Raw genomic sequence first — 72,089 nt, forward strand, 5'->3', positions numbered from 1 at the left:
TGTCCCAGCCCTGCTGTCATTCCTGACTCCAACCTTTGCCTGGTCTCCATCAACCCCACACTTTGAGGTGAAGGTGCTGTTCTAACACCCAACTCCCACCAGGTTCTTGATTTTACAAAGACCTGTTCCCCTGAGCAAGGTGTTGCCACTTTTCCCCCCAGAGCTGCCCTGCAGTCAGTTCTGAGAGCCAAACCAGTGAAACCAGTGGGTGGCTGAAGGGTGCACAGCCCAGCCTTTCAACCTGAAACCACCCCAAAGATACAGAGAGCTCAGCCCTGACCAAACAGAGCTCTGAGAACCTCTCATTGTTCTCGGGCACAGCTCCGGGAATGAGGATCCTGGGAGGAGGGAGCATCCCAGAGCTGTTGGAGCCACTGTTTGTGCTCCTGTTTGTTCTCTTCATCTCGGAGATTTCCCAAAGCCTCTCACTCTGGCAAAGCAAATAAATGACAAGTGCTGAAGGAATCCTGAAGAACACAGGCTGTGGCAACCACGAGCCAAATTCTCCTCACAGGATGGGAATCTGCTTCATCCACAGCTCATGTCAAATGCACATCCTCATGGGCATTTTTAGATCTTTGTTTTATCCCAGGGACCACTGGTGAGGAGATGGAGGCTAAAAGCTGCTCAGCTGAGAGTAGTGTGGTGCTGTCCCAGTCGTGTGATTGAAGATCTCCACAGTGAAAACTTCTCTCTCTGGTTGGAAATGAGTCATGGAGTCATTGTAGAGTCATGGAATGGTTTGGGGTGGAAGGCACCTGAAGGAGCATCTCATTCCAACATTCCCCTCATTCCAGGGACATCTCCCACCATCCCAGGCTGCTCCAAGCCCTGTCCAGCCTGGCCTTGGACACTGCCAGGGATCCAGGGGCAGCCCCAGCTGCTCTGGGCACCCTGTGCCAGGGCCTGCCCACCCTCCCAGCCAACAATTCCTTCCCAATATCCCATCCAGCCCTGCCCTCTGGCACTGGGAGCCATTCCCTGTGTCCTGTCCCTGCAGGCCTTGTCCCCAGTCCCTCTCCAGCTCTCCTGGAGCCCCTTTAGGCCCTGCAAGGGGCTCTGAGCTCTCCCTGGAGCCTTCTCTTCTCCAGGTGAACACCCCCAGCTCTTCCAACCAGGTTTCAAGCGATAAAACCCCAAAATGTAGAATTTATAGGCAAACCTTCAGCATGGAAAGAGATGAGCAGCTCTAGACCCAGCAATTCTTGCAAGAGGCAGAATTCCTGCACAGATTTAGTGAGGAGTGAATAGGAGATGGCAGCAAATTATGGCTTAGAGAAAATTATTTCGATGTGAGAGAGTTTTGAATAGTCCCTGATAGAGAGGATTTGGAGGAACTTTGAAAGGACAGAAAAAAGGCTCAGCTGGGCAATAGGATGGCAGATGAAAGTCAGTGCAATGTGATGCATGTGGGAAGGAAGATTTTGAAGTGTTCCTGGGTTTCATGCATTGTAAATCGACTCCAAGGCCTCAGTGTCACTGGAAAGAGCTCATTAAGAAGCATCTGCTCAGCAAAGCGTTCTGGCCAGAAGAGCAGGATATTTAAATGTGGGGTTTATGTAATGATGAAAATATTATAGAGCCATATATTCCATTAGTGGTGAGCCTTCATCATCTGAAACGGGGCTTTCAGTCAGTTCTGTTGGGAAAATGTAAATCAAGTTCAAAGAGTGCAAGAAGAAATGCTAAAGACTTGGAGGATTTCCATATGAAAAGAGCCTTCTTATACTATTGCAACTTCAGATAAGACATTACTCATGGTAAAATCTGAATTTCTTTCATTAATGAATGGGATGGGATGTTTTAAAAATGATCTTCCAAACTACTCTGCCACAAGAATGAAGAGACACTGCCATAAATTCAAATAACCCTTTTATGTCGAGCACCATTAAAACTCAGATGAGGCACTTTTGATCAGCAGACTCATTAGTTCAGCTCAGTAATTCGTGCTCAGGAGCTTTGCTGGATTCCAGGAAGAGTGTCCTCCTCCTGCCACGGACCCTTGCACTCAGATAATGCCAATTCTCACAAGTTCCTGTGGAATTTGCAGTCCTGGATTATTTCTTGAGCCAGAGCTCACACTCCTAATGCCCCTCTGAAACTGGGATTCACTCACCAAGACATTTCCTCCAGGGAACATCCAGAAAAGCTCTGGAACACAAAAAAAAAAATCAGGTCTGCTGCCATCCCCCTGCCAGTTCAGCTCCACACAAACAATTAAGGAGAGGAAAATTCAATTGACATTCACAGCCTTATTTCAAGCAGTCCCAGGTAATTCCCAAAGCTCCAGCGATTCCTTTTACAGCCTGGAAGAATAATCCATGACATTCCACTGCAGACACTCCTGGGCCTGAGGGAAGAGCCAGACATTTGTGGGAAACTTTAAAAGCCCCTTGAGGGAATTCCAGGGGTTCTGCAGGTTTTTTAGGTACACCTTTGCTGCTTTGCATGTGAAATTCACCCCCAAATCTAAATGCTGAGTTTTAGGATTGAGTTTAAGATTTAGGGCAAATTAGTGAGATTTACCCCAAATGTACCTTCATTTCAAGGATGCTCCAGCACCTGTGGCACAAGGTGACCATGACAAAGCTGTGGCACCCACAGGGATATGAGTGAGGTCAGATGGCCTCAAGTGCTACCTGGAAATGTTCAGGATCTGCAGCAGGAGGTGGCTGAAGTTAAGCTTCCCTTCCAGAGCCTGGAGCTGAATCCCAGGAGAGCTCTGGAATTTGGGTGTTCACAAAAGCAGGCAGCTCAGGTGGAGCAGAAAGAGCAAGAAAAAGTTCTGGGATTGCTGCAGAGCTCTGAAGGGATGGGAACAGTAGGGATTACACAAGAAAGTCTCAGTGTTACAATTTGTCCCAATCAGCTCTCCAAAGCATCCTCTGGTTCGCAGATTTCCCCCTGTTGTTTCTGCGCAATCCTCAGGAATCACCATGAGAGGTTTTATTTCTCACAGAGAAATCCACACTCCCAGGATCACAGAGCTGCCCTGACAACACATTTCAAACTCAATTTTCCTCCCTGCCAATCTGCAGGCTCCAAAAGCCACTCTCCTTCCCAGAGAGTATTCCCAAACCCCTCTGCTCAGGGAGTTTTTGTCTTGTTTTGGTTTTGCTGTTGTTCTTTTAATTTTGTTTGGAATTTTTTTTTGTTTTTGGTTTTGGTTTGCAGGAATCCCACTTGTTTTCAAGCCACTGAAAAGCTCCCTCAGAAATGCAGCTTCAGTATTCCTTTTAAAACAAGGAAGATCATCATGGAAAAGCTGCTCTTGGGATGTCCTGAGGGCACAGGGGGGTCTTACACCTGCAGTGTGTGAAGGGGAAACCTTGAATCTCATCCAGCTTTTATAGAATCCTGGAATGGTTTGGGTGAGAAGGGATCCTAAATCCCATCCAGTGCCACCCCTGCCATGGCAGGGACACCTTCCACCATCCCAGGCTGCTCCAAGCCTCGTCCAGCCTGGCCTTGGGCACTGCCAGGGATCCAGGGGCAGCCCCAGCTGCTCTGGGCACCCTGTGCCAGGGCCTGCCCACCCTCCCAGCCAACAATTCCTTCCCAATATCCCATCCAGCCCTGCCCTCTGGCACTGGAAGCCATTCCCTGTGTCCTGTCCCTGCAGGCCTTGTCCCCAGTCCCTCTCCAGCTCTCCTGGAGCCCCTTTAGGCCCTGCAAGGGGCTCTGAGCTCTCCCTGGAGCCTTCTCTTCTCCAGGTGAGCACCCCCAGCTCTCCCAGCCTGGATCCAGAGCTTTGAGCCCCCAAGAAAGTCTTCCTGTCTCTGGTAAAACAAACTTTATTTCAATATTTAGAGGCATTTACAGACATTTTACACTGCAATATTTTAAGCTGATCCAATTTCCATGTATTTATACATTCAGGGAAGGAGCCATTTCCTGTTGTTCATATAAAGGGGAATTAACATGAAACAAGAAAATGCAAATTAAAAATTTCCATCTGGGTATTGCTGGAAACCAGCCTTGCACAAGAGCCACTCCCTTTGCCTTCCCAAGGCTGTGGAGTGACGCCTTTAAAAGATGAAGTCATGAATTTAAATATTATCTGAGCTTAAAAACCTCTAAACTTCATTCTCAGTGAAACCGAGCTTCAAGCAGGGGAAGGGGACCCTGTAATCTCATCTCAGGGCATTGCTGGGGACTTCTGTAAGGACATTTATCCTTTAAAAAGTCAATATTGTCCTTAAAAAAGCCAAATATTCTTTGGTTTTTAATGCAGAAAATATTCAAGTCTTTAAAAGGTTTAAAAAATTTCTAACTGATAATTTCTCTGTGATATTTTAGAGCTTTCAGAAATTGTTTTTGAATACCTGGTGCCACCCCATCAAAGTTTGGGGTTTGAAATGTTTGATGCATTAAGGCTACACCTACGTGGGAACTGAAATGTCTCTATTTTTCTGTAATTTCAAACTCTATTTTCATTCCAGTGTGGAGTGAAATGTCATATTTAAAAATTCAGCACAGAATGTGGTGTTTCAAAAGTTTTTCGAAGTTACTCTGTTGTCATTTTGACAGCCCTCCTTGATGTCCTTATTGTACTTTATCACATCAGGCAATAATTTTCATTGCAAAAATTATTTTGAAAGGAGAAGTGGAAATGCAAAGTTCTTGTCATGTGAAAATGGAACATTTCAGCCTTATTTGCATGTTTGAGTTTGCATTCAGAATATAAAGGGCAGAACCCAACACAATCCTGCTGAAAGCTTGGATTTCAGTAAAGCAGATTTTGTTTTTTTTAAAAAAAGAGGAAAATGTAGAAAATCCTGGTCAGCTCCACAAGAACTCTGGATTGAGCCATTTCTGGCTGATCCCATTTGGTGATTCCCAAATCTTTGCCTTGGCTTTGCTCTCAGTGAGGGCACAAACACCCCTTGGGGTCAGGTGGAAGCTGTTCACCTCAAATATTCCATATATTTAGTAATCCCCAAAGAAGGTTTGACCACATCAGAGGATCTCTGGGGTGCCTGGATCTGGGAATGGATGGGAATAAAAATCTCTTGATAAAATAATCAAAATAATAAAATAAGCTTGATAAAATAATTTTTTAATAAAAAATCCCTTGACCAGTCCAAGATGTCCTGGGGAGGGGGTGGAGGATTCCAACCTGCTCACATCAGGCCTGGCTTGCTGGAAAAAAACCTAAAAAAGGCCACTTTAATATTAAATATTAACACTACCAACCCTTGCTGTGTTACTAAGGGTGTGACAGAGCTGGTTCTTGTAGTCACAGCTCTCTTTTGAAGAGCACCAGCCCATGCTGCCCTAATTCAACAGGTGGAAAACAGAGGTGCATACCAGGAAATCCTTGGTATCAGTGACATTTTCGTCTCACTTCAGTTCATTAAATGTTCACATTTTTGTGCTTTACAGCCTTGCTGCTCTGAGCTGCCTACTCTGAACTCACCTCTTTTGGAGCAGGAGGATAAAACCTAACTCAGCTCATTCCTATCTACACCAGCCAGAGCATCCAGGCTCTAAACTGGCAGGGGTTTGTTAAGTCCTTGGGAGAACTTAAATCCCATAAATATCCATCTGCAGGAACCCCAGAGGATGCCCTGGTGCTGCTGAAGGAGGTGCAGACAGGGGAAGGACTCCAGTCCTCTCCAGGTGAGGTTTCCCAGCACGGAGGGATCCATCAGCAGCACCAGGATCTTCCGTGGGCAGCTCCTGGTAGGGAAAAGTGCTGCACATGGAAGAACTCTCTGGAAAACAGTGACAGGGCCCAGGAAGGGCTGGAGCTGTGCCAGGGCTTGGGATGGATCTCAGGGCAAGGTTCTTCCCCCCGAGGCTGCTGGCACTGCCCAGGCTCCCCAGGGAATGGGCCCGGCCCCAAGGCTGCCAGAGCTCCAGGAGCGTTTGGACAGCGCTCTCAGGGATGCTCAGGGTGGGCTTGTTGGGGGGTCTGGGCACGAGCAAGGGCTGCACTGATCATCCCTGGGGGTCCCTTCCCATCCCCAGGATATTTTGGGATGCTAAGAAAGGCATGGCCCAGGTGACACGTTGAAGTCATCGACTCACCTGAGATCTCTTCAGCCAGGGAAGGAGTGAGCCAGCAGCTCCGTGAGGCTGGGGGTGCCAAAGGTCCCCAGGACATTCCTGCCCTCAGTGTCCTCCTGCCAGGCCGAACCTGAAAAAAAGATCCTGTTCCCTCTATAAAGTCACACAACTGTTTGGATTGGAAGAGACCTTGAAGATCATTCCATTCCACCCCCTCCATGGGCACAGACACCTTCCACCAGACCAGGTTACTCCAAGTTTTGTCCAGCCTGGCCTTGGACACTTCCAGGGATGGGGCATCTTTTCTCTATTCCTCAACACCTGGAAAAACATGAACTTAACTCCCCCAGGCATCTGTGGTGATTAATCCCTTGAAGGTGGCAAGAGATTTTAGAAAGAATGAACGTTATGAGCCTTTGGGTCACTAATAATGATCTGGTTCCACACAGCCCCCTGGCAGACAGAGTCTCCTGTGACTCACAGCCTCATGAACTCTGCTGTTGCTCCTTCTCCAAGGATTTTTGCTGTTATCTCTCATTCCTTTCAAGGCTGGCCTCTGACTCCTCTCACACCAAGAATGATTTGGTGTGGGCAGGGGCTCAGTGCTGTGCTGGGATTACTGAACTTGTCCTTCCTCAAACAGCTCAGCACAGGTTTGTGTCACACGGGGGCCAAAATTCTGCGGTTCATGCTCTTTCCTGCTCAGCCAAGGAGAGAATTTGGGTTGAAGATAATTTATATTAACATTACATCACCTGCAGCATCATTTCAGCGAGAATTTTTGGGCTGGAGAGAGAAATGGGCTGCAGGGATCAGACTGCTCGGGGATATCTGCAAGAAGATGCAGGAGCCTAAAAACCAGTCCATAAACCATGGGGGCAATGACACTGCCACAGTTCTGTGCCCTCCCCTGCTCAGAGCCCCTCCGTGAAATCTAGAGCTCCTTCCTGCTGATGGAGAGGAAAAGGGAAGACAGATTTCCCTCTTCCTTCAGGGAATATTCCCTGCTGGAGCAGTTTAGAGCAGGAAGGGATATCTGCTTTACCTTTAATTTAAGCCGAGGTAGGGCCTTCCTGAGGTGTTACAAACAGAACACCTGCAAATCCTCTGCCTGGGCCTGATAACACACAATTTAGATAACTACCTGCTAATGGCTCCCTGGAGTTCCTTAAAGGAGATTCCACCAAGGGAATCCCTCAGAAGAAAACACCCTGCAGCCTTCCAGAGCAAAGCCCGAATCAGGAGGCGTTAATTACCCCCAGAGAAAAGCCTCTGTGAGGAATGCAATGCCAGCAATGAGGGTGTGCAGGATCCACACACAGAGTTTGACCTTCCCTCAGCACTTCTCACCACACCCCAAGGCAGGAGCATCCAGTAGAACTTCATGCCTCAGGGGTTGTTCTTCCCTCTGCTCTCTGAGCTGCAACATCTCCCTGTCTGCTCTTTCCTTCTCTCGCCTTTTGTATTCCCAAACTTTCCCTCGGTTATTTCCCCCTTAACCTTGGATTGCCGAGGAGTGGAGATCACCACTGGCAGAGCAGACCTTGAATTTCAATATTTGTAAAATACAATTTTTTTTAGGGAGGGGTCTTGGGATTCCACAGAATCACTGAGGTTGGAAAAGACTCCCAAGATCATCAAATCCAAATTTTGACCGAATCCCCACCTAATCCCTCTAAACCACATCCCCAAGTACCAAAGTGCCACATCTGCTGGTTTCTTGAGCTCTTCCAGGGATGGTGACTCCACCACTTCCCTGGACATTCCAATGCCTGACCACTCTTTCAGTGGAGACATTTTTCCTGATATCCAACCTGAACCCCTCCGGCACAGCTTGAGGCCTCTTCCAGTTCGATGCAGCAGGGAAAGAAGCGACACCTGAAAAACCAAGAGGCTGAGCAGGGTTTGTGAGTCACAGATTTCAGGGAAACTCAGGTTTTAGGTCAGGATTTGGGTTCAAGACCTCCAGGAAAACACAGAACTCGCACATCCACATCTGAGTCCATTGCCTGGGGCAAGACTGGGCCTTTCTACAAAGAGAAAATGCACCTGGGAAAATCTTAATCTCCTCTGTGGGATTGTGATCCCACGGAACTCCAGGCATTTGTGTCATTTTCTTTCAGAAAAGCCATTTGGACTCATAATCAGGTCTAGGATTTAGCTGTATTATTTCCAGGTGAATGGAGGGAAAGTCTCCACCCAGCAGGTTCTGGGTGAGACAATGCAGAGCCCCTGCTCCCACTGACCCAGCTGGGCTGGGAACCTCCCGAGCCTCTGCTGCCCCAAATTCCTGGCTTTGAGAGCACCTCAAAACCATCAGGGAAAAGTTATTTGGGCTGCTGCAAGGTTTACAGCTCATTTCTTGTGAGGGGGAAAGTGCCCGCAGGGGATGGCAACACATCCTTGCTCCTTGCCTTGGAATCAAGTGACTTTTCCAAGAAATCACTGCAGTGAGAAGAGCTGGAGCTGTGTCTGGGAGCATCACCTGGGTGCTGTGAGTCCCCCTTGTGTTTCCCATCGTCAGGAAAATCAATCCACAAACACCAGAGGTTTATGTCCAAAAAGGAGACAGAGGAGCCCTTTTTCTTTATTCGAATAAAGGGAGAGGCCATGGGGCATTCCCCTGGGGTCTCTCAAATTTTTGGAGGGCGCAGCCTCCTTTTTATCCTAATTCCCGGTCCCTTGTCCCTTCTCTCTTTCCCCATAGGCTGAGGTGTTTGAGAGGTACAGACTTCCTGGAATTCCTGATACCTTCCATACCTTCCCCCCCCTCCCAATGCATAATCCCTTCTTAATTCTTAACTCTTATGGAATTCATGGTGCTCTTTCAGTGCCTCTTTCACCTTTCAGTGGAATCCATCCCATTGTTTCTGTTGTCTCTCATGATACCTGCATCTTATCAGCAGTCCCACAGCTTGTTTGTAAAGACAAACCCTCATTCCTCTCACCATGGAGGTGTTCATGTCTGTGGAGACACGGAGCAGAGATCAATGGAGAATTAAACATCAATTCTGCATCCTCAAAATCCAGGGCCCCAATTCACTGAATGTCTTGAGGAACCTTGGGATGTGAGTGGGAACTGGGAAGGGTCTGGAGCACCAGGGAGGGGCTGAGGGAGCTGGGAAAGGGGCTCAGCCTGGAGCAAAGGAGGCTCAGGGGGCCCTTCTGGCTCTGCACAAGTCCCTGCCAGGAGGGGACAGCCGGGGGGGTCGGGCTCTGCTCCCAGGGAACAGGGACAGGAGGAGAGGGAACGGCCTCAGGCTGGGCCAGGGGAGGCTCAGGGTGGACATCAGGAGGAATTTCCCCATGGAAAGGGAGCTCAGGCCTTGGCAGGGGCTGCCCAGGGAGGTTTGGAGTGCCCATCCCTGGAGGTGCCCAAGGAACACCAGGATGTGGCACCCAGGGCTCTGGGCTGGGGACAAGGTGGGAATGGGGCACGGGATGGGCTCAATGACCTTGGAGGGCTCTTCCAAGCCAAATGATTCTGGAATTCTGTGATTCTCTCCTATTTCCTGGTTCTAGACCCACCCCAGCTTTGCCCTTCCAATCTGCAGTTTGGGAACTCCTGGGATCATTTTTGCTTTACAAATGCAAATCCCAGATCCTTTTGTGTTCTGGGGCAGGTGCTGCAGAACCAGAGACCCGAGGTTTTTGTGTTCTCCCACGTCCAGCAATAACATCAATCCTGCCCCTGGAATGGCCTGGGGAAAACAGGATCCCAGGGGAAAACGGGATCCCAGGAGCCATTTCTGGCTGCTGCTGCTGCTGCTTCCCATCGAGGTTCACACAGCAGGTAACAAAATGGATTTATCTCAATAATTTGCTTTAATTCATTAATTAGTCAGACTGGCAATCAAATATTTTTCAATGTTGTACAATCAAATTATCTGTCTTTTCACAAAGCTTTCCTGTATAATAATTTCTCCAGGTTTTTGTTAAAAAAGCCCAATAAATCAAGAATTTATTTTCTAGATATTTGTTACCTGCAAACAATCCCTATTGAAGGCAACTCTGCACAGTTTCACTGTAGCTGCTTTTCTGATAGAGGAGCTTAAAATAATTCTAAAATTAGCATAGGAACAATTAATCCTCAAAATCCCACTGTCAGTAAGGGGCCAGAAAATAATAATTTACATATAAAGAAGTGGGAAAAGCTTCAGGGTGTTATGATGGGCTGATCCATGTGTGAATAAATGCTCCCCCCAAAAAAAGAGCATTTCAAGGTTTTAATCAAGAAACAGTTTACCACTAGAACCATTCAGCCTTGAGCAATATTCCACCTGTAATTCCTTTGAAGTATTTAGTGGTAAACTTGTGAAGGTTTGGTAATAATTGTCGTGTTTTTAGAGATCTTGAGAGGGAAGGTTAAAGAAATACTTATCTTTTGGTCAGATATTTATGCTAAAAAGTGCCATGGAAATATCAAGGAGCAGCTTTTTTCCAATCAGTTTGAAGTCAGTGTTGTAAATGGCAATTTCAAGGTTGCCATCAGAGTAGCAGATTATTAAAATCCTTATTGTTGGAATTAGTGTGAAATAAAGGCTGTAAAGACTCTTAAAGAAAAGATATTTATGTGTTGGTACCATCATAATGCATCAACCCTTGACATTACCACTCTCTTCTGGAAAAGCATTGTTTCACTGTTTTACTGCTTTTCATCTGTAAAAAGAAGCTTCTCAAAGAGAAAATTAGTGCACTTGCTATCTAAAACCTTCAAACTTCAGTCCTGAAACTTCAGTTATTCCTGTGCATCCTCTAAAGACATGGAAAGGTGCTTTTGGGAAGCTTTAGGATAATTTTCAGGGATGTTTGGAAGAGATGAGAATCTCAATAAGGGATTTATTTCATTATTCTCTATGTCAGAGTGACCCTCTGGGACTGAAACAACTCTGAAAATAATAATTTTCTGATCAAATAATGTGGGAACCAGAGGCCCTCAGCCCACAGGTCTGAGATACCTCACTGGAAGGGCTTTTCCCCAAATCCCAGAGGAAAAGGCTGGATGTGGATCCAGAGAGGTCCCTGGATCCATGCTGGGAATCCTTGACAGCATTTCTGGGACCTGGAACAGAACTGGAGGAGCCTTGAAGATCCATTGCCTTCAGTGACATTCCCAAGGAATTCCCTCAGACACATCCTCCCCCTTCTCACTGCAGGAATGTTTTCTGGGTGGATTTGTGCATTTTGCCACAGCCATGGTGCACAGGGGGATCTTAAATAGGAATTTGAGGTATTTTCTCCCTGAGGATGATGGGGGAACCAAGATGTTCCAGCTGGAGATTGCAGGTGAGAAAGGAAACCAGAGGGATGCTCAAGTTCTTTTTAGAATTAATTTATCCTTCCAAGCAAAGGTAGGGATCCACTGACAAAGGGAAAGGACAATTCCCAACCAGCCAAGCCTGCTGACCTCTGGCTTGCTTTTCCCAGAGCTGTTCCATCTGGAATGAGTTCACCTCAGCCCAGAAGCAGAGGTCAGTAAAAAGCAAGGTAACAGAAGATTCCTAATCCTTCTGGAGGCTCCTTTGTCATTAAATCTCTTTATATTTGGCTATGAATTGGTCACATAACTCCCCTGACCTCGGGATGGTCAGTGGAGCATTAAGGAAGAAAATTCCTCAGTTTTGGGGCTGTGCCAAATCCTCCTCTGCTGAGAGGCAAAGCCAGTCCCTCTCCTGGGCTGCTCTGCTAACACTCTGGGAGCTGCTTCTGCACAGGATTGAGATCCTGGAATCCCAGCCTGTCCCATGGGGACAATCCCGGCCTGTTCCACGTGGAGAATCCCAGCCTGTCCCATGGACAGTCCCAGCTTGTTCCATGGGGACAATCCCGGCCTGTTCCATGGGGACAATCCCATCCTGTTCCATGGGGACAATCCTGGCCTGTTCCATGGGGACAATCCCATCCTGTTCCATGGACAATCCCATCCTGCCCCAGAGAAGGGACAGTCCCTACTCTGCTGCATTTATTCCCCTTCCCTTCACGGACAGCCCAGGGCTCATTTGCCCCAACACTGAGACATGTGGGCTCATCCACTTGTTTTAGGAGAATCCCACAATGGTTTGGGTTGGAAAGGAACTTGGAGATCATCCAGTGCCACCCCTGCCATGGCAGGGACACCTCAAACCATCCCAGGCTGCTCCAAGCCCCATCCAGCCGGGCCTTGGACACTGCCAGGGATCCAGGGGCAGCCCCAGCTGGTTGGGAAATCCACTCCAGGCGCTCCCCACCCTCACAGGGAGGAATTCCTTCCCAATATCCCATCTAAATTCCACTTTTTCAGTGGGAAGCCATTCCCTGTGTCCTGTCCCTGCAGGCCTTGTCCCCAGTCCCTCTCCAGCTCTCCTGGAGCCCCTTTAGGCCCTGCAAGGGGCTCTGAGCTCTCCCTGGAGCCTTCTCCTCTCCAGGCTGGACAATCCCAATTCCCTTGGTGTTTAGCCAGGTTCTCCATCACTCCAGTCCTCTCTGTGGCCTCCTCTGGGCTCTCTCCAGCCAGTCCCTGTCCCTGCTCTGCTGGGGAACACAGACCTGGCCCTGGTGCTCTAAGTGGGGATTCATCAGAGTGGAGCAGAGGGACAGAACCAAAGCTGTTTTGTTCCTCTCTGAAATATCCCAAACTCCACAGGAAAACTTGGATCTTCTCCCAGGAGAGAAGGGCAGCAGGTGCATTCCTTGTATCTGCATCACTGCCATGATTATTCACGTTCGCTCCCTGTGCAATAATTCTATATTTGTGTAGGAATTTCACACTGCAGGGAGGTTTTAAATAATTCTCCTCACTGCAGAGCTGATCCCAGCACGGAATGTACTGGGAAAGGAAAGGAATGAGTACAGTCAGAGGCACAGACCCTGGGAAGCACATCCATGTGTGCACAGCCATGGCCCACAGGAGTTCCAGGAACATTCTTTGCCTCCAGCTAAATTGGTCCTTACTGGCTCTAAACATGCTGGGGTAAAATATCATCATTTATCTGCATTGCTGAGCTGGTGACATCAACACAACTTGTCGTGATTTTGGATTATTTCCCTGCTGACCTCACAGATTTAATTGGTTGGAAAGTGGATTTCTTCTGTCCACCTGCATTTCCCAGGACAGCTGGGGGCTCTCTGCTGAGCTGGCCCTTGACTGAGGCAAGAAAAGCCTCAGATAATTGATTATCAGCAGCATGGAGATGGATTCATTCTCATTTATTTCAAAATCTGCAGGAGCAGCTCCTTCCCTGGGACCTCCCTATCCCTAAACCTCAGCCAGGACAAAGATGTCATGACAAGATTCACTGGAGGCTTAAAGCAGGACAAATATTTGAGTTTAGAATGTCGCCGTTTCCTGATGGGTCCTTTCTATCCCTGAAGGGTCACACGGGGCCAACACAAACTTTTCCTTGTAGAAATATTTAGTTTTGTTTGCAAAACTGACCAATTGTTTCAGATGGCAGTGAGATTAAGAGCTGTGCAATCCACAGATTTCCTTAAAACTAAGAAAAAAAAAAATCAGTAAATCCTGTCCTTTGATTCCAGATATAAAAAACACCCACAACTTTCTTGATATGAAAAGTGGATTTAAGTTGAAGAGAATTGCCTTCCTTGCAGGTTTTGGGTTCTACTTTTTCAGTCAGCAGGACAAACACCCAGCATCGTGTTCTGACCTCATCATGACTAATTTCAAATTAAGTATATATAAGAAGCCAAACTAAAGGGTAATACAGAAATGGGAGGTTTTATCTCCAATTTTTCATCAGTCTTTGCTGTCTGAAACAGAAGAAATGCAGTTGGCAACTCTCGGGGCAGAGATTTGCTTGGACTAATTTCTGTTTGTATGAGCTAAATCTCAGAGTAATGTGATATAAGGCAGATTGATGTTCAACCAGAGAGGAACAAACATCCTTTGATGATGTTTTATCCCCTGAGTAAATAACGCTAAGAAACTGCTGAGAGTCCTTTAAGACATTTCCTGCTTCTTTCTTGGATCATTCCCACATTAGGGACATTCTGCTCCTTTGAACTCAATTTATGTTTCATTTAGTGGGGCTCAGAAAAATCCTTCCAGTTTGAAAATGTAAAATGGGAGGTGAAACAGGACAAGCAGAGTATGGACAGATCTTCTCATACTTTTAAAGCCTGTGATTGTTGTAAGAACTGCAAGAGGCAAGAAATGTAAGTCCATATATTAATTTCAAGGAAGGCTTAGTGAGTTTTTTGTAATACTGTTTGAACTCTTGCATTTGGAGAATTCTTTGCTTTCTATATTTATTTATTCCCAGTTGGAAGTAGTCTGTAAGGACAACACGTGGCCAAGAAGAACCTGAGCATGAGCTAAGACACAAACATAAAACAGGGCCATAGAATCATGGAATTAAGGCTGGAAAAGACCCTTAAGATCATCCAGTCTAACCATTACCCCTGCACTGCCAAGGCCACCATTAAACCACGTCCCCAAGTGCCACATCCACACCTTTTTTGAACAATTTTTGAACAATTCCCACCACTACCCTGGGAAACCTCTTAAGTGCTTGAAACCATGAAAAAATGTATCCTAATATCCAATATTTGAGCCTGCCCTGGTACAGCTTGAAACCATCCAGGGCCTGAAGGAGCTGGCAGGAAAGATGGACAGAGACTATTTCCAAAAGCCTGGAGGGACAGGACACAGGGAATGGCTCCCAGTGCCAGAGGGCAGGGCTGGATGGGATATTGGGAAGGAATTGTTGGCTGGGAGGGTGGGCAGGCCCTGGCACAGGGTGCCCAGAGCAGCTGGGGCTGCCCCTGGATCCCTGGCAGTGTCCAAGGCCAGGCTGGATGGGGCTTGGAGCAGCCTGGGATGGTGGAAAGTGACCACCTGGCACAAGTTCAGTGATCGTCACCAGCTCTTCCAGGACCTTTTCCAGCTTTCCAGCCCCTCTTCCCCTGGCCTGGAGCTGCAGGGGAATGGTGTGACCCAAGGCCAGGACCTGGCCCATGGCCTTGTTGAACCTCCCAAAACTGGCCTCATCAGCTGAGGGATCCTGGCCTTCTTTGAAACTGCAGAGCAGAACTGAATTTTCCACAGTGTCTGTGTCAGGTATGTAATAATCCTGGGATCTATCAGCTCCTACAAGCTGGCATTTTGTATTTCATTGGAACAGACTGGAAGGATCCAGCTAATTCAATGATGCCACAAAAGAAAGACTCCCTTTGAACTGTGCTGTTATAACTCATTAGACAAAGTGTCCTTACTTTAATTATTCCAGATGACGGCAAAAAGATTAATTTAATGTTCTACACAAAAGATGTCAAGGTTAATGATTCAATCAGGAACAAAACTGCTGGCAGGGAGAAGCCTCCATATGAGAGATGTTTTGTTATGAAATGAATGAAAAGAATTAAAGATTTAGGAATTTAAGATGGCACAATAACCCAACCTCCTCCGCAAATGCTGTATTTTCCATTGAGGTTCTTCAAGTAAACAAACCTTTGCTCTCTCCATTACATTTTTCTCCAAACAAATTCACTCAGACCTTTATTTATTCCACAAAATGCTGGGAAAAAACCCTTCAAACATGGAGCTGGTTGCAGGGGGTGGTGTGAAAATCAGCCTGTTCAACGGCAGCGTGTGTCACCCAATCTGTCCCTTGGCTCTGTGCCTGCAGGGGCTGTGCAGAGCCAGGCTCAGGGTGGTATTTAAAGCTCTAATTCATCCCACAATCTCCGTACTACAGGAGTTGAGTGGAATGAAGAGTTTTTTCCAATCAAATCTGACTGTCTGTTTTCCATGAGTGAAGAAATCACCGGGTTGAATGCACCAAGGGGAACTCCCCCACTGTGGGAATTGTCACTGCTCCCTGAGTTTCTCACTTCTGCTTAATTGGAGCAAATTCAGATGAGGCCACCAGGATGTTCAGAGGGATGGAGCAGCTCTGCTGAGAGGAAAGGCTGGGAGAAATGGAATGTTCAGCCTGGAGAAGAGAAGCTTCAGGGTGACCTCATTGTGGCCTTTGCCTCACGGGCATCTGCACGAAACATGGAGAGAGACAATTTCCAAGGGTCTGGAGTGACAGGACAAGGGGGAATGGCTTCAAACTGAGAGAGGACAGGGATAATTGGATATTAGGGAAAAATTCTTGGCTGTGAGGGTGGGCAGGCCCTGGCACAGGGTGCCCAGAGCAGCTGTGGCTGCCCCTGGATCCCTGGAAGTGTCCAAGGCCAGGCTGGACAGGTCTTGGAGCAGCCTGGGATGGTGGAAGGTGTCCCTGCCATGGCAGGGGGTGGAACGTGGTTGTCTTTAAGATCCCCCCCAGCCCAGGCCATTCAATGATCATATGGTCCTAATAAATTATAAAATCACCAGTAGGATCCTGATTTTAAAGATATGTTTTCAGTAGAGCACTTCAAAGATGTTTAGATGTTTAATTATGGAGGGATTGAAGCCTCACTGAATTAGAATACTGACATGCTCAAGGCTGGGCTTTGGCCCAGGGATGGTCACCAGGGCCGTGCTTTGCCTTGTCCCCAGCTGACCTGAATCTGCCACTGCACCAGCTGGGCTTAAGGGGGAACAAGAACCAAGCTCTGGTTTCACAAGCTGAACATGAGGTTTGCTAGGTCCCTTGAGTTTTTTAAATTGAATCATAGAACTGTGGAATATCCTGAGGTGGAAAGGACCCTCAGGGATGATCAGTGCAGCCCCTGGCCCTGCCCAGACCCCCCAACAAGCCCACCCTGAGCATCCCTGAGAGCGCTGGCCAAACGCTCCTGGAGCTCTGGCAGCCTTGGGGCCGGGCCCATTCCCTGGGGAGCCTGGGCAGTGCCAGCAGCCTTGGGGGGAAGAACCTTGCCCTGAGCTCCATCCCAAGCCCTGGCACAGCTCCAGCCCTTCCTGGGCTCCTGTCCCTGTCCCAGAGCAGAGCTCAGCCCCTGCCCCTCCGCCTCCCCTCGGGAGGAGCTGCAGCCCCTGAGGAGCCTCCCCTCAGTCTCCTCTGCTCCAGCTGAACGAGCCAAGTGCCCTCAGCTGCTCCTCAGAGCCTTCCCCAGCTCCGTGTCCCTCCTCTGGACAGTCTCCAACAGCTTTGGATCCTCCTCATCTGGTGGTGACCATTTTTAGTTAAGTCTGTAAATTCTGGTTGTAAAATATACCCGAAAACCTTCTTATAAAGCCCAGCACAGCTGACTGAGCCTCTTTTCCTTGTTGCTTTTTCCTTCTGGTAAATGTTTGCCCCTTTCATTCTCAATTGCTCCAACAAAGCCCCAACACTTTGTGTTTTCCTGCTGCATGGTGACAAGGCCCGACCTCTCCCTGCACTCTTCCCACAAAGGCCTTTGTGTTTCCATGTTGCTAAGGAGGGAAGGCCTGGGAGCTCTGCACCTTCTTGGCTTTCCCTTCTCCCTCATGCCCCAAAGTGCTCGGTGTGACTTCAGTCTCTACCCCTCGGCAGCCTCCATGAGAAGGAATGGATTCAGGATGGAATTTAATCTGTAGTTAAACAGCAAGGCAGAAGGGAATGGGCAGAGGGAAAGGTTTTCAGTGCTCTGCTGTGAAACTACAACAATTCCCGGTGGAACTAAGGTGCTGCTGAATTATCCCACCAAAGGGAGCCCGGGTAGGGGCAGTGCAGGGCAGGGACACCTCAAACCATCCCAGGGGGCTCCAAGCCCCGTCCAGCCTGGCCTTGGACACTGCCAGGGATCCAGGGGCAGCCCCAGCTGCTCTGGGCACCCTGTGCCAGGGCCTGCCCACCCTGCCAGCCAACAATTCCTTCCCAATATCCCATCCAGCCCTGCCCTCTGGCACTGGGAGCCATTCCCTGTGTCCTGTCCCTCCAGGCCCTTTCAAACAGTCTCTTTCTTGTTCCATATTTATTGCAGGCTCCCAGGAATGCCACAATGAGTTCACTCCAAAGCTTCTCCTCTCCAGGCTGTACCATCCCAATTCCTTCAGCCTTTCCTTACAGCAGAGCTGCTCCATCAGCAGCAAATCCAGCAAGAAAAACCACACCAAACTCATGAGGGTGCAAGTACAGGACAGCCAACCCTGAAAGAAGCTGCTGGCTCAGCTTTAAAAATACCTGAGCTTTAATTAATCTTTTGTGATTTATGTTGTCTTTTATTTCCACATGTTTTATTGCTTTGTTTTCTGAGGTTTAGGATGGCATCTAGTGGCCCACAGGATGTGCAAGGTGAGACCCCGTTTGGTTTGGCTGAGCAGAGCAGGCACGGAGCAGGGACATGGGGACAAAGCCAGGCTTTGCCCAAAGAGCAGCTCCAGACAGCAAATCCTCTCTGTGTCAAATATTAAATAATAGAACTTGATGGGAAATGGGGAATGGATTTAAGGTGAAGAAGGGGATATTTAGATGGGTTATGGGTAATTATTGGCTGTGAGGTGCTGAAGGATTGGTGCAGGGAGCCTGTGGCTGCCCCTGGATCCCTGGCAGTGCCCAAGGCCAGGCTGGACGGGGCTTGGAGCAGCCTGGGACAGTGGAAGGTGTCCCTGCCATGGCAGGGGTGGCACTGGGTGACTTTAATGTCCCTTCCAACCCAAACCATTCTGTGATAACCTACGAGATTCATTTTTCTCTCTGCAAACAAACTCTGAGCGTTTCCCAGCTATAATTTAATTTCTTCTCTCTGAAAAAGCTGCCTTTGCAGAATCTCTGCCTAATTAGGGCAGCAGGGACGTGATCAGGTTTAAGGTTTGTGTTTACCGGCATCACTTGGGTATGCAATGAGATCAGTGAGCTCACTGTGGGCCAAAGGACACATTTGAACATCTCCAGGCACTGCTGGGACATTCAGGTACCTGAAGATCCACTGGAGCAGGGCCAGAGGGAGTCACAGCCCAGTGGGTTCATTGCAAAGCTGGAAATCAGGAGGAAAAGCAGCTTCTGTTGTGGAACTCATCCCAATTAATCCCTCTGTGGTCAGAATGGAGCAGGAGAGGAGGTGATGAGCATCCCAATCTCCTCCAGGATCCCTGGCTCAGCACATTTCTGTCCCAAGTCTGTTTGAGTTGGATTTTAATCACAAAATCACTCAGGAATATTTTTTTCCATTAGCAATTTCCTTTACTTGAGGAAAAAATGGCGTGAGGGATTACTCCTGCAAAGCCAAATCATTTCCACATGCTCTGGGAGAGGTTTCTGGGGAGAGAGACCCCCTGAGTGACCAGCTGGGTCTTCTCCCACAGTTATTTTTTGTCACCAACACATTTTCTCATGGTCAGTAATGGTAATGCTGCTGTTGGAGGTCAACTCATTGCCCAGAATTCATCCCATTAACCCCAATATTTATTTACTGATTTAAAATCCAAATGCTTTTCCATTAATGTTGCCACAACCCCATTTTTACACCCGAAATTTCCCCAAACAGAACGTTACATCCAGGCGATGTGGCTGCTCCTGAGGTTTTGAACTGGATTCCCAACCCAAAGTGCATTTTTGTACCTCTAGTTCAACCCACTGGGCCCCCAGTTCTGCCCAGATAACAACAACTTCCCAAACTAAGGAGGGTTTAAGGTGTGTCAGCTGCTCAGCCAACCCACCTCAGCTTGCATTACCTGAGTGACTTCCATAACATTTGGAATTTGCTTGCAGAGGGAGCAGAGTTGTGAGGAGCCCGGAACAACTTTTCACTTGGACAAGGAGTCTCAAGGCAAAAACATGACTTGGAAATGTTGCTCTGGGATATATTTGACACAAAATATATTCCTAGTCCTGGCATTTAATTTCAGCCTGTGCACAGCAACAGGTAGGATGGACCTTACGGTAATTTTTTCATGGAATGCTCCAGGGAAACTGAAATTTTAATTGAGGTGTGGGGGGGTTGAAAATTTTTTTAAAGGGAATTATGAATGTGCATTTATATGTCAAATCTATGTATAAATATTTTTATATTTTATATGTATATTATACATTTATATTATGGGATTAATATTAGCAGAATGCATTCAAAATTTCTTGAAAAATATCTGTACCTGCACGTGCATGCGGTGCAGAGGCAGGAATTCAAGGCAGAAGGTAATTAAACAGTTTCTAATTATTGTGGATTATTTTGGGGATGAAAAAGAGATAAAAAAATCCCAAATAGTAAAGACTTGAGTATATTCCCTGTGGTGGGAGGGGAGGTTTGCTGTGTATTTTCAAAGCTGTTAAAGGGGACAGGGGTGGCACAGTCACACATGCACTGGATCCTTTGGAATTGGAAGTTGTCCTTGCTATTTTTCCCTCTGGGTACCTAGAAGAAGGAGACCTGAATCTTCCAAATCTCTTTCAAACTGAAAAAAGAGAAATTTATGTGAGATATTGGGAAGGAATTGTTGGCTGGCACAGGGTGCCCAGAGCAGCTGTGGCTGCCCCTGGATCCCTGGCAGTGCCCAAGGCCAGGCTGGATGGGGCTTGGAGCAGCCTGGGATGGTGGGAGATGTCCCTGCCATGGCAGGGGTGGAATGAGGTGGGATTTAAGGTCCTTTCCCACCCAAACCATCCCATGATTCCATGAATGTAGCTGCATCAGGCAGCAATGAGGCCCAAACTTTTTCTAGAAAGAGTTCAGGGAGACACTTTTTAACACTTGCTGTGATTGTGCCCAAATTCCATTATTTGAATAAGCACAAAACCCAAACCCATTATCTGCAGTGATTTCTTTTCCCCTGACTGCAAATATCTGATATCTGAGAATTGAGCACAAGAAAAAAAAATGTTCCTGAAATTTCTTCCTACATAAACTGGTCTTGATGCTCCAGCACTCAGGGGAAAAACTGCAGTTGAGTCTAGGAATACAATAATATAAGAATTATTGTGGTGTAGGAAATAACTCCCAGGAAAAAGGTTTCATTTTATTTTTAAAGCCCTAAACCCCCCAAATTTCTCTCACATAAAGGTTCTACCAATAACTGACATCTTAAAATGCTAGAATTAGGTGACTAAAGCAACAGCTATGAGGTGAAAATTCAGAATGGTAAGAAAAAAGAAAAAAAAAAGCAAAAAGAGAAACTCTTTACATGAGATTATAAAACAAACAAAAAAATAGTTTAAATCCAGTCAGGTTGGATGGGGCTTGGAGCAAGCTGGGATAGTGGAAGGTGTCCCTGCCCATGGTAGGGAGTGAGACTGGATGAGCTCTAGGGTCCCTTCCAACTCAATTCTTTCTATGATTCTATAAATATATAAATTATTGCAGAGAAGCCTCTGTCTCCTGTGAGGCTGAGGAGGAGCTGCTCCCTCTAATGTGGGAGATCCCTCTCCTGATAGTGGAGGATTCCTTGGGGAAGGGGGATTCAAGTCCCTGGCAGGAACAGTCTTGGCTCTGCTACATCCAATGGCTGTGTTTGGAGCAGATTGATCCCAAAAGAAAAACAGCAAGCTCAAATCTCCCCAGAAACTCCAAAATCACACAAAATCCCAAAATATCCTGAGCTGTATCCCACAGGGATCATGTGTGCAGCCCCTGGCCCTGCCCAGAGCCCCCAACAAGCCCACCCTGAGCATCCCTGAGAGCGCTGTCCAAATGCTCCTGGAGCTCTGGCAGCCTTGGGGCCGGGCCCATTCCCTGGGGAGCCTGGGCAGTGCCAGCAGCCTTTGTAATTAATTAAATAAATTAATTAATTGAAAAAAAAATTACAGAATTTTTCTCCTCGTATTCCTAATCCTTTAATTTCTGCTGGTTATTGAGCCCTCTCTGTTTCCCAGCAGGTCTCAGGAGGTTGGTGCTCGGCGTGAAGGACCCGGCAGTGATCAGGGAGAAGCTGCCAGAGGCCAAACCCCCCTCACTGGGATTTGTGGCAGTGTCAGAGGAGAACTGCGGGTCTGGAACAGGCACAGGGACAGCCCTGGGTGACAGATTTCAGCCCTGGTCCCCTGTCCTTGGGGAAAGCACCGTGGATGGGTTGGTCCCACAGCCCCTCAACCCCTCACTGGTGCTTGGCCCAAAGTCCCCCATGACACAAAGGGCAGAGGCATCGCTGTCCCTCCGGCACCAGGGTGACAGTGGGGACCCTCCCCAGCCTCCCCCTGCTGCAGCTCCTGATGCTGAAGGATCTTCTCCCCTTCCAGACCTGCACATCTCCATCAGTGCCAGAGCCCAGGGTCCCCAGCACAGGAGGAGCAGAACTTGGGACCCTTCTGCAGCCTCCCTGTGGGCACTGACAGGTCTGGTGGCACCTGACACTGGGGACACTGGGAATCCTGGAGGGACCCCCTCATTCCTTGGCCCCAGGGGGCTGCCCAGACCCACTCAGAACACGAGGACTGAGTGCAAGAGGCCACTGAACTCCAGGATCACCTCTGGGACAGATGTCCTGTCCTGGCTGCACAACATTGTGTCAGGTGAGGGCTTTTATGGATTTATTAAGTGTTCAGCTGATTCTTTTATTTTATTTAGTGTTTGAAACAGTTTATCTGGGGGCAAATCATCATCCTTCTAGTGGAAAGTGTCCCTGCCCATGGCAGCTTGAGGAATGAGATTGTATTTTAGGTTTCTTTCAACCCAGCCCATTCTGGGATCCACTGAGCTATGTCCTCAGGAATGTTTTCTCTCCTCTCCCAGTGGCACCTGAAATGTGTTCATACCCCTTAAACCAGGGAGATTTCACACGGTTTTCTGGACACTTTTCCTCTGTGGTGCGTTATCTGTGTCTGGTTACTCCCTCAGAAACTCCCCCTGGGCCATGGAATTGCTTCAGTTCTCCATTGCAGGCTCTGGATTCTCCCCATGCACACCCAGGGATGTTGGGGTCATTCAACAGCCAAAGGTTTTTGTTTGAGCATCCACTCACAGGAAACATCATCCAAATTCTCCTTTCAGCTTCCAAGGCTGACATGTTCAAATTTTAGGGAGTCACCTGCGTCACAGGTGGGTTTGGGTGTGGGGCACGCCTGGCAGAGGAGCTGCTGGGAGGATTTCTGTTCAGACAGCAGTGACACTCTGAGAGCGAGCCCTAATGCAGAAGTAAATGAAAATAAAATACTCTTCCACAACCTTCCTTCTAAATGAGAACAAAATACTCTCCTGCAACCACTTCCTTCCACAGCCCTGGGGTGGCTGGATTTTGGATTTCAAATGCAGTTCTCGGTTAATGCCAGCAGAAGGAAGTATTTGGTTACAAAACCAACTGGTAAAACCTGATAAATCAATCAGAGTTTAGCGAGCATTCATTGACACGGGACAGACAAAGAATGAAAGCTGTTATGAATTCCTTCTCAAGCTACTTCAAACTGAGCTTTCCTTTGCCCCAGCAGCAGGAGTGCAGGAATTTTCCCTGTTTCAGACTGAAGTTCTCCTAAGGAAGTTACTTCCTGGTTCAAACAGCAGGTTTAAAAAAGAAATTATAAATTAACCCACAGCTTAAGGTGCTGCATTCCTCCCAAAGCAGTGAGAGCTTTCCCTTCACTTTCATTTACTGGGTGAAGTCAGGAGTGTGTCAGGTGTCCCTCCCAGGGAGGTTCAAACACCCAGTTCTGATAAAGGGAAACGATGCTGGGTTATGTAAAGGTGGCTGCAGAGACATCATGAAAGAGCAGCTTTTGTTTCAATTGCTCTCATTTCATCCCCTTTATATCACAAAGGTGTTTGGGATAGAACCTACTGCTGTGAGGAGGTTTTGCCTGCAAAAATTAATTGAAATCTTAATTTTTAACAGTATCAGGCCTCCCTCTTGGTGCAGGTGTGTGTGGAGCTCTTCCATCCGGGAGTTTGAGCAGAGTCAACTGGGCTGCTTGTACTTAAAATTCCAAGTGAAAACAGGGGGGTTGTGCCTTTTGGCTTAACCTTGGAGACCCCCAGAATCATCCTCAAAGCTCCTTTGTTTCAATTTTACTATTTTATTTACATCTGGTTTATTTACCTCCAGAGCTGGGATGATTTCTCCCCAAAGCTGGGATGATTTCTCCCTAAAGTTGGGATGATTTTTCCCCTCCCCTCCGATTTTTCAACCTTTTTTTATGCAGGAAAACGAAGCCAAAGACAGATCACGTCAAAGAGGCGACCCAGGCAGAAATGAGTCGTGAATCACAAATTGTTTCTCCCTTAGTAACACTTGAGGAAAGGTCAAGGATGTTCAATTTACCCAGTTCTTGCACAACCAGGCAGGAGCGGGTGCACGTCAGTCCCTCACATCGTGACAGGTGTGCTTGAGGTAATTTCAGCAACTCTGGGAGGAACTTTTAATCTTTCTGTGTTATCCAAGCAATGAAGAGGGTCTTTGTATCATAGAAATTTTACAGAGAAATAACATTTACGTGAATGAATCCAGGCTTCTAAAACCTATTTAGTTCCTCAGTTAGGAAAACTGAATTTGTATTAATTTTGTTATTAATGTATATGCCATATAAACCAGTGTTTAATGGTTCTTTACCTGTGAAAAAGGTATTTTTAATATAAATTATCTCCATCATTTACAAAAAAACCCTTGGGTATTCAAAACAGAACTGTCCCCTACAAGTTGTACAAGTATAAAATAACTTTTCAATCCAATCAAACTAAACATTTAATTAATAACTCATAAAAACCTCCAGCTGAGTGAATTAGAGTTGATTTCCAGAGAACTTCCAGGTCATCCAGACAAACATTTACTTTTCTTCAGCCATCTTTGTGGAAAACTGTCCCTCTAAACCTGGAACTGAGCTGGAGATGAAGCCTCTCTGTCAGGGATGAAAAAAAGTTTTTTGCCTTTCCTGAGTGCAGGGTTTAGTGAGAATTAAATAAAAAGTGATGGAAAATGCAAATAGGAATGTTTTTATTTTTCCTGGGTTCACCTTGAACAAGAAATGTTGGGTTTGGAAGAGGTGTGAGAGGAAAGAGGAGCAGGATTCTGGAAAGAGAACAGGAACAAGGGGATGAGGGAACCCAAACCCAAAGACAGTCTGTTCACCTGTTGATCAATCCTGATCAAGAATTAAAAAGATAAAGCATCAAACTCCATATTGGTGATGGCTCAAAATAATTGGAAACCTTTTTAATTCTCAACTGGGTTCAGGAGTGTGGCAGTTCCTCCTTCAACTTTACCCACTACCCCATGGATCTGCAAAAGCCACACGTGGATTTGCTGGATTTTGCCACTTTATCCACAGGTTTACCCCTGGGCATCCCCTCAGAGAGGTTCTCCTGAATCCCTTTGCCCATTCTCCAGGGGAGAAATCCCAGGGGACGGCTGAGACCGTGCCAAGCTGTCAGTTTGCAGTTTTGGCAATGGATGTACCCGAGGAATGAGTGCTGGGAAGGAAGGATGAGCCCAATGGGCTTCTCATACCAATCACCCCAGGCTCTTGCTGCTCCACAAAGAGCCTCAGGAAATGTTTGCTCGCCATTCAGACCCGACTTGTGCGACTGAAATGTAAACTCAAAGCCCAGCCAAACTCCTGTCTCCGTGTCCACCCTGAACTTAAATATCTGCGAGATGAATGTGTGATTGTGGCCTTCAAGGGTGTAGACCTGTCTCCATTCCTGCTCATTTCATGCTCAGATTCACTCCCGCTGACCTTTTCAAGCAGAGAGTTTCTTATTTACCTTCCCTAGAGGGAAAGTACCAGGCTCTAATTTGAAAATCCTCGGGGCTGTCAGGTACAGGTGTGGCCCAAACCTCCACCAAGGCTTGGCATTATGCAAGGGGCTGGAGTTTAAGAGCATTTCCCCCTTGACCATCACACTCACCTTGTCCCCTCTCGTGTGAGGGTCACTCCTGCTCTGCCCAGAGCTGCAGGTCCTGAAGGGAATTTGGGAAAATTCCTAATCTTGCCAGAAAATTCTAATCTTGTAAGGAAAAAAAAGGATGGATTGGATGATAAATTTATCCCCTTTTAAGATGAAGGTTTTGTGTGTTATCGTTGTATTGTGCTGCTCTTTCGGTAAGTAAAATTTGTTTAATTATTTAACTTATTGAGTACTCAATTTATTAAATTATTTAATTGAAAAAAATTATCTAATTTACTTTTTTATTAGAAAAACTCAGTGTATTTTTGTACAGTTGAACAGATTTTGTAAATTAAATGATGATCACTAAAACTAAAAACAAAACGGGTTTTATTCCCATCTAATCACTTCAAACAACACTGATGATTAAATCTATCCAGAATTTGTGATACAACTGAAAAACCCCAAATCACTTTGGAGTGATGGGCTGATCTTGCTCATGGTCTTGCAAATTTTTAGCACTTCTACTCATCAGTTAAAAGAAAGAAATAAGAGAGAGGACAACATTTATTTTTTAGATTTGTTGAATATAAATACAGAGGAATTGCCCAAGCTGAGCTGATCTAATTTAATGTAGCAAAAGCTGAAATATAAATTGCAACATTTGTTTTAGGACACAAAGTTAATTTTGTTTTCTGAAAAGAGATGAATGAGACGTTAATATTTACTTTACAGACGGCTCATCTACATTCCTCAGCTGAGTTTTGAAATCAAAAAGGGGGGGAGGAATCCATATCATAATTGTTAATAGAAAATAATCAAACTAAAAGTGTTTGGAGAATTTTACAATATTTTCCAGTTGTGTATTTTTTGAAAAAGTGGATATAAATGACATTATTAATGGCAATGAAATGACAGAGGGTCTGGAGTGCTTCAGTCTCTGAAATTGTATTTCTTATGACAAGAAAATTAGCTTTAGAAATGTCTCTGAGTTTAAAATCTAGAAGGCATTTAACAATCTAAAATGTAATTTTTTTTTTTTAATTGAGCTGGAATTACATGATTTCTATATGGAAAAGCAATTTGGTGGTAGTGGTTACTCAAAGGTTTATAAATTACATTTTCTGGAATGAAAAGGACACTTAGGACTTGAACTGCCAGTGACTTACAGAACTCTCCTAGAGTTAATTAATTAATTAATTCAAATTACTAGAGACATTTTAAGTGCATTGGTACCAACATATAAAATGTCTTTGTTCACACAACCAGCAGCTTAATTGAAATTAGTTTTAAATTAAAGGCAATTAAGGCTGTTTTAATTCTCAATTAGAGGGGAAACAGTGGAGCTAAACATTGTTATAAATATGGGCTCAAAAACATTTGAGTTTTTATTATTAATAAAATTATATTAAATTCAATTCATTTACCATATCTTGGTAAGATTCAGGCTGCTTTTCTTTGAGCTAGTGAATAGAAATCTGCATGAGAATTCCCACCCAGAGCCAGATTTTAAGTGCAGGTGGACGTGAAAATATTCCACTTTACCCCCTGCACTGCAAGAGAAAAGCAGCTTTGATGTAGAGCATGGAAATTCCTGTTAGGAATTTCTGACTGGGATCAGGAAATTACTGCTGCTTTGAAGTGAGGGAACTTTGGTAATTTGGTGAATTATTGGTGGATTTACCAAATATTCCTTTAGAAAGGCAAGGGTCACTAATTCTAGAGTTTGCAGTTCAATGTGAATATTTTAATGTCTGCAAAATTGCTGCTTAAATATGAATATATCCAATTAGTGTTAGAAATGTGTGGTTCCAGGTTGCTTCCCAGAGTTTGGGATAGAGAGAGGTGGGAAACAGAGATCCCCAGATCCCTCTGCCAGGGGAGTGTTTGGTCCCCTCTTTCAGTATTCTGAAAAATCCCTCCTAACAAGTCTATTAGGCAAGGCCAGGAATGGCTTAAAACCTCCAGGTAATACAGAAAAAAAAAGGAATTTAACAATTTTCTAGATGTTTATATAGCAAATAATACATATGTTAATATAGAAAATAATATATAAAAATATTAATATACCAAGGTACAGTGATTCCAGTATTACACATTTTAGGAAAAACCCTATGTATTACTGACATTTATAGATATTTGTGCCCTTTTTAAAATAAGAAATATCTATTTTTAAATATATACATATATATATTTATTTTTATTTTTATTCTTATGTGTTTGCATTTATATTTGCATTTGCATTTACATTTATATATATATACATATATACATATATACATATACATATATATATATATATATATATATTATAGCACAGAATGGTTTGTATCACAAAGGACTTAAACCCATCCCATTACACCCCCTGCCATGGCAGGGACACCTTCCACTATCCCAGGGTGCTTCAGCCTCCATTCAGCCTGGCCTTGGACACTTCCAGGGATCCAGGGGCAGCCACAGCTGCTCTGGGAATTCCATCCCTCCCCACCCTCCCAGGGAACAGTTCCTTCCCAATATCCCATCCAGCCCTGCCCTCTGGCAGTGGGAAGTCATTCCCTGTGTCCTGGCTCTCCAGTGCTTTTATGTACATCCTTAATTCTGAAATCTCTTCAATGTTCAATATTGAGACAATTAATGTGAATTAAAAGGACAAGGACAGGTCTGTGAGTAAAAACAAAGCTTGAGGAGCTACTACCAATTTACTCATTGCCACACTGGCTGCCCCTTTCTTTCGCTGAGTCTCCTTTGACCTTCCATTCTATTCTAACATTAATATTACCACACCTGTTATTTATAATATTCTGCTGTTTCCTAAGCATGCACAAAATACCAGATTATCACTTGATTGAGTCTGGAATCCAGAAAGACAACAAGGATTTAGGAACGGGGAAGAGACTATTTTTATTTTTGTATGTAACAGCCAGAGCTGGGCCTTGCTCTGGATCACAGGTGACAAGTCCTGCTGAGAGCTCAGTGCTTTGCTTGGCACAGTGTCCAGGTGGCCACACAGCCCCTGACAGTGCAGGTGTCTCCAGGTGGGTGCACAGCAAACTCAGGGACTGCAGGTAGAATAAATACCTGCAAAAACCCCACAGAAATTCTTCCCTTCCATTGTCCAGACGGTGAGTTGTGATGACAAAGATGTTTGGTGTGACTCTGCCTGGCTCAGGTGAGACCCCACCTGCAGAGCTGCCTCCAGCTTGGGGGTCCCAGCACAGGAGAGAGTGCAGAGGAGGCACCAGGAGGATTAAAGGGATAGGACAGCCCTGCTGGGAGAATTGGGGTTGCTCAGTCTGGAGAAGAGAAGCTTTGGGGTGACCCTTCCAGAACCTGAAGGGAGCCAGCAAGAAAGATGGAGAGAGAGAGGGGGGACTATTTCCAAGGGCCTGGATGAGGGGGAATGTCTTCAAAGTGATAGAGGTGAGATATTAGGGAAAAATCCAGGGGGTGAAAAGGCCCTGGCACAGGGTGCCCAGAGCAGCTGTGGCTGCCCTATCCTGTGGCCTAGAAGTGTCCAAGGCCAGGCTGGACAGGGTTTGGAGAAACCTGGGATAGTGGAAGGTAGGGATGAAACAAGATGGGCTTTAAGGCAGGGAGGAGCTAAACTGTGGCTAAATTGTGATTCCATGGTCCCATGAAGTTGTTTGTGAGGATGCTGGGACATGATAGTGATTCCTTACATTTGAAAGAGCTTGGTCAGAGTCCCTGTCTCCCTCTCCCCATCCTTCCTCTCCTAACGGCACTACCCGAGGCAGGATGCCAGCCCTGCTCATTTCCTGGTGGGTGTCAAGCCCAAGCATTACTAACAAGCCTGGAATGCTTTACCAGAAGAGAATCTTCTGAAGTGACACAACCAACCTGACAGGGGAAAGACTGGGTGTGATTCCAGTGACAGATTATTAATAGAATGAGCCCCTCCTAAGAACCACACCATAGAGATGGTTTGGAACATTTGTGTGCACCTCATGGGAGCAGGGGAATTTAATTGGGGTGACAAACCCACGGCTATTGTGTTGTCGTCACTGAAAGAGCCATGGATGAATAACAGATTTTTTTAGGTGTTGCCAATCCAGAAAGCTTGAAAAAAACAGAGTATGAATATGTAATTCTTACATAAAAAGCAGCTGGAAAAATGTTGGACTTGTTCAGAGTACTTTGAAAAATGTTGGACTTGTTCAGAGTGTTTTTCTTGACCCCTGTGTTCACCTACTAAGGTATCTACTGCTGCTTCGAAATCTGGAAATTACAGACATGGCTGATATCCCTCAGTGAAATATATATTTAAATTCTGAAACATCTCAGTGTTCTTCAGAAGCTGTTCCAGAAAACTCTGAACAGTCTTTTCCATGGAACACTGGGGACATGAAAAAGATGGGGCTGGGTAGGAACGTGATTTCTCATTGGAAATGAAGGAGTTTGGGGAGTTCTCTGCTAACTAACTTTACTGCAAAAAGCAGAAGAATCTTAAAACTAATTACTAAAAAATAACAAGTCCATATAAAATAAAAAAGTGTTAAGAAGTAAGAAAAGGAACAAATTTGTAGAGTCTGATTTAATTTCCATTTCGACAAAAGGTTTTAGCCAAAGGGAAACCCTCAGCTGGACTAAGAATTTAATCAGAGAATAGATTTTAACAGTGATTGACAACATTTCCCTAAAAGAAGAAATAATCGAGGGTAGAGGCAAATCCTCACAGATGGCTGTTACTGCTCTTTACTGGGTTTGGATGAAAAAACTTGGATTAAAAAAAATCTGTAACAAATAACGCCTAGCAGTAAGTGAGATTACATTTTAAATGCCATCAGTTGTCCACCTTAGGAACAGTTTCTCCTAAATAATTTGAAAGTTTATCTATGGAATGATAAAAGTTAGGAATCTTGCAAATATTTTGGAGGACAGGATTAGAATTCAAATGGTTCAGAAAAAAAAAATGAATGGTTCTTCCAAAGAGCAGTGGAGGACATTGGGATACCTTGCACATGTGAATGCACATGTTCAGCTGCAAAGAACACTCTGGTTTTATTGTTCTCCTGAGAATCTCTTCAGAGGACCTCCAGCTGGACATGTCTCTTGATTTGAGCCCATGAAGGAACAGATAAGGTGCAAGAGGTTTTGTGATAACACCATTGTTGAAGGGGTAAAGGTCCAGTGATCACTCAGCCTGCTGGACTGAGTCCAGAGGAGGCTGCCAAGCAGAAGGACAGAGCAGCTCTCATATGGAGCCAGGCTCAGGCTAGTGGGATGGCACAGCCTGTAGAAGAGGAGGCTCCAGGGAGACCTTAGAGATCCTCCCAGGACCTAAAAGGGCTCCAAGACCTGGAGAGGGACTTCGTACATGGGATGGGGGACAGGACAAGTGGAAATGCCTTCAAGCTTAGAGAGGGTTGATTTATAAGGAATATATGTAAGGAAGCAATTGTTCCCTGTAAGGGGGGTAGCACAGGGTGCCCAGAGCAGCTGTGGCTGCCCCTGGATCCCTGGAAGTGTCCAAGGCCAGGTTGGATAGGATTTGGAGCAACCTGGGATAATGGAAGATGTACCTGCCAATGGAAGGGGATGGAACAAAAGGATTTTCTGGATTTGTTCCAACATAAATCATGCTGTGACTTTACATAAAGATTATATAAGGCAGTTACAGATCAGAAAACGATTCTTCAGACCCTTCATTCAATAATATCCAATGAAAAGTAAATATAGGGACACATTTCCAAAAAAAACTAGATGAAAGAAACCTGCAAAGTGTGACTTAGTGAAAAGAGAAAAAATACAGTAAAAAATTATTTAAATAAAGAGTAGATGACCAGGAAGTTCTTTGAATATTATAGCGAATAAAGAACATGAGAATTTAAAAAAAAAAGCACACCTGGAAAATCAATTTCTATTACAGGAAATTCACAGACGCAAGACAGTAATGGGAAAACACACACCACAATATCTCCCAAATATACTACACAATTCACATTGAATCCAGAGAATACAACTACAAAGTCAGCAGAGAGTACAATGCAATCCAGAACCAATGAGAATCCCGAGCATGTGCACGCCTCCTCTAGCCTCCGTCGAAGCTCTACTCTAGAGATCACTTCCCCAACACTCAGCACAACAGCATCCATCACCAGCACCAAGTCTGAGTCGACCTCTACCTCTGCAACTCTGGCCACATCCACCGTTGAGTCCACCACTGTGTCCACCTCGACCAGGACTGAAGGCACCACCTCGGCTGTGGAGTCCACATCTGTGCCTGAGTCTACGACTTCAGCTTCTTCTGTTCTGACAGAGACGTCTCCAGTTGTGACAACCTCCACAATGTTGTCGAGCACAGCAGAAAGCTCCAGCCTGAGGACTTCAGCCACCACTCCCATCCAATCCAGCCCTGCTGAAACATCCACTCTTAGCCAGGTGACCACTGAAGCATCCGAAGCCACCGTGACCACCACTGTCCTCGCACAAACATCATCCTCTACTCCTGGGACAAGCCCAACTTCTGCCATGACCTCTTCTCTTCCTCTGAGCTCTACTCCAGAGATCACTTCCCCAACAATCAGCACAACTGCACCCATCACCAGCACCAGCTTTGAGTCGACCTCAACTTCTGCAACTCTGGCCACATCCACCGTTGAGTCCACCACGACCAGGACTGAAGGCACCACCTCGGCTGTGGAGTCCACATCTGTGCCTGAGTCTACGACTTACGCTTCTTCTGTTCTGACAGAGACGTCTCCACTTGTGACAACCTCCACAATGTTGTCGAGCACAGCAGAAAGCTCCAGCCTGAGGACTTCAGCCACCACCCCCATCCAATCCAGCCCTGCTGCAATATCCCCTGTTGACTTAATTCCGGTCCCAGTGACAGAGATAAGAGCGGCAACCACCACTGTCCTCGCACAAACATCATCCTCTACTCCTGGGACAAGCCCAACTTCTGCCATGACCTCTTCTCTTCCTCTGAGCTCTACTCCAGAGATCACTTCCCCAACACTCAGCACAACTGCACCCATCACCAGCACCAGGTTTGAGTCGACCTCTACTTCTGCAACTCTGGCCACATCCACTGCTGAGTCCACCCCTACCAGGACTGAAGGCACCAGCTCGGCTGTGGAGTCAACATCTGTGCCTGAGTCTACGACTTCAGCTTCTTCTGTTCTGACAGAGACGTCTCCACTTGTGACAACCTCCACAATGTTGTCGAGCACAGCAGAAAGCTCCAGCCTGACGACTTCAGCCACCACTCCCATCCTATCCAGCCCTGCTGAAACATCCACTCTTAGCCAGGTGACCACTGAAGCATCAGAAGCCACCGCGACCACCACTGTCCTCGCACAAACATCATCCTCTACTCCTGGGACAAGCCCAACTTCTGCCATGACCTCTTCTCTTCCTCTGAGCTCTACTCCAGAGATCACTTCCCCAACACTCAGCACAACTGCACCCATCACCAGCACCAGGTTAGAGTCAACCTCAACTTCTGCAACTCTGGCCACATCTACCGTTGAGCCCTCCACTGTGTCCACCTCGACCAGGACTGAAGGCACCAGCTCGGCTGTGGAGTCCACATCTGTGCCTGAGTCTACGACTTCAGCTTCTTCTGTTCTGACAGAGACGTCTCCACTTGTGACAACCTCCACAATGTTGTCGAGCACAGCAGAAAGCTCCAGCCTGAGGACTTCAGCCACCACTCCCATCCAATCCAGCCCTGCTGAAACATCCACTCTTAGCCAGGTGACCACTGAAGCATCAGAAGCCACCGCAACCACCAATGTTCTTGCAGAAACATCACCTTCTACTCCTAGGACAAGCCCAACTTCTGCCATTACCTCTTCTCTTCCTCTGAGCTCTATTCCTGAGATCACTTCCCCAACACTCAGCACAACTGCACCCATCACCAGCACCAGCTTTGAGTCGACCTCTACTTCTGCAACTCTGGCCACATCCACCGTTGAGTCCACCACTGTGTCCACCACGACCAGGACTGAAGGCACCACCTCGGCTGTGGAGTCCACATCTGTGCCTGAGTCTACGACTTCAGCTTCTTCTGTTCTGACAGAGACGTCTCCACTTGTGACAACCTCCACAATGTTGTCGAGCACAGCAGAAAGCTCCAGCCTGAGGACTTCAGCCACCACTCCCATCCAATCCAGCCCTGCTGAAACATCCACTCTTAGCCAGGTGACCACTGAAGCATCCGAAGCCACCGTGACCACCACTGTCCTCGCACAAACATCATCCTCTACTCCTGGGACAAGCCCAACTTCTGCCATGACCTCTTCTCTTCCTCTGAGCTCTACTCCAGAGATCACTTCCCCAACACTCAGCACAACTGCACCCATCACCAGCACCAGCTTTGAGTCGACCTCAACTTCTGCAACTCTGGCCACATCCACCGTTGAGTCCACCACGACCAGGACTGAAGGCACCACCTCGGCTGTGGAGTCCACATCTGTGCCTGAGTCTACGACTTCAGCTTCTTCTGTTCTGACAGAGACGTCTCCACTTGTGACAACCTCCACAATGTTGTCGAGCACAGCAGAAAGCTCCAGCCTGAGGACTTCAGCCACCACCCCCATCCAATCCAGCCCTGCTGCAATATCCCCTGTTGACTTAATTCCGGTCCCAGTGACAGAGATAAGAGCGGCAACCACCACTGTCCTCGCACAAACATCATCCTCTACTCCTGGGACAAGCCCAACTTCTGCCATGACCTCTTCTCTTCCTCTGAGCTCTACTCCAGAGATCACTTCCCCAACACTCAGCACAACTGCACCCATCACCAGCACCAGGTTTGAGTCGACCTCAACTTCTGCAACTCTGGCCACATCCACCATTGAGTCCACCACTGTGTCCACCACGACCAGGACTGAAGGCACCACCTCGGCTGTGGAGTCCACATCTGTGCCTGAGTCTACGACTTCAGCTTCTTCTGTTCTGACAGAGACGTCTCCACTTGTGACAACCTCCACAATGTTGTCGAGCACAGCAGAAAGCTCCAGCCTGAGGACTTCAGCCACCACTCCCATCCAATCCAGCCCTGCTGAAACATCCACTCTTAGCCAGGTGACCACTGAAGCATCAGAAACAACCGCGACCACCACTGTCCTCGCACAAACATCATCCTCTACTCCTGGGACAAGCCCAACTTCTGCCATGACCTCTTCTCTTCCTCTGAGCTCTACTCCAGAGATCACTTCCCCAACACTCAGCACAACTGCACCCATCACCAGCACCAGGTTTGAGTCGACCTCTACTTCTGCAACTCTGGCCACATCCACCGTTGAGTCCACCACTGTGTCCACCACGACCAGGACTGAAGGCACCACCTCGGCTGTGGAGTCCACATCTGTGCCTGAGTCTACGACTTCAGCTTCTTCTGTTCTGACAGAGACGTCTCCACTTGTGACAACCTCCACAATGTTGTCGAGCACAGCAGAAAGCTCCAGCCTGAGGACTTCAGCCACCACTCCCATCCAATCCAGCCCTGCTGAAACATCCACTCTTAGCCAGGTGACCACTGAAGCATCCGAAGCCACTGTGACCACCACTGTCCTCGCACAAACATCATCCTCTACTCCTGGGACAAGCCCAACTTCTGCCATGACCTCTTCTCTTCCTCTGAGCTCTACTCCAGAGATCACTTCCCCAACACTCAGCACAACTGCACCCATCACCAGCACCAGCTTTGAGTCGACCTCAACTTCTGCAACTCTGGCCACATCCACCGTTGAGTCCACCACGACCAGGACTGAAGGCACCACCTCGGCTGTGGAGTCCACATCTGTGCCTGAGTCTACGACTTACGCTTCTTCTGTTCTGACAGAGACGTCTCCACTTGTGACAACCTCCACAATGTTGTCGAGCACAGCAGAAAGCTCCAGCCTGAAGACTTCAGCCACCACTCCCATCCAATCTAGCCCTGCTGCAATATCCCCTGTTGACTTAATCCCGGTCCCAGTGACAGAGGTTAGAGCGGCAACCACCATTGTTCTTGCAAAAACATCACCTTCTACTCCTGGGACAAGCCCAACTTCTGCCATGACCTCTTCTCTTCCTCTGAGCTCTACTCCAGAGATCACTTCCCCAACACTCAGCACAACTGCCCCCATCACCAGCACCAGGTTTGAGTCGACCTCTACTTCTGCAACTCTGGCCACATCCACCACTGTGTCCACCACGACCAGGACTGAAGGCACCACCTCGGCTGTGGAGTCCACATCTGTGCCTGAGTCTACGACTTCAGCTTCTTCTGTTCTGACAGAGACGTCTCCACTTGTGACAACCTCCACAATGTTGTCGAGCACAGCAGAAAGCTCCAGCCTGAGGACTTCAGCCACCACTCCCATCCAATCCAGCCCTGCTGAAACATCCACTCTTAGCCAGGTGACCACTGAAGCATCAGAAACTACCGCGACCACCACTGTCCTCGCACAAACATCATCCTCTACTCCTGGGACAAGCCCAACTTCTGCCATGACCTCTTCTCTTCCTCTGAGCTCTACTCCAGAGATCACTTCCCCAACACTCAGCTCAACTGCACCCATCACCAGCACCGGGTTTGAGTCAACCTCTACTTCTGCAACTCTGGCCACATCCACCGTTGAGTCCACCACTGTGTCCAAAACGACCAGGACTGAAGGCACCACCTCGGCTGCTGAGTCCACATCTGTGCCTGAGTCTACGACTTCAGCTTCTTCTGTTCTGACAGAGACGTCTCCACTTGTGACAACCTCCACAATGTTGTCGAGCACAGCAGAAAGCTCCAGCCTGAGGACTTCAGCCACCACTCCCATCCAATCTAGCCCTGCTGCAATATCCCCTGTTGACTTAATTCCGGTCCCAGTAACAGAGATAAGAGCGGCAACCACCACTGTCCTCGCACAAACATCATCCTCTACTCCTGGGACAAGCCCAACTTCTGCCATGACCTCTTCTCTTCCTCTGAGCTCTACTCCAGAGATCACTTCCCCAACACTCAGCACAACTGCACCCATCACCAGCACCAGGTTTGAGTCAACCTCAACTTCTGCAACTCTGGCCACATCCACCGTTGAGTCCACCATTGTGTCCAAAACGACCAGGACTGAAGGCACCACCTCGGCTGTGGAGTCCACATCTGTGCCTGAGTCTACGACTTCAGCTTCTTCTGTTCTGACAGAGACGTCTCCACTTGTGACAACCTCCACAATGTTGTCGAGCACAGCAGAAAGCTCCAGCCTGAGGACTTCAGCCACCACTCCCATCCAATCCAGCCCTGCTGAAACATCCACTCTTAGCCAGGTGACCACTGAAGCATCAGAAACAACCGCGACCACCACTGTCCTCGCACAAACATCATCCTCTACTCCTGGGACAAGCCCAACTTCTGCCATGACCTCTTCTCTTCCTCTGAGCTCTACTCCAGAGATCACTTCCCCAACACTCAGCTCAACTGCACCCATCACCAGCACCAGGTTTGAGTCGACCTCTACTTCTGCAACTCTGGCCACATCCACCGTTGGGTCCACCACTGTGTCCACCACGACCAGGACTGAAGGCACCACCTCGGCTGTGGAGTCCACATCTGTGCCTGAGTCTACGACTTCAGCTTCTTCTGTTCTGACAGAGACGTCTCCACTTGTGACAACCTCCACAATGTTGTCGAGCACAGCAGAAAGCTCCAGCCTGAGGACTTCAGCCACCACTCCCATCCAATCTAGCCCTGCTGCAATATCCCCTGTTGACTTAATTCCGGTCCCAGTAACAGAGATAAGAGTGGCAACCACCACTGTCCTCGCACAAACATCATCTTCTACTCCTGGGACAAGCCCAACTTCTGCCATGACCTCTTCTCTTCCTCTGAGCTCTACTCCAGAGATCACTTCCCCAACACTCAGCACAACTGCACCCATCACCAGCACCAGGTTTGAGTCAACCTCTACTTCTGCAACTCTGGCCACATCCACCGTTGAGTCCACCACTGTGTCCACCACGACCAGGACTGAAGGCACCACCTCGGCTGTGGAGTCCACATCTGTGCCTGAGTCTACGACTTCAGCTTCTTCTGTTCTGACAGAGACGTCTCCACTTGTGACAACCTCCACAATGTTGTCGAGCACAGCAGAAAGCTCCAGCCTGAGGACGTCAGCCACCACTCCCATCCAATCCAGCCCTGCTGAAACATCCACTCTTAGCCAGGTGACCACTGAAGCATCAGAAACAACCGCGACCACCACTGTCCTCGCACAAACATCATCCTCTACTCCTGGGACAAGCCCAACTTCTGCCATGACCTCTTCTCTTCCTCTGAGCTCTACTCCAGAGATCACTTCCCCAACACTCAGCACAACTGCACCCATCACCAGCACCAGGTTTGAGTCGACCTCTACTTCTGCAACTCTGGCCACATCCACCGTTGAGTCCACCACTGTGTCCACCACGACCAGGACTGAAGGCACCACCTCGGCTGTGGAGTCCACATCTGTGCCTGAGTCTACGACTTCAGCTTCTTCTGTTCTGACAGAGACGTCTCCACTTGTGACAACCTCCACAATGTTGTCGAGCACAGCAGAAAGCTCCAGCCTGAGGACTTCAGCCACCACTCCCATCCAATCTAGCCCTGCTGCAATATCCCCTGTTGACTTAATTCCGGTCCCAGTAACAGAGATAAGAGCGGCAACCACCACTGTCCTCGCACAAACATCATCCTCTACTCCTGGGACAAGCCCAACTTCTGCCATGACCTCTTCTCTTCCTCTGAGCTCTACTCCAGAGATCACTTCCCCAACACTCAGCTCAACTGCACCCATCACCAGCACCGGGTTTGAGTCAACCTCTACTTCTGCAACTCTGGCCACATCCACCGTTGAGTCCACCACTGTGTCCAAAACGACCAGGACTGAAGGCACCACCTCGGCTGCTGAGTCCACATCTGTGCCTGAGTCTACGACTTCAGCTTCTTCTGTTCTGACAGAGACGTCTCCACTTGTGACAACCTCCACAATGTTGTCGAGCACAGCAGAAAGCTCCAGCCTGAGGACTTCAGCCACCACTCCCATCCAATCTAGCCCTGCTGCAATATCCCCTGTTGACTTAATTCCGGTCCCAGTAACAGAGATAAGAGCGGCAACCACCACTGTCCTCGCACAAACATCATCCTCTACTCCTGGGACAAGCCCAACTTCTGCCATGACCTCTTCTCTTCCTCTGAGCTCTACTCCAGAGATCACTTCCCCAACACTCAGCACAACTGCACCCATCACCAGCACCAGGTTTGAGTCAACCTCAACTTCTGCAACTCTGGCCACATCCACCGTTGAGTCCACCATTGTGTCCAAAACGACCAGGACTGAAGGCACCACCTCGGCTGTGGAGTCCACATCTGTGCCTGAGTCTACGACTTCAGCTTCTTCTGTTCTGACAGAGACGTCTCCACTTGTGACAACCTCCACAATGTTGTCGAGCACAGCAGAAAGCTCCAGCCTGAGGACTTCAGCCACCACTCCCATCCAATCCAGCCCTGCTGAAACATCCACTCTTAGCCAGGTGACCACTGAAGCATCAGAAACAACCGCGACCACCACTGTCCTCGCACAAACATCATCCTCTACTCCTGGGACAAGCCCAACTTCTGCCATGACCTCTTCTCTTCCTCTGAGCTCTACTCCAGAGATCACTTCCCCAACACTCAGCTCAACTGCACCCATCACCAGCACCAGGTTTGAGTCGACCTCTACTTCTGCAACTCTGGCCACATCCACCGTTGGGTCCACCACTGTGTCCACCACGACCAGGACTGAAGGCACCACCTCGGCTGTGGAGTCCACATCTGTGCCTGAGTCTACGACTTCAGCTTCTTCTGTTCTGACAGAGACGTCTCCACTTGTGACAACCTCCACAATGTTGTCGAGCACAGCAGAAAGCTCCAGCCTGAGGACTTCAGCCACCACTCCCATCCAATCTAGCCCTGCTGCAATATCCCCTGTTGACTTAATTCCGGTCCCAGTAACAGAGATAAGAGTGGCAACCACCACTGTCCTCGCACAAACATCATCTTCTACTCCTGGGACAAGCCCAACTTCTGCCATGACCTCTTCTCTTCCTCTGAGCTCTACTCCAGAGATCACTTCCCCAACACTCAGCACAACTGCACCCATCACCAGCACCAGGTTTGAGTCAACCTCTACTTCTGCAACTCTGGCCACATCCACCGTTGAGTCCACCACTGTGTCCACCACGACCAGGACTGAAGGCACCACCTCGGCTGTGGAGTCCACATCTGTGCCTGAGTCTACGACTTCAGCTTCTTCTGTTCTGACAGAGACGTCTCCACTTGTGACAACCTCCACAATGTTGTCGAGCACAGCAGAAAGCTCCAGCCTGAGGACGTCAGCCACCACTCCCATCCAATCCAGCCCTGCTGAAACATCCACTCTTAGCCAGGTGACCACTGAAGCATCAGAAACAACCGCGACCACCACTGTCCTCGCACAAACATCATCCTCTACTCCTGGGACAAGCCCAACTTCTGCCATGACCTCTTCTCTTCCTCTGAGCTCTACTCCAGAGATCACTTCCCCAACACTCAGCACAACTGCACCCATCACCAGCACCAGGTTTGAGTCGACCTCTACTTCTGCAACTCTGGCCACATCCACCGTTGAGTCCACCACTGTGTCCACCACGACCAGGACTGAAGGCACCACCTCGGCTGTGGAGTCCACATCTGTGCCTGAGTCTACGACTTCAGCTTCTTCTGTTCTGACAGAGACGTCTCCACTTGTGACAACCTCCACAATGTTGTCGAGCACAGCAGAAAGCTCCAGCCTGAGGACTTCAGCCACCACTCCCATCCAATCTAGCCCTGCTGCAATATCCCCTGTTGACTTAATTCCGGTCCCAGTAACAGAGATAAGAGCGGCAACCACCACTGTCCTCGCACAAACATCATCCTCTACTCCTGGGACAAGCCCAACTTCTGCCATGACCTCTTCTCTTCCTCTGAGCTCTACTCCAGAGATCACTTCCCCAACACTCAGCACAACTGCACCCATCACCAGCACCAGGTTTGAGTCGACCTCTACTTCTGCAACTCTGGCCTCATCCACCGTTGAGTCCACCACTGTGTCCACCACGACCAGGACTGACGGCACCACCTCGGCTGTGGAGTCCACATCTGTGCCTGAGTCTACGACTTCAGCTTCTTCTGTTCTGACAGAGACGTCTCCACTTGTGACAACCTCCACAATGTTGTCGAGCACAGCAGAAAGCTCCAGCCTGAGGACTTCAGCCACCACTCCCATCCAATCCAGCCCTGCTGAAACATCCACTCTTAGCCAGGTGACCACTGAAGCATCAGAAACAACCGCGACCACCACTGTCCTCGCACAAACATCATCCTCTACTCCTGGGACAAGCCCAATTTCTGCCATGACCTCTTCTCTTCCTCTGAGCTCTACTCCAGAGATCACTTCCCCCACACTCAGCACAACTGCACCCATCACCAGCACCAGGCTTGAGTCGACCTCTACTTCTGCAACTCTGGCCACATCCACCGTTGAGTCCACCACTGTGTCCACCACGACCAGGACTGAAGGCACCACCTCGGCTGTGGAGTCCACATCTGTGCCTGAGTCTATGACTTCAGCTTCTTCTGTTCTGACAGAGACGTCTCCACTTGTGACAACCTCCACAATGTTGTCGAGCACAGCAGAAAGCTCCAGCCTGAGGACTTCAGCCACCACTCCCATCCAATCTAGCCCTGCTGCAATATCCCCTGTTGACTTAATTCCGGTCCCAGTAACAGAGATAAGAGCGGCAACCACCACTGTCCTCGCACAAACATCATCCTCTACTCCTGGGACAAGCCCAACTTCTGCCATGACCTCTTCTCTTCCTCTGAGCTCTACTCCAGAGATCACTTCCCCAACACTCAGCACAACTGCACCCATCACCAGCACCAGGTTTGAGTCGACCTCAACTTCTGCAACTCTGGCCACATCCACCGTTGAGTCCACCACTGTGTCCACCACGACCAGGACTGAAGGCACCACCTCGGCTGTGGAGTCCACATCTGTGCCTGAGTCTACGACTTCAGCTTCTTCTGTTCTGACAGAGACGTCTCCACTTGTGACAACCTCCACAATGTTGTCGAGCACAGCAGAAAGCTCCAGCCTGAGGACTTCAGCCACCACTCCCATCCAATCCAGCCCTGCTGAAACATCCACTCTTAGCCAGGTGACCACTGAAGCATCAGAAACAACCGCGACCACCACTGTCCTCGCACAAACATCATCCTCTACTCCTGGGACAAGCCCAACTTCTGCCATGACCTCTTCTCTTCCTCTGAGCTCTACTCCAGAGATCACTTCCCCAACACTCAGCACAACTGCACCCATCACCAGCACCAGGTTTGAGTCGACCTCAACTTCTGCAACTCTGGCCACATCCACCGTTGAGTCCACCACTGTGTCCACCACGACCAGGACTGAAGGCACCACCTCGGCTGTGGAGTCCACATCTGTGCCTGAGTCTACGACTTCAGCTTCTTCTGTTCTGACAGAGACGTCTCCACTTGTGACAACCTCCACAATGTTGTCGAGCACAGCAGAAAGCTCCAGCCTGAGGACTTCAGCCACCACTCCCATCCAATCTAGCCCTGCTGCAATATCCCCTGTTGACTTAATTCCGGTCCCAGTAACAGAGATAAGAGCGGCAACCACCACTGTCCTCGCACAAACATCATCCTCTACTCCTGGGACAAGCCCAACTTCTGCCATGACCTCTTCTCTTCCTCTGAGCTCTACTCCAGAGATCACTTCCCCAACACTCAGCACAACTGCACCCATCACCAGCACCAGCTTTGAGTCGACCTCTACTTCTGCAACTCTGGCCACATCCACCGTTGGGTCCACCACTGTGTCCACCACGACCAGGACTGAAGGCACCACCTCGGCTGTGGAGTCCACATCTGTGCCTGAGTCTACGACTTCAGCTTCTTCTGTTCTGACAGAGACGTCTCCAGTTGTGACAACCTCCACAATGTTGTCGAGCACAGCAGAAAGCTCCAGCCTGAGGACTTCAGCCACCACTCCCATCCAATCCAGCCCTGCTGAAACATCCACTCTTAGCCAGGTGACCACTGAAGCATCAGAAACAACCGCGACCACCACTGTCCTCGCACAAACATCATCCTCTACTCCTGGGACAAGCCCAACTTCTGCCATGACCTCTTCTCTTCCTCTGAGCTCTACTCCAGAGATCACTTCCCCAACACTCAGCACAACTGCACCCATCACCAGCACCAGGTTTGAGTCGACCTCAACTTCTGCAACTCTGGCCACATCCACCGTTGAGTCCACCACTGTGTCCACCACGACCAGGACTGAAGGCACCACCTCGGCTGTGGAGTCCACATCTGTGCCTGAGTCTACGACTTCAGCTTCTTCTGTTCTGACAGAGACGTCTCCACTTGTGACAACCTCCACAATGTTGTCGAGCACAGCAGAAAGCTCCAGCCTGAGGACTTCAGCCACCACTCCCATCCAATCCAGCCCTGCTGAAACATCCACTCTTAGCCAGGTGACCACTGAAGCATCAGAAACAACCGCGACCACCACTGTCCTCGCACAAACATCATCCTCTACTCCTGGGACAAGCCCAACTTCTGCCATGACCTCTTCTCTTCCTCTGAGCTCTACTCCAGAGATCACTTCCCCAACACTCAGCACAACTGCACCCATCACCAGCACCAGGTTTGAGTCGACCTCTACTTCTGCAACTCTGGCCACATCCACCGTTGAGTCCACCACTGTGTCCACCACGACCAGGACTGAAGGCACCACCTCGGCTGTGGAGTCCACATCTGTGCCTGAGTCTACGACTTCAGCTTCTTCTGTTCTGACAGAGACGTCTCCACTTGTGACAACCTCCACAATGTTGTCGAGCACAGCAGAAAGCTCCAGCCTGAGGACTTCAGCCACCACTCCCATCCAATCTAGCCCTGCTGCAATATCCCCTGTTGACTTAATTCCGGTCCCAGTAACAGAGATAAGAGCGGCAACCACCACTGTCCTCGCACAAACATCATCCTCTACTCCTGGGACAAGCCCAACTTCTGCCATGACCTCTTCTCTTCCTCTGAGCTCTACTCCAGAGATCACTTCCCCAACACTCAGCACAACTGCACCCATCACCAGCACCAGCTTTGAGTCGACCTCTACTTCTGCAACTCTGGCCACATCCACCGTTGGGTCCACCACTGTGTCCACCACGACCAGGACTGAAGGCACCACCTCGGCTGTGGAGTCCACATCTGTGCCTGAGTCTACGACTTCAGCTTCTTCTGTTCTGACAGAGACGTCTCCAGTTGTGACAACCTCCACAATGTTGTCGAGCACAGCAGAAAGCTCCAGCCTGAGGACTTCAGCCACCACTCCCATCCAATCCAGCCCTGCTGAAACATCCACTCTTAGCCAGGTGACCACTGAAGCATCAGAAACAACCGCGACCACCACTGTCCTCGCACAAACATCATCCTCTACTCCTGGGACAAGCCCAACTTCTGCCATGACCTCTTCTCTTCCTCTGAGCTCTACTCCAGAGATCACTTCCCCAACACTCAGCACAACTGCACCCATCACCAGCACCAGGTTTGAGTCGACCTCAACTTCTGCAACTCTGGCCACATCCACCGTTGAGTCCACCACTGTGTCCACCACGACCAGGACTGAAGGCACCACCTCGGCTGTGGAGTCCACATCTGTGCCTGAGTCTACGACTTCAGCTTCTTCTGTTCTGACAGAGACGTCTCCACTTGTGACAACCTCCACAATGTTGTCGAGCACAGCAGAAAGCTCCAGCCTGAGGACTTCAGCCACCACTCCCATCCAATCCAGCCCTGCTGAAACATCCACTCTTAGCCAGGTGACCACTGAAGCATCAGAAACAACCGCGACCACCACTGTCCTCGCACAAACATCATCCTCTACTCCTGGGACAAGCCCAACTTCTGCCATGACCTCTTCTCTTCCTCTGAGCTCTACTCCAGAGATCACTTCCCCAACACTCAGCACAACTGCACCCATCACCAGCACCAGGTTTGAGTCGACCTCTACTTCTGCAACTCTGGCCACATCCACCGTTGAGTCCACCACTGTGTCCACCACGACCAGGACTGAAGGCACCACCTCGGCTGTGGAGTCCACATCTGTGCCTGAGTCTACGACTTCAGCTTCTTCTGTTCTGACAGAGACGTCTCCACTTGTGACAACCTCCACAATGTTGTCGAGCACAGCAGAAAGCTCCAGCCTGAGGACTTCAGCCACCACTCCCATCCAATCTAGCCCTGCTGCAATATCCCCTGTTGACTTAATTCCGGTCCCAGTAACAGAGATAAGAGTGGCAACCACCACTGTCCTCGCACAAACATCATCCTCTACTCCTGGGACAAGCCCAACTTCTGCCATGACCTCTTCTCTTCCTCTGAGCTCTACTCCAGAGATCACTTCCCCAACACTCAGCACAACTGCACCCATCACCAGCACCAGGTTTGAGTCGACCTCTACTTCTGCAACTCTGGCCACATCCACCGTTGAGTCCACCACTGTGTCCACCACGACCAGGACTGAAGGCACCACCTCGGCTGTGGAGTCCACATCTGTGCCTGAGTCTACGACTTCAGCTTCTTCTGTTCTGACAGAGACGTCTCCACTTGTGACAACCTCCACAATGTTGTCGAGCACAGCAGAAAGCTCCAGCCTGAGGACTTCAGCCACCACTCCCATCCAATCCAGCCCTGCTGAAACATCCACTCTTAGCCAGGTGACCACTGAAGCATCAGAAACAACCGCGACCACCACTGTCCTCGCACAAACATCATCCTCTACTCCTGGGACAAGCCCAACTTCTGCCATGACCTCTTCTCTTCCTCTGAGCTCTACTCCAGAGATCACTTCCCCAACACTCAGCACAACTGCACCCATCACCAGCACCAGGTTTGAGTCGACCTCTACTTCTGCAACTCTGGCCACATCCACCGTTGAGTCCACCACTGTGTCCACCACGACCAGGAGTGAAGGCACCACCTCGGCTGTGGAGTCCACATCTGTGCCTGAGTCTACGACTTCAGCTTCTTCTGTTCTGACAGAGACGTCTCCACTTGTGACAACCTCCACAATGTTGTCGAGCACAGCAGAAAGCTCCAGCCTGAGGACTTCAGCCACCACTCCCATCCAATCCAGCCCTGCTGAAACATCCACTCTTAGCCAGGTGACCACTGAAGCATCAGAAACAACCGCGACCACCACTGTCCTCGCACAAACATCATCCTCTACTCCTGGGACAAGCCCAACTTCTGCCATGACCTCTTCTCTTCCTCTGAGCTCTACTCCAGAGATCACTTCCCCAACACTCAGCACAACTGCACCCATCACCAGCACCAGGTTTGAGTCGACCTCTACTTCTGCAACTCTGGCCACATCCACCGTTGAGTCCACCACTGTGTCCACCACGACCAGGACTGAAGGCACCACCTCGGCTGTGGAGTCCACATCTGTGCCTGAGTCTACGACTTCAGCTTCTTCTGTTCTGACAGAGACGTCTCCACTTGTGACAACCTCCACAATGTTGTCGAGCACAGCAGAAAGCTCCAGCCTGAGGACTTCAGCCACCACTCCCATCCAATCTAGCCCTGCTGCAATATCCCCTGTTGACTTAATTCCGGTCCCAGTAACAGAGATAAGAGCGGCAACCACCACTGTCCTCGCACAAACATCATCCTCTACTCCTGGGACAAGCCCAACTTCTGCCATGACCTCTTCTCTTCCTCTGAGCTCTACTCCAGAGATCACTTCCCCAACACTCAGCACAACTGCACCCATCACCAGCACCAGGTTTGAGTCGACCTCAACTTCTGCAACTCTGGCCACATCCACCGTTGAGTCCACCACTGTGTCCACCACGACCAGGACTGACGGCACCACCTCGGCTGTGGAGTCCACATCTGTGCCTGAGTCTACGACTTCAGCTTCTTCTGTTCTGACAGAGACGTCTCCACTTGTGACAACCTCCACAATGTTGTCGAGCACAGCAGAAAGCTCCAGCCTGAGGACTTCAGCCACCACTCCCATCCAATCCAGCCCTGCTGAAACATCCACTCTTAGCCAGGTGACCACTGAAGCATCAGAAACAACCGCGACCACCACTGTCCTCGCACAAACATCATCCTCTACTCCTGGGACAAGCCCAATTTCTGCCATGACCTCTTCTCTTCCTCTGAGCTCTACTCCAGAGATCACTTCCCCCACACTCAGCACAACTGCACCCATCACCAGCACCAGGCTTGAGTCGACCTCTACTTCTGCAACTCTGGCCACATCCACCGTTGAGTCCACCACTGTGTCCACCACGACCAGGACTGAAGGCACCACCTCGGCTGTGGAGTCCACATCTGTGCCTGAGTCTATGACTTCAGCTTCTTCTGTTCTGACAGAGACGTCTCCACTTGTGACAACCTCCACAATGTTGTCGAGCACAGCAGAAAGCTCCAGCCTGAGGACTTCAGCCACCACTCCCATCCAATCTAGCCCTGCTGCAATATCCCCTGTTGACTTAATTCCGGTCCCAGTAACAGAGATAAGAGCGGCAACCACCACTGTCCTCGCACAAACATCATCCTCTACTCCTGGGACAAGCCCAACTTCTGCCATGACCTCTTCTCTTCCTCTGAGCTCTACTCCAGAGATCACTTCCCCAACACTCAGCACAACTGCACCCATCACCAGCACCAGGTTTGAGTCGACCTCAACTTCTGCAACTCTGGCCACATCCACCGTTGAGTCCACCACTGTGTCCACCACGACCAGGACTGAAGGCACCACCTCGGCTGTGGAGTCCACATCTGTGCCTGAGTCTACGACTTCAGCTTCTTCTGTTCTGACAGAGACGTCTCCACTTGTGACAACCTCCACAATGTTGTCGAGCACAGCAGAAAGCTCCAGCCTGAGGACTTCAGCCACCACTCCCATCCAATCCAGCCCTGCTGAAACATCCACTCTTAGCCAGGTGACCACTGAAGCATCAGAAACAACCGCGACCACCACTGTCCTCGCACAAACATCATCCTCTACTCCTGGGACAAGCCCAACTTCTGCCATGACCTCTTCTCTTCCTCTGAGCTCTACTCCAGAGATCACTTCCCCAACACTCAGCACAACTGCACCCATCACCAGCACCAGGTTTGAGTCGACCTCTACTTCTGCAACTCTGGCCACATCCACCGTTGAGTCCACCACTGTGTCCACCACGACCAGGACTGAAGGCACCACCTCGGCTGTGGAGTCCACATCTGTGCCTGAGTCTACGACTTCAGCTTCTTCTGTTCTGACAGAGACGTCTCCACTTGTGACAACCTCCACAATGTTGTCGAGCACAGCAGAAAGCTCCAGCCTGAGGACTTCAGCCACCACTCCCATCCAATCTAGCCCTGCTGCAATATCCCCTGTTGACTTAATTCCGGTCCCAGTAACAGAGATAAGAGCGGCAACCACCACTGTCCTCGCACAAACATCATCCTCTACTCCTGGGACAAGCCCAACTTCTGCCATGACCTCTTCTCTTCCTCTGAGCTCTACTCCAGAGATCACTTCCCCAACACTCAGCACAACTGCACCCATCACCAGCACCAGGTTTGAGTCGACCTCAACTTCTGCAACTCTGGCCACATCCACCGTTGAGTCCACCACTGTGTCCACCACGACCAGGACTGACGGCACCACCTCGGCTGTGGAGTCCACATCTGTGCCTGAGTCTACGACTTCAGCTTCTTCTGTTCTGACAGAGACGTCTCCACTTGTGACAACCTCCACAATGTTGTCGAGCACAGCAGAAAGCTCCAGCCTGAGGACTTCAGCCACCACTCCCATCCAATCCAGCCCTGCTGAAACATCCACTCTTAGCCAGGTGACCACTGAAGCATCAGAAACAACCGCGACCACCACTGTCCTCGCACAAACATCATCCTCTACTCCTGGGACAAGCCCAATTTCTGCCATGACCTCTTCTCTTCCTCTGAGCTCTACTCCAGAGATCACTTCCCCCACACTCAGCACAACTGCACCCATCACCAGCACCAGGCTTGAGTCGACCTCTACTTCTGCAACTCTGGCCACATCCACCGTTGAGTCCACCACTGTGTCCACCACGACCAGGACTGAAGGCACCACCTCGGCTGTGGAGTCCACATCTGTGCCTGAGTCTATGACTTCAGCTTCTTCTGTTCTGACAGAGACGTCTCCACTTGTGACAACCTCCACAATGTTGTCGAGCACAGCTGAAAGCTCCAGCCTGAGGACTTCAGCCACCACTCCCATCCAATCTAGCCCTGCTGCAATATCCCCTGTTGACTTAATTCCGGTCCCAGTAACAGAGATAAGAGCGGCAACCACCACTGTCCTCGCACAAACATCATCCTCTACTCCTGGGACAAGCCCAACTTCTGCCATGACCTCTTCTCTTCCTCTGAGCTCTACTCCAGAGATCACTTCCCCAACACTCAGCACAACTGCACCCATCACCAGCACCAGGTTTGAGTCGACCTCAACTTCTGCAACTCTGGCCACATCCACCGTTGAGTCCACCACTGTGTCCACCACGACCAGGACTGAAGGCACCACCTCGGCTGTGGAGTCCACATCTGTGCCTGAGTCTACGACTTCAGCTTCTTCTGTTCTGACAGAGACGTCTCCACTTGTGACAACCTCCACAATGTTGTCGAGCACAGCAGAAAGCTCCAGCCTGAGGACTTCAGCCACCACTCCCATCCAATCCAGCCCTGCTGAAACATCCACTCTTAGCCAGGTGACCACTGAAGCATCAGAAACAACCGCGACCACCACTGTCCTCGCACAAACATCATCCTCTACTCCTGGGACAAGCCCAACTTCTGCCATGACCTCTTCTCTTCCTCTGAGCTCTACTCCAGAGATCACTTCCCCAACACTCAGCACAACTGCACCCATCACCAGCACCAGGTTTGAGTCGACCTCTACTTCTGCAACTCTGGCCACATCCACCGTTGAGTCCACCACTGTGTCCACCACGACCAGGACTGAAGGCACCACCTCGGCTGTGGAGTCCACATCTGTGCCTGAGTCTACGACTTCAGCTTCTTCTGTTCTGACAGAGACGTCTCCACTTGTGACAACCTCCACAATGTTGTCGAGCACAGCAGAAAGCTCCAGCCTGAGGACTTCAGCCACCACTCCCATCCAATCTAGCCCTGCTGCAATATCCCCTGTTGACTTAATTCCGGTCCCAGTAACAGAGATAAGAGCGGCAACCACCACTGTCCTCGCACAAACATCATCCTCTACTCCTGGGACAAGCCCAACTTCTGCCATGACCTCTTCTCTTCCTCTGAGCTCTACTCCAGAGATCACTTCCCCAACACTCAGCACAACTGCACCCATCACCAGCACCAGCTTTGAGTCGACCTCTACTTCTGCAACTCTGGCCACATCCACCGTTGGGTCCACCACTGTGTCCACCACGACCAGGACTGAAGGCACCACCTCGGCTGTGGAGTCCACATCTGTGCCTGAGTCTACGACTTCAGCTTCTTCTGTTCTGACAGAGACGTCTCCACTTGTGACAACCTCCACAATGTTGTCGAGCACAGCAGAAAGCTCCAGCCTGAGGACTTCAGCCACCACTCCCATCCAATCCAGCCCTGCTGAAACATCCACTCTTAGCCAGGTGACCACTGAAGCATCAGAAACAACCGCGACCACCACTGTCCTCGCACAAACATCATCCTCTACTCCTGGGACAAGCCCAACTTCTGCCATGACCTCTTCTCTTCCTCTGAGCTCTACTCCAGAGATCACTTCCCCAACACTCAGCACAACTGCACCCATCACCAGCACCAGGTTTGAGTCGACCTCAACTTCTGCAACTCTGGCCACATCCACCGTTGAGTCCACCACTGTGTCCACCACGACCAGGACTGAAGGCACCACCTCGGCTGTGGAGTCCACATCTGTGCCTGAGTCTACGACTTCAGCTTCTTCTGTTCTGACAGAGACGTCTCCACTTGTGACAACCTCCACAATGTTGTCGAGCACAGCAGAAAGCTCCAGCCTGAGGACTTCAGCCACCACTCCCATCCAATCCAGCCCTGCTGAAACATCCACTCTTAGCCAGGTGACCACTGAAGCATCAGAAACAACCGCGACCACCACTGTCCTCGCACAAACATCATCCTCTACTCCTGGGACAAGCCCAACTTCTGCCATGACCTCTTCTCTTCCTCTGAGCTCTACTCCAGAGATCACTTCCCCAACACTCAGCACAACTGCACCCATCACCAGCACCAGGTTTGAGTCGACCTCTACTTCTGCAACTCTGGCCACATCCACCGTTGAGTCCACCACTGTGTCCACCACGACCAGGACTGAAGGCACCACCTCGGCTGTGGAGTCCACATCTGTGCCTGAGTCTACGACTTCAGCTTCTTCTGTTCTGACAGAGACGTCTCCACTTGTGACAACCTCCACAATGTTGTCGAGCACAGCAGAAAGCTCCAGCCTGAGGACTTCAGCCACCACTCCCATCCAATCTAGCCCTGCTGCAATATCCCCTGTTGACTTAATTCCGGTCCCAGTAACAGAGATAAGAGTGGCAACCACCACTGTCCTCGCACAAACATCATCCTCTACTCCTGGGACAAGCCCAACTTCTGCCATGACCTCTTCTCTTCCTCTGAGCTCTACTCCAGAGATCACTTCCCCAACACTCAGCACAACTGCACCCATCACCAGCACCAGGTTTGAGTCGACCTCTACTTCTGCAACTCTGGCCACATCCACCGTTGAGTCCACCACTGTGTCCACCACGACCAGGACTGAAGGCACCACCTCGGCTGTGGAGTCCACATCTGTGCCTGAGTCTACGACTTCAGCTTCTTCTGTTCTGATAGAGACGTCTCCACTTGTGACAACCTCCACAATGTTGTCGAGCACAGCAGAAAGCTCCAGCCTGAGGACTTCAGCCACCACTCCCATCCAATCTAGCCCTGCTGCAATATCCCCTGTTGACTTAATTCCGGTCCCAGTAACAGAGATAAGAGCGGCAACCACCACTGTCCTCGCACAAACATCATCCTCTACTCCTGGGACAAGCCCAACTTCTGCCATGACCTCTTCTCTTCCTCTGAGCTCTACTCCAGAGATCACTTCCCCAACACTCAGCACAACTGCACCCATCACCAGCACCAGGTTTGAGTCGACGTCTACTTCTGCAACTCTGGCCACATCCACCGTTGAGTCCACCACTGTGTCCACCACGACCAGGACTGAAGGCACCACCTCGGCTGTGGAGTCCACATCTGTGCCTGAGTCTACGACTTCAGCTTCTTCTGTTCTGACAGAGACGTCTCCACTTGTGACAACCTCCACAATGTTGTCGAGCACAGCAGAAAGCTCCAGCCTGAGGACTTCAGCCACCACTCCCATCCAATCCAGCCCTGCTGCAATATCCCCTGTTGACTTAATTCCGGTCCCAGTAACAGAGATAAGAGCGGCAACCACCACTGTCCTCGCACAAACATCATCCTCTACTCCTGGGACAAGCCCAACTTCTGCCATGACCTCTTCTCTTCCTCTGAGCTCTACTCCAGAGATCACTTCCCCAACACTCAGCACAACTGCACCCATCACCAGCACCAGGTTTGAGTCGACCTCTACTTCTGCAACTCTGGCCACATCCACCGTTGAGTCCACCACTGTGTCCACCACGACCAGGAGTGAAGGCACCACCTCGGCTGTGGAGTCCACATCTGTGCCTGAGTCTACGACTTCAGCTTCTTCTGTTCTGACAGAGACGTCTCCACTTGTGACAACCTCCACAATGTTGTCGAGCACAGCAGAAAGCTCCAGCCTGAGGACTTCAGCCACCACTCCCATCCAATCCAGCCCTGCTGAAACATCCACTCTTAGCCAGGTGACCACTGAAGCATCAGAAACAACCGCGACCACCACTGTCCTCGCACAAACATCATCCTCTACTCCTGGGACAAGCCCAACTTCTGCCATGACCTCTTCTCTTCCTCTGAGCTCTACTCCAGAGATCACTTCCCCAACACTCAGCACAACTGCACCCATCACCAGCACCAGGTTTGAGTCGACCTCTACTTCTGCAACTCTGGCCACATCCACCGTTGAGTCCACCACTGTGTCCACCACGACCAGGACTGAAGGCACCACCTCGGCTGTGGAGTCCACATCTGTGCCTGAGTCTACGACTTCAGCTTCTTCTGTTCTGATAGAGACGTCTCCACTTGTGACAACCTCCACAATGTTGTCGAGCACAGCAGAAAGCTCCAGCCTGAGGACTTCAGCCACCACTCCCATCCAATCTAGCCCTGCTGCAATATCCCCTGTTGACTTAATTCCGGTCCCAGTAACAGAGATAAGAGCGGCAACCACCACTGTCCTCGCACAAACATCATCCTCTACTCCTGGGACAAGCCCAACTTCTGCCATGACCTCTTCTCTTCCTCTGAGCTCTACTCCAGAGATCACTTCCCCAACACTCAGCACAACTGCACCCATCACCAGCACCAGGTTTGAGTCGACCTCTACTTCTGCAACTCTGGCCACATCCACCGTTGAGTCCACCACTGTGTCCACCACGACCAGGACTGAAGGCACCACCTCGGCTGTGGAGTCCACATCTGTGCCTGAGTCTACGACTTCAGCTTCTTCTGTTCTGACAGAGACGTCTCCACTTGTGACAACCTCCACAATGTTGTCGAGCACAGCAGAAAGCTCCAGCCTGAGGACTTCAGCCACCACTCCCATCCAATCCAGCCCTGCTGCAATATCCCCTGTTGACTTAATTCCGGTCCCAGTAACAGAGATAAGAGCGGCAACCACCACTGTCCTCGCACAAACATCATCCTCTACTCCTGGGACAAGCCCAACTTCTGCCATGACCTCTTCTCTTCCTCTGAGCTCTACTCCAGAGATCACTTCCCCAACACTCAGCAGAACTGCACCCATCACCAGCACCAGGTTTGAGTCGACCTCTACTTCTGCAACTCTGGCCTCATCCACCGTTGAGTCCACCACTGTGTCCACCACGACCAGGACTGACGGCACCAGCTCGGCTGTGGAGTCCACATCTGTGCCTGAGTCTACGACTTCAGCTTCTTCTGTTCTGACAGAGACGTCTCCACTTGTGACAACCTCCACAATGTTGTCGAGCACAGCAGAAAGCTCCAGCCTGAGGACTTCAGCCACCACTCCCATCCAATCCAGCCCTGCTGAAACATCCACTCTTAGCCAGGTGACCACTGAAGCATCAGAAACAACCGCGACCACCACTGTCCTCGCACAAACATCATCCTCTACTCCTGGGACAAGCCCAATTTCTGCCATGACCTCTTCTCTTCCTCTGAGCTCTACTCCAGAGATCACTTCCCCCACACTCAGCACAACTGCACCCATCACCAGCACCAGGTTTGAGTCGACCTCTACTTCTGCAACTCTGGCCACATCCACCGTTGAGTCCACCACTGTGTCCACCACGACCAGGACTGAAGGCACCACCTCGGCTGTGGAGTCCACATCTGTGCCTGAGTCTACGACTTCAGCTTCTTCTGTTCTGACAGAGACGTCTCCACTTGTGACAACCTCCACAATGTTGTCGAGCACAGCAGAAAGCTCCAGCCTGAGGACTTCAGCCACCACTCCCATCCAATCTAGCCCTGCTGCAATATCCCCTGTTGACTTAATTCCGGTCCCAGTAACAGAGATAAGAGCGGCAACCACCACTGTCCTCGCACAAACATCATCCTCTACTCCTGGGACAAGCCCAACTTCTGCCATGACCTCTTCTCTTCCTCTGAGCTCTACTCCAGAGATCACTTCCCCAACACTCAGCACAACTGCACCCATCACCAGCACCAGGTTTGAGTCGACCTCTACTTCTGCAACTCTGGCCACATCCACCGTTGAGTCCACCACTGTGTCCACCACGACCAGGACTGAAGGCACCACCTCGGCTGTGGAGTCCACATCTGTGCCTGAGTCTACGACTTCAGCTTCTTCTGTTCTGACAGAGACGTCTCCACTTGTGACAACCTCCACAATGTTGTCGAGCACAGCAGAAAGCTCCAGCCTGAGGACTTCAGCCACCACTCCCATCCAATCCAGCCCTGCTGAAACATCCACTCTTAGCCAGGTGACCACTGAAGCATCAGAAACAACCGCGACCACCACTGTCCTCGCACAAACATCATCCTCTACTCCTGGGACAAGCCCAACTTCTGCCATGACCTCTTCTCTTCCTCTGAGCTCTACTCCAGAGATCACTTCCCCAACACTCAGCACAACTGCACCCATCACCAGCACCAGGTTTGAGTCGACCTCTACTTCTGCAACTCTGGCCACATCCACCGTTGAGTCCACCACTGTGTCCACCACGACCAGGACTGAAGGCACCACCTCGGCTGTGGAGTCCACATCTGTGCCTGAGTCTACGACTTCAGCTTCTTCTGTTCTGATAGAGACGTCTCCACTTGTGACAACCTCCACAATGTTGTCGAGCACAGCAGAAAGCTCCAGCCTGAGGACTTCAGCCACCACTCCCATCCAATCTAGCCCTGCTGCAATATCCCCTGTTGACTTAATTCCGGTCCCAGTAACAGAGATAAGAGCGGCAACCACCACTGTCCTCGCACAAACATCATCCTCTACTCCTGGGACAAGCCCAACTTCTGCCATGACCTCTTCTCTTCCTCTGAGCTCTACTCCAGAGATCACTTCCCCAACACTCAGCACAACTGCACCCATCACCAGCACCAGGTTTGAGTCGACCTCTACTTCTGCAACTCTGGCCACATCCACCGTTGAGTCCACCACTGTGTCCACCACGACCAGGACTGAAGGCACCACCTCGGCTGTGGAGTCCACATCTGTGCCTGAGTCTACGACTTCAGCTTCTTCTGTTCTGACAGAGACGTCTCCACTTGTGACAACCTCCACAATGTTGTCGAGCACAGCAGAAAGCTCCAGCCTGAGGACTTCAGCCACCACTCCCATCCAATCCAGCCCTGCTGCAATATCCCCTGTTGACTTAATTCCGGTCCCAGTAACAGAGATAAGAGCGGCAACCACCACTGTCCTCGCACAAACATCATCCTCTACTCCTGGGACAAGCCCAACTTCTGCCATGACCTCTTCTCTTCCTCTGAGCTCTACTCCAGAGATCACTTCCCCAACACTCAGCAGAACTGCACCCATCACCAGCACCAGGTTTGAGTCGACCTCTACTTCTGCAACTCTGGCCTCATCCACCGTTGAGTCCACCACTGTGTCCACCACGACCAGGACTGACGGCACCACCTCGGCTGTGGAGTCCACATCTGTGCCTGAGTCTACGACTTCAGCTTCTTCTGTTCTGACAGAGACGTCTCCACTTGTGACAACCTCCACAATGTTGTCGAGCACAGCAGAAAGCTCCAGCCTGAGGACTTCAGCCACCACTCCCATCCAATCCAGCCCTGCTGAAACATCCACTCTTAGCCAGGTGACCACTGAAGCATCAGAAACAACCGCGACCACCACTGTCCTCGCACAAACATCATCCTCTACTCCTGGGACAAGCCCAATTTCTGCCATGACCTCTTCTCTTCCTCTGAGCTCTACTCCAGAGATCACTTCCCCCACACTCAGCACAACTGCACCCATCACCAGCACCAGGTTTGAGTCGACCTCTACTTCTGCAACTCTGGCCACATCCACCGTTGAGTCCACCACTGTGTCCACCACGACCAGGACTGAAGGCACCACCTCGGCTGTGGAGTCCACATCTGTGCCTGAGTCTACGACTTCAGCTTCTTCTGTTCTGACAGAGACGTCTCCACTTGTGACAACCTCCACAATGTTGTCGAGCACAGCAGAAAGCTCCAGCCTGAGGACTTCAGCCACCACTCCCATCCAATCTAGCCCTGCTGCAATATCCCCTGTTGACTTAATTCCGGTCCCAGTAACAGAGATAAGAGTGGCAACCACCACTGTCCTCGCACAAACATCATCCTCTACTCCTGGGACAAGCCCAACTTCTGCCATGACCTCTTCTCTTCCTCTGAGCTCTACTCCAGAGATTACTTCCCCAACACTCAGCACAACTGCACCCATCACCAGCACCAGGTTTGAGTCGACCTCAACTTCTGCAACTCTGGCCTCATCCACCGTTGAGTCCACCACTGTGTCCACCACGACCAGGACTGAAGGCACCAGCTCGGCTGTGGAGTCCACATCTGTGCCTGAGTCTACGACTTCAGCTTCTTCTGTTCTGACAGAGACGTCTCCACTTGTGACAACCTCCACAATGTTATCGAGCACAGCAGAAAGCTCCAGCCTGAGGACTTCAGCCACCACTCCCATCCAATCCAGCCCTGCTGAAACATCCACTCTTAGCCAGGTGACCACTGAAGCATCAGAAACAACCGCGACCACCACTGTCCTCGCACAAACATCATCCTCTACTCCTGGGACAAGCCCAATTTCTGCCATGACCTCTTCTCTTCCTCTGAGCTCTACTCCAGAGATCACTTCCCCCACACTCAGCACAACTGCACCCATCACCAGCACCAGGTTTGAGTCGACCTCTACTTCTGCAACTCTGGCCACATCCACCGTTGAGTCCACCACTGTGTCCACCACGACCAGGACTGAAGGCACCACCTCGGCTGTGGAGTCCACATCTGTGCCTGAGTCTACGACTTCAGCTTCCTCTGTTCTGACAGAAACGTTTCCACTTGTGACAACCTCCACAATGTTGTCGAGCACAGCAGAAAGCTCCAGCCTGAGGACTTCAGCCACCACTCCCATCCAATCTAGCCCTGCTGCAATATCCCCTGTTGACTTAATTCCGGTCCCAGTAACAGAGATAAGAGCGGCAACCACCACTGTCCTCGCACAAACATCATCCTCTACTCCTGGGACAAGCCCAACTTCTGCCATGACCTCTTCTCTTCCTCTGAGCTCTACTCCAGAGATCACTTCCCCAACACTCAGCACAACTGCACCCATCACCAGCACCAGCTTTGAGTCGACCTCTACTTCTGCAACTCTGGCCACATCCACCGTTGAGTCCACCACTGTGTCCACCACGACCAGGACTGAAGGCACCACCTCGGCTGTGGAGTCCACATCTGTGCCTGAGTCTACGACTTCAGCTTCTTCTGTTCTGACAGAGACGTCTCCACTTGTGACAACCTCCACAATGTTGTCGAGCACAGCAGAAAGCTCCAGCCTGAGGACTTCAGCCACCACTCCCATCCAATCCAGCCCTGCTGAAACATCCACTCTTAGCCAGGTGACCACTGAAGCATCAGAAACAACCGCGACCACCACTGTCCTCGCACAAACATCATCCTCTACTCCTGGGACAAGCCCAACTTCTGCCATGACCTCTTCTCTTCCTCTGAGCTCTACTCCAGAGATCACTTCCCCAACACTCAGCACAACTGCACCCATCACCAGCACCAGGTTTGAGTCGACCTCTACTTCTGCAACTCTGGCCACATCCACCGTTGAGTCCACCACTGTGTCCACCACGACCAGGACTGAAGGCACCACCTCGGCTGTGGAGTCCACATCTGTGCCTGAGTCTACGACTTCAGCTTCTTCTGTTCTGACAGAGACGTCTCCACTTGTGACAACCTCCACAATGTTGTCGAGCACAGCAGAAAGCTCCAGCCTGAGGACTTCAGCCACCACTCCCATCCAATCTAGCCCTGCTGCAATATCCCCTGTTGACTTAATTCCGGTCCCAGTAACAGAGATAAGAGTGGCAACCACCACTGTCCTCGCACAAACATCATCCTCTACTCCTGGGACAAGCCCAACTTCTGCCATGACCTCTTCTCTTCCTCTGAGCTCTACTCCAGAGATCACTTCCCCAACACTCAGCACAACTGCACCCATCACCAGCACCAGGTTTGAGTCGACCTCTACTTCTGCAACTCTGGCCACATCCACCGTTGAGTCCACCACTGTGTCCACCACGACCAGGACTGAAGGCACCACCTCGGCTGTGGAGTCCACATCTGTGCCTGAGTCTACGACTTCAGCTTCTTCTGTTCTGATAGAGACGTCTCCACTTGTGACAACCTCCACAATGTTGTCGAGCACAGCAGAAAGCTCCAGCCTGAGGACTTCAGCCACCACTCCCATCCAATCTAGCCCTGCTGCAATATCCCCTGTTGACTTAATTCCGGTCCCAGTAACAGAGATAAGAGCGGCAACCACCACTGTCCTCGCACAAACATCATCCTCTACTCCTGGGACAAGCCCAACTTCTGCCATGACCTCTTCTCTTCCTCTGAGCTCTACTCCAGAGATCACTTCCCCAACACTCAGCACAACTGCACCCATCACCAGCACCAGCTTTGAGTCGACCTCTACTTCTGCAACTCTGGCCACATCCACCGTTGAGTCCACCACTGTGTCCACCACGACCAGGACTGAAGGCACCACCTCGGCTGTGGAGTCCACATCTGTGCCTGAGTCTACGACTTCAGCTTCTTCTGTTCTGACAGAGACGTCTCCACTTGTGACAACCTCCACAATGTTGTCGAGCACAGCAGAAAGCTCCAGCCTGAGGACTTCAGCCACCACTCCCATCCAATCCAGCCCTGCTGAAACATCCACTCTTAGCCAGGTGACCACTGAAGCATCAGAAACAACCGCGACCACCACTGTCCTCGCACAAACATCATCCTCTACTCCTGGGACAAGCCCAACTTCTGCCATGACCTCTTCTCTTCCTCTGAGCTCTACTCCAGAGATCACTTCCCCAACACTCAGCACAACTGCACCCATCACCAGCACCAGGTTTGAGTCGACCTCTACTTCTGCAACTCTGGCCACATCCACCGTTGAGTCCACCACTGTGTCCACCACGACCAGGACTGAAGGCACCACCTCGGCTGTGGAGTCCACATCTGTGCCTGAGTCTACGACTTCAGCTTCTTCTGTTCTGACAGAGACGTCTCCACTTGTGACAACCTCCACAATGTTGTCGAGCACAGCAGAAAGCTCCAGCCTGAGGACTTCAGCCACCACTCCCATCCAATCTAGCCCTGCTGCAATATCCCCTGTTGACTTAATTCCGGTCCCAGTAACAGAGATAAGAGTGGCAACCACCACTGTCCTCGCACAAACATCATCCTCTACTCCTGGGACAAGCCCAACTTCTGCCATGACCTCTTCTCTTCCTCTGAGCTCTACTCCAGAGATCACTTCCCCAACACTCAGCACAACTGCACCCATCACCAGCACCAGGTTTGAGTCGACCTCTACTTCTGCAACTCTGGCCACATCCACCGTTGAGTCCACCACTGTGTCCACCACGACCAGGACTGAAGGCACCACCTCGGCTGTGGAGTCCACATCTGTGCCTGAGTCTACGACTTCAGCTTCTTCTGTTCTGATAGAGACGTCTCCACTTGTGACAACCTCCACAATGTTGTCGAGCACAGCAGAAAGCTCCAGCCTGAGGACTTCAGCCACCACTCCCATCCAATCTAGCCCTGCTGCAATATCCCCTGTTGACTTAATTCCGGTCCCAGTAACAGAGATAAGAGCGGCAACCACCACTGTCCTCGCACAAACATCATCCTCTACTCCTGGGACAAGCCCAACTTCTGCCATGACCTCTTCTCTTCCTCTGAGCTCTACTCCAGAGATCACTTCCCCCACACTCAGCACAACTGCACCCATCACCAGCACCAGGTTTGAGTCGACCTCTACTTCTGCAACTCTGGCCACATCCACCGTTGAGTCCACCACTGTGTCCACCACGACCAGGACTGAAGGCACCACCTCGGCTGTGGAGTCCACATCTGTGCCTGAGTCTACGACTTCAGCTTCTTCTGTTCTGACAGAGACGTCTCCACTTGTGACAACCTCCACAATGTTGTCGAGCACAGCAGAAAGCTCCAGCCTGAGGACTTCAGCCACCACTCCCATCCAATCTAGCCCTGCTGCAATATCCCCTGTTGACTTAATTCCGGTCCCAGTAACAGAGATAAGAGCGGCAACCACCACTGTCCTCGCACAAACATCATCCTCTACTCCTGGGACAAGCCCAACTTCTGCCATGACCTCTTCTCTTCCTCTGAGCTCTACTCCAGAGATCACTTCCCCAACACTCAGCACAACTGCACCCATCACCAGCACCAGGTTTGAGTCGACCTCTACTTCTGCAACTCTGGCCACATCCACCGTTGAGTCCACCACTGTGTCCACCACGACCAGGACTGAAGGCACCACCTCGGCTGTGGAGTCCACATCTGTGCCTGAGTCTACGACTTCAGCTTCTTCTGTTCTGACAGAGACGTCTCCACTTGTGACAACCTCCACAATGTTGTCGAGCACAGCAGAAAGCTCCAGCCTGAGGACTTCAGCCACCACTCCCATCCAATCCAGCCCTGCTGAAACATCCACTCTTAGCCAGGTGACCACTGAAGCATCAGAAACAACCGCGACCACCACTGTCCTCGCACAAACATCATCCTCTACTCCTGGGACAAGCCCAACTTCTGCCATGACCTCTTCTCTTCCTCTGAGCTCTACTCCAGAGATCACTTCCCCAACACTCAGCACAACTGCACCCATCACCAGCACCAGGTTTGAGTCGACCTCTACTTCTGCAACTCTGGCCACATCCACCGTTGAGTCCACCACTGTGTCCACCACGACCAGGACTGAAGGCACCACCTCGGCTGTGGAGTCCACATCTGTGCCTGAGTCTACGACTTCAGCTTCTTCTGTTCTGACAGAGACGTCTCCACTTGTGACAACCTCCACAATGTTGTCGAGCACAGCAGAAAGCTCCAGCCTGAGGACTTCAGCCACCACTCCCATCCAATCTAGCCCTGCTGCAATATCCCCTGTTGACTTAATTCCGGTCCCAGTAACAGAGATAAGAGTGGCAACCACCACTGTCCTCGCACAAACATCATCCTCTACTCCTGGGACAAGCCCAACTTCTGCCATGACGTCTTCTCTTCCTCTGAGCTCTACTCCAGAGATCACTTCCCCAACACTCAGCACAACTGCACCCATCACCAGCACCAGGTTTGAGTCAACCTCAACTTCTGCAACTCTGGCCACATCCACCGTTGAGTCCACCACTGTGTCCAAAACGACCAGGACTGAAGGCACCACCTCGGCTGTGGAGTCCACATCTGTGCCTGAGTCTACGACTTCAGCTTCTTCTGTTCTGACAGAGACGTTTCCACTTGTGACAACCTCCACAATGTTGTCGAGCACAGCAGAAAGCTCCAGCCTGAGGACTTCAGCCACCACTCCCATCCAATCTAGCCCTGCTGCAATATCCCCTGTTGACTTAATTCCGGTCCCAGTAACAGAGATAAGAGCGGCAACCACCACTGTCCTCGCACAAACATCATCCTCTACTCCTGGGACAAGCCCAACTTCTGCCATGACCTCTTCTCTTCCTCTGAGCTCTACTCCAGAGATCACTTCCCCAACACTCAGCACAACTGCACCCATCACCAGCACCAGGTTTGAGTCGACCTCTACTTCTGCAACTCTGGCCACATCCACCGTTGAGTCCACCACTGTGTCCACCACGACCAGGACTGAAGGCACCACCTCGGCTGCTGAGTCCACATCTGTGCCTGAGTCTACGACTTCAGCTTCTTCTGTTCTGACAGAGACGTCTCCACTTGTGACAACCTCCACAATGTTGTCGAGCACAGCAGAAAGCTCCAGCCTGAGGACTTCAGCCACCACTCCCATCCAATCTAGCCCTGCTGCAATATCCCCTGTGGACTTAATTCCGGTCCCAGTAACAGAGATAAGAGCGGCAACCACCACTGTCCTCGCACAAACATCATCCTCTACTCCTGGGACAAGCCCAACTTCTGCCATGACCTCTTCTCTTCCTCTGAGCTCTACTCCAGAGATCACTTCCCCAACACTCAGCACAACTGCACCCATCACCAGCACCAGGTTTGAGTCGACCTCAACTTCTGCAACTCTGGCCACATCCACCGTTGAGTCCACCACTGTGTCCACCACGACCAGGACTGAAGGCACCAGCTCGGCTGTGGAGTCCACATCTGTGCCTGAGTCTACGACTTCAGCTTCTTCTGTTCTGACAGAGACGTCTCCACTTGTGACAACCTCCACAATGTTGTCGAGCACAGCAGAAAGCTCCAGCCTGAGGACTTCAGCCACCACTCCCATCCAATCCAGCCCTGCTGAAACATCCACTCTTAGCCAGGTGACCACTGAAGCATCAGAAACAACCGCGACCACCACTGTCCTCGCACAAACATCATCCTCTACTCCTGGGACAAGCCCAACTTCTGCCATGACCTCTTCTCTTCCTCTGAGCTCTACTCCAGAGATCACTTCCCCAACACTCAGCACAACTGCACCCATCACCAGCACCAGGTTTGAGTCGACCTCTACTTCTGCAACTCTGGCCACATCCACCGTTGAGTCCACCACTGTGTCCACCACGACCAGGACTGAAGGCACCACCTCGGCTGTGGAGTCCACATCTGTGCCTGAGTCTACGACTTCAGCTTCTTCTGTTCTGACAGAGACGTCTCCACTTGTGACAACCTCCACAATGTTGTCGAGCACAGCAGAAAGCTCCAGCCTGAGGACTTCAGCCACCACTCCCATCCAATCTAGCCCTGCTGCAATATCCCCTGTTGACTTAATTCCAGTCCCAGTAACAGAGATAAGAGCGGCAACCACCACTGTCCTCGCACAAACATCATCCTCTACTCCTGGGACAAGCCCAACTTCTGCCATGACCTCTTCTCTTCCTCTGAGCTCTACTCCAGAGATCACTTCCCCAACACTCAGCACAACTGCACCCATCACCAGCACCAGGTTTGAGTCGACCTCTACTTCTGCAACTCTGGCCACATCCACCGTTGAGTCCACCACTGTGTCCACCACGACCAGGACTGAAGGCACCACCTCGGCTGTGGAGTCCACATCTGTGCCTGAGTCTACGACTTCAGCTTCTTCTGTTCTGACAGAGACGTCTCCACTTGTGACAACCTCCACAATGTTGTCGAGCACAGCAGAAAGCTCCAGCCTGAGGACTTCAGCCACCACTCCCATCCAATCCAGCCCTGCTGAAACATCCACTCTTAGCCAGGTGACCACTGAAGCATCAGAAACAATCGCGACCACCACTGTCCTCGCACAAACATCATCCTCTACTCCTGGGACAAGCCCAACTTCTGCCATGACCTCTTCTCTTCCTCTGAGCTCTACTCCAGAGATCACTTCCCCCACACTCAGCACAACTGCACCCATCACCAGCACCAGGTTTGAGTCGACCTCTACTTCTGCAACTCTGGCCACATCCACCGTTGAGTCCACCACTGTGTCCACCACGACCAGGACTGAAGGCACCACCTTGGCTGTGGAGTCCACATCTGTGCCTGAGTCTACGACTTCAGCTTCTTCTGTTCTGACAGAGACGTCTCCACTTGTGACAACCTCCACAATGTTGTCGAGCACAGCAGAAAGCTCCAGCCTGAGGACTTCAGCCACCACTCCCATCCAATCCAGCCCTGCTGCAATATCCCCTGTTGACTTAATTCCGGTCCCAGTAACAGAGATAAGAGCGGCAACCACCACTGTCCTCGCACAAACATCATCCTCTACTCCTGGGACAAGCCCAACTTCTGCCATGACCTCTTCTCTTCCTCTGAGCTCTACTCCAGAGATCACTTCCCCAACACTCAGCACAACTGCACCCATCACCAGCACCAGGTTTGAGTCGACCTCTACTTCTGCAACTCTGGCCACATCCACCGTTGAGTCCACCACTGTGTCCACCACGACCAGGACTGAAGGCACCACCTCGGCTGTGGAGTCCACATCTGTGCCTGAGTCTACGACTTCAGCTTCTTCTGTTCTGACAGAGACGTCTCCACTTGTGACAACCTCCACAATGTTGTCGAGCACAGCAGAAAGCTCCAGCCTGAGGACTTCAGCCACCACTCCCATCCAATCCAGCCCTGCTGAAACATCCACTCTTAGCCAGGTGACCACTGAAGCATCAGAAACAACCGCGACCACCACTGTCCTCGCACAAACATCATCCTCTACTCCTGGGACAAGCCCAACTTCTGCCATGACCTCTTCTCTTCCTCTGAGCTCTACTCCAGAGATCACTTCCCCCACACTCAGCACAACTGCACCCATCACCAGCACCAGGTTTGAGTCGACCTCTACTTCTGCAACTCTGGCCACATCCACCGTTGAGTCCACCACTGTGTCCACCACGACCAGGACTGAAGGCACCAGCTCGGCTGTGGAGTCCACATCTGTGCCTGAGTCTACGACTTCAGCTTCTTCTGTTCTGACAGAGACGTCTCCACTTGTGACAACCTCCACAATGTTGTCGAGCACAGCAGAAAGCTCCAGCCTGAGGACTTCAGCCACCACTCCCATCCAATCTAGCCCTGCTGCAATATCCCCTGTTGACTTAATTCCGGTCCCAGTAACAGAGATAAGAGCGGCAACCACCACTGTCCTCGCACAAACATCATCCTCTACTCCTGGGACAAGCCCAACTTCTGCCATGACCTCTTCTCTTCCTCTGAGCTCTACTCCAGAGATCACTTCCCCAACACTCAGCACAACTGCACCCATCACCAGCACCAGGTTTGAGTCGACCTCTACTTCTGCAACTCTGGCCACATCCACCGTTGAGTCCACCACTGTGTCCACCACGACCAGGACTGAAGGCACCACCTCGGCTGTGGAGTCCACATCTGTGCCTGAGTCTACGACTTCAGCTTCTTCTGTTCTGACAGAGACGTCTCCACTTGTGACAACCTCCACAATGTTGTCGAGCACAGCAGAAAGCTCCAGCCTGAGGACTTCAGCCACCACTCCCATCCAATCTAGCCCTGCTGCAATATCCCCTGTTGACTTAATTCCAGTCCCAGTAACAGAGATAAGAGCGGCAACCACCACTGTCCTCACACAAACATCATCCTCTACTCCTGGGACAAGCCCAACTTCTGCCATGACCTCTTCTCTTCCTCTGAGCTCTACTCCAGAGATCACTTCCCCAACACTCAGCACAACTGCACCCATCACCAGCACCAGGTTTGAGTCGACCTCTACTTCTGCAACTCTGGCCACATCCACAGTTGAGTCCACCACTGTGTCCACCACGACCAGGACTGAAGGCACCACCTCGGCTGTGGAGTCCACATCTGTGCCTGAGTCTACGACTTCAGCTTCTTCTGTTCTGACAGAGACGTCTCCACTTGTGACAACCTCCACAATGTTGTCGAGCACAGCAGAAAGCTCCAGCCTGAGGACTTCAGCCACCACTCCCATCCAATCCAGCCCTGCTGAAACATCCACTCTTAGCCAGGTGACCACTGAAGCATCAGAAACAACTGCGACCACCAGTGTCCTCGCACAAACATCATCCTCTACTCCTGGGACAAGCCCAACTTCTGCCATGACCTCTTCTCTTCCTCTGAGCTCTACTCCAGAGATCACTTCCCCAACACTCAGCACAACTGCACCCATCACCAGCACCAGGTTTGAGTCGACCTCTACTTCTGCAACTCTGGCCACATCCACCGTTGAGTCCACCACTGTGTCCACCACGACCAGGACTGAAGGCACCACCTCGGCTGTGGAGTCCACATCTGTGCCTGAGTCTACGACTTCAGCTTCTTCTGTTCTGACAGAGACGTCTCCACTTGTGACAACCTCCACAATGTTGTCGAGCACAGCAGAAAGCTCCAGCCTGAGGACTTCAGCCACCACTCCCATCCAATCCAGCCCTGCTGAAACATCCACTCTTAGCCAGGTGACCACTGAAGCATCAGAAACAATCGCGACCACCACTGTCCTCGCACAAACATCATCCTCTACTCCTGGGACAAGCCCAACTTCTGCCATGACCTCTTCTCTTCCTCTGAGCTCTACTCCAGAGATCACTTCCCCCACACTCAGCACAACTGCACCCATCACCAGCACCAGGTTTGAGTCGACCTCTACTTCTGCAACTCTGGCCACATCCACCGTTGAGTCCACCACTGTGTCCACCATGACCAGGACTGAAGGCACCACCTCGGCTGTGGAGTCCACATCTGTGCCTGAGTCTACGACTTCAGCTTCTTCTGTTCTGACAGAGACGTCTCCACTTGTGACAACCTCCACAATGTTGTCGAGCACAGCAGAAAGCTCCAGCCTGAGGACTTCAGCCACCACTCCCATCCAATCCAGCCCTGCTGCAATATCCCCTGTTGACTTAATTCCGGTCCCAGTAACAGAGATAAGAGCGGCAACCACCACTGTCCTCGCACAAACATCATCCTCTACTCCTGGGACAAGCCCAACTTCTGCCATGACCTCTTCTCTTCCTCTGAGCTCTACTCCAGAGATCACTTCCCCAACACTCAGCACAACTGCACCCATCACCAGCACCAGGTTTGAGTCGACCTCAACTTCTGCAACTCTGGCCACATCCACCGTTGAGTCCACCACTGTGTCCACCACGACCAGGACTGAAGGCACCAGCTCGGCTGTGGAGTCCACATCTGTGCCTGAGTCTACGACTTCAGCTTCTTCTGTTCTGACAGAGACGTCTCCACTTGTGACAACCTCCACAATGTTGTCGAGCACAGCAGAAAGCTCCAGCCTGAGGACTTCAGCCACCACTCCCATCCAATCCAGCCCTGCTGAAACATCCACTCTTAGCCAGGTGACCACTGAAGCATCAGAAACAACCGCGACCACCACTGTCCTCGCACAAACATCATCCTCTACTCCTGGGACAAGCCCAACTTCTGCCATGACCTCTTCTCTTCCTCTGAGCTCTACTCCAGAGATCACTTCCCCAACACTCAGCACAACTGCACCCATCACCAGCACCAGGTTTGAGTCGACCTCTACTTCTGCAACTCTGGCCACATCCACCGTTGAGTCCACCACTGTGTCCACCACGACCAGGACTGAAGGCACCACCTCGGCTGTGGAGTCCACATCTGTGCCTGAGTCTACGACTTCAGCTTCTTCTGTTCTGACAGAGACGTCTCCACTTGTGACAACCTCCACAATGTTGTCGAGCACAGCAGAAAGCTCCAGCCTGAGGACTTCAGCCACCACTCCCATCCAATCTAGCCCTGCTGCAATATCCCCTGTTGACTTAATTCCAGTCCCAGTAACAGAGATAAGAGCGGCAACCACCACTGTCCTCGCACAAACATCATCCTCTACTCCTGGGACAAGCCCAACTTCTGCCATGACCTCTTCTCTTCCTCTGAGCTCTACTCCAGAGATCACTTCCCCAACACTCAGCACAACTGCACCCATCACCAGCACCAGGTTTGAGTCGACCTCTACTTCTGCAACTCTGGCCACATCCACCGTTGAGTCCACCACTGTGTCCACCACGACCAGGACTGAAGGCACCACCTCGGCTGTGGAGTCCACATCTGTGCCTGAGTCTACGACTTCAGCTTCTTCTGTTCTGACAGAGACGTCTCCACTTGTGACAACCTCCACAATGTTGTCGAGCACAGCAGAAAGCTCCAGCCTGAGGACTTCAGCCACCACTCCCATCCAATCCAGCCCTGCTGAAACATCCACTCTTAGCCAGGTGACCACTGAAGCATCAGAAACAACCGCGACCACCACTGTCCTCGCACAAACATCATCCTCTACTCCTGGGACAAGCCCAACTTCTGCCATGACCTCTTCTCTTCCTCTGAGCTCTACTCCAGAGATCACTTCCCCAACACTCAGCACAACTGCACCCATCACCAGCACCAGGTTTGAGTCGACCTCTACTTCTGCAACTCTGGCCACATCCACCGTTGAGTCCACCACTGTGTCCACCACGACCAGGACTGAAGGCACCACCTCGGCTGTGGAGTCCACATCTGTGCCTGAGTCTACGACTTCAGCTTCTTCTGTTCTGACAGAGACGTCTCCACTTGTGACAACCTCCACAATGTTGTCGAGCACAGCAGAAAGCTCCAGCCTGAGGACTTCAGCCACCACTCCCATCCAATCTAGCCCTGCTGCAATATCCCCTGTTGACTTAATTCCAGTCCCAGTAACAGAGATAAGAGCGGCAACCACCACTGTCCTCACACAAACATCATCCTCTACTCCTGGGACAAGCCCAACTTCTGCCATGACGTCTTCTCTTCCTCTGAGCTCTACTCCAGAGATCACTTCCCCAACACTCAGCACAACTGCACCCATCACCAGCACCAGGTTTGAATCGACCTCTACTTCTGCAACTCTGGCCACATCCACCGTTGAGTCCACCACTGTGTCCACCATGACCAGGACTGAAGGCACCACCTCGGCTGTGGAGTCCACATCTGTGCCTGAGTCTACGACTTCAGCTTCTTCTGTTCTGACAGAGACGTCTCCACTTGTGACAACCTCCACAATGTTGTCGAGCACAGCAGAAAGCTCCAGCCTGAGGACTTCAGCCACCACTCCCATCCAATCCAGCCCTGCTGAAACATCCACTCTTAGCCAGGTGACCACTGAAGCATCAGAAACAACCGCGACCACCACTGTCCTCGCACAAACATCATCCTCTACTCCTGGGACAAGCCCAACTTCTGCCATGACCTCTTCTCTTCCTCTGAGCTCTACTCCAGAGATCACTTCCCCAACACTCAGCACAACTGCACCCATCACCAGCACCAGGTTTGAGTCGACCTCTACTTCTGCAACTCTGGCCACATCCACCGTTGAGTCCACCACTGTGTCCACCACGACCAGGACTGAAGGCACCACCTCGGCTGTGGAGTCCACATCTGTGCCTGAGTCTACGACTTCAGCTTCTTCTGTTCTGACAGAGACGTCTCCACTTGTGACAACCTCCACAATGTTGTCGAGCACAGCAGAAAGCTCCAGCCTGAGTACTTCAGCCACCACTCCCATCCAATCCAGCCCTGCTGAAACATCCACTCTTAGCCAGGTGACCACTGAAGCATCAGAAACAATCGCGACCACCACTGTCCTCGCACAAACATCATCCTCTACTCCTGGGACAAGCCCAACTTCTGCCATGACCTCTTCTCTTCCTCTGAGCTCTACTCCAGAGATCACTTCCCCCACACTCAGCACAACTGCACCCATCACCAGCACCAGGTTTGAGTCGACCTCTACTTCTGCAACTCTGGCCACATCCACCGTTGAGTCCACCACTGTGTCCACCACGACCAGGACTGAAGGCACCACCTCGGCTGTGGAGTCCACATCTGTGCCTGAGTCTACGACTTCAGCTTCTTCTGTTCTGACAGAGACGTCTCCACTTGTGACAACCTCCACAATGTTGTCGAGCACAGCAGAAAGCTCCAGCCTGAGGACTTCAGCCACCACTCCCATCCAATCCAGCCCTGCTGCAATATCCCCTGTTGACTTAATTCCGGTCCCAGTAACAGAGATAAGAGCGGCAACCACCACTGTCCTCGCACAAACATCATCCTCTACTCCTGGGACAAGCCCAACTTCTGCCATGACCTCTTCTCTTCCTCTGAGCTCTACTCCAGAGATCATTTCCCCAACACTCAGCACAACTGCACCCATCACCAGCACCAGGTTTGAGTCGACCTCTACTTCTGCAACTCTGGCCACATCCACCGTTGAGTCCACCACTGTGTCCACCACGACCAGGACTGAAGGCACCACCTCGGCTGTGGAGTCCACATCTGTGCCTGAGTCTACGACTTCAGCTTCTTCTGTTCTGACAGAGACGTCTCCACTTGTGACAACCTCCACAATGTTGTCGAGCACAGCAGAAAGCTCCAGCCTGAGGACTTCAGCCACCACTCCCATCCAATCCAGCCCTGCTGAAACATCCACTCTTAGCAAGGTGACCACTGAAGCATCAGAAACAACCGCGACCACCACTGTCCTCGCACAAACATCATCCTCTACTCCTGGGACAAGCCCAACTTCTGCCATGACCTCTTCTCTTCCTCTGAGCTCTACTCCAGAGATCACTTCCCCAACACTCAGCACAACTGCACCCATCACCAGCACCAGGTTTGAGTCGACCTCTACTTCTGCAACTCTGGCCACATCCACCGTTGAGTCCACCACTGTGTCCACCACGACCAGGACTGAAGGCACCACCTCGGCTGTGGAGTCCACATCTGTGCCTGAGTCTACGACTTCAGCTTCTTCTGTTCTGACAGAGACGTCTCCACTTGTGACAACCTCCACAATGTTGTCGAGCACAGCAGAAAGCTCCAGCCTGAGGACTTCAGCCACCACTCCCATCCAATCTAGCCCTGCTGCAATATCCCCTGTTGACTTAATTCCAGTCCCAGTAACAGAGATAAGAGCGGCAACCACCACTGTCCTCACACAAACATCATCCTCTACTCCTGGGACAAGCCCAACTTCTGCCATGACGTCTTCTCTTCCTCTGAGCTCTACTCCAGAGATCACTTCCCCAACACTCAGCACAACTGCACCCATCACCAGCACCAGGTTTGAATCGACCTCTACTTCTGCAACTCTGGCCACATCCACCGTTGAGTCCACCACTGTGTCCACCACGACCAGGACTGAAGGCACCACCTCGGCTGCTGAGTCCACATCTGTGCCTGAGTCTACGACTTCAGCTTCTTCTGTTCTGACAGAGACGTCTCCACTTGTGACAACCTCCACAATGTTGTCGAGCACAGCAGAAAGCTCCAGCCTGAGGACTTCAGCCACCACTCCCATCCAATCCAGCCCTGCTGAAACATCCACTCTTAGCCAGGTGACCACTGAAGCATCAGAAACAACTGCGACCACCACTGTCCTCGCACAAACATCATCCTCTACTCCTGGGACAAGCCCAACTTCTGCCATGACCTCTTCTCTTCCTCTGAGCTCTACTCCAGAGATCACTTCCCCAACACTCAGCACAACTGCACCCATCACCAGCACCAGGTTTGAGTCGACCTCTACTTCTGCAACTCTGGCCACATCCACCGTTGAGTCCACCACTGTGTCCACGACGACCAGGACTGAAGGCACCACCTCGGCTGTGGAGTCCACATCTGTGCCTGGGTCTACGACTTCAGCTTCTTCTGTTCTGACAGAGACGTCTCCACTTGTGACAACCTCCACAATGTTGTCGAGCACAGCAGAAAGCTCCAGCCTGAGGACTTCAGCCACCACTCCCATCCAATCCAGCCCTGCTGAAACATCCACTCTTAGCCAGGTGACCACTGAAGCATCAGAAACAACCGCGACCACCACTGTCCTCGCACAAACATCATCCTCTACTCCTGGGACAAGCCCAACTTCTGCCATGACCTCTTCTCTTCCTCTGAGCTCTACTCCAGAGATCACTTCCCCCACACTCAGCACAACTGCACCCATCACCAGCACCAGGTTTGAGTCGACCTCTACTTCTGCAACTCTGGCCACATCCACCGTTGAGTCCAC

The 72,089-nt window shown here is 50.4% G+C and overlaps 1 protein-coding gene and 2 long non-coding RNA genes across 4 annotated transcripts; 1 reads left to right on the top strand and 2 right to left on the bottom strand.

The window, feature by feature from the left end:
* The first annotated feature begins 17,316 nt into the window (after positions 1–17,316).
* LOC111940310 (uncharacterized) lies at positions 17,317–24,701 on the top strand. 2 transcript variants are annotated; one of them, XR_015279149.1, is made up of 4 exons: positions 17,317–17,582; positions 19,575–19,728; positions 21,669–22,304; positions 23,925–24,701. It is a non-coding gene; the product is annotated as an uncharacterized LOC111940310 (long non-coding RNA). The 2 variants fall into 2 exon arrangements; XR_015279150.1 differs by having other exon boundaries at positions 17,335–17,582; positions 21,672–22,304.
* LOC147649326 (uncharacterized) lies at positions 24,446–25,713 on the bottom strand. The gene is made up of 2 exons (XR_015279148.1): positions 25,627–25,713; positions 24,446–24,617 (listed from the first exon to the last, which is right to left on the bottom strand). It is a non-coding gene; the product is annotated as an uncharacterized LOC147649326 (long non-coding RNA).
* Positions 25,714–28,481: 2,768 nt separating this feature from the next.
* LOC147649327 (uncharacterized) lies at positions 28,482–36,916 on the bottom strand. Its single transcript, XM_086862594.1, has 2 exons — positions 33,588–36,916; positions 28,482–31,820 (listed from the first exon to the last, which is right to left on the bottom strand). The coding sequence occupies exons 1-2, from the start codon at positions 35,262–35,264 to the stop codon at positions 31,425–31,427; spliced, it is 2,073 nt and encodes a 690-aa protein (XP_086718720.1). The 5' UTR covers positions 35,265–36,916; the 3' UTR covers positions 28,482–31,424.
* Positions 36,917–72,089: the final 35,173 nt, after the last annotated feature.

Source organism: Cyanistes caeruleus, chromosome 25, assembly GCF_971803275.1.
Source record: "Cyanistes caeruleus chromosome 25, bCyaCae1.hap1.1, whole genome shotgun sequence".
Lineage (NCBI taxonomy): Eukaryota > Metazoa > Chordata > Aves > Passeriformes > Paridae > Cyanistes > Cyanistes caeruleus.

Coding starts and splice junctions, on each gene's coding strand:
- LOC147649327 (XM_086862594.1), bottom strand. CDS start 35,264: ATGGGTGCAGTTGTGCTGAGTGTTGGGGAAGTGATCTCTGGAGTAGAG. Junction 31,821..33,587: donor ATGTGGACTCCACAGCCGAG/GTGGTGCCTTCA, acceptor TCCACAGCCGAG/GTGGTGCCTTCAGTCCTGGT.